Source organism: Canis lupus, chromosome 27 (genome assembly GCF_011100685.1).
Source record: "Canis lupus familiaris isolate Mischka breed German Shepherd chromosome 27, alternate assembly UU_Cfam_GSD_1.0, whole genome shotgun sequence".
NCBI lineage: Eukaryota > Metazoa > Chordata > Mammalia > Carnivora > Canidae > Canis > Canis lupus.
In genome coordinates, this window is record NC_049248.1 from 39,219,977 (window position 1) to 39,292,065 (window position 72,089).

The window sequence follows — 72,089 nt, forward strand, 5'->3', positions numbered from 1 at the left end:
GCTGTTTCCCAATGAGGGGTGGGCTCATCTTGGAGAACTGAAGCAGCAGCACCTTTCAGGCACAGCCAAAGTGAACTCTCTCTTCAGAAAGTCTGGTCCCCTGAGCTGAAGCTCTTGAGCTCTCTTCCTAACTAAACAGGAAGCAAAGACATGTCAGCAGCACTGTGGGATGAAGAATTAACCACCCTCCAAAGAGGCCTGACCTCTGTTCCTGGCTGCTAGCGGGTTATCTCTGGTGTGTTCTCCTGGGCCAGTGAAGAGCCCAAGAGCGTGATTCTGACTGGGCGGTTAGCCACCGCAGAAAGACCAACAACATGACTCGGGACTGAGGCTTTGGGTGTCCCAGGATCAGTGGCCTGGAGACTGAGGTCAACAACATGCAATGAGTCAATCCATCACGCCTGTGTAATGGAGCCCTGGAAAGGATCAAACTCTGAGGGTGAGGTGAGCTTTCCTGATGGGCAGATGTGCAAATTGTCACACCTTGATGTCATACATGGCTCACCTCCCTGAATGAAAGACCACAGAAGCTCTATATTTGGAGCTCCTGGACTCTGCCCTGTGTGTCTTTTCCTTTGGTTGACCTTAACCTGTGTCTTTCCTCTGTAATAAAGCATAACTGTGAATATACCAGTTTTCACTGAGTTCTGGGAGTCTTTCTAGAAAACACCAAGCCGGATGGCGATTTGGGGACCCCTCGAACTTACAGTTGGTATCAGAAGTGAGTATAGTCTTTGGCACTGCACACTCCTACCTTTACAATTGGCCCTAAAGCTCTCACACACACCATCTCAGGAAAACCAGTGAACTTGAGGACACCAGACCAAGTCCAGCTCAGGCTCATACTCTAGAGACCTCTGTTCGTGTGTTCAACTCAGTCTCCTGGGCTCCTGTTTTCCCATCTGTAGAGTGGGAATTATGGTCCCTGGCCCTATCACTTCCGAACGTTATTTGAATGAACAAATGAAATAGCGGGTGTTAAAAGTTTAGAAATCTGTGGTGTGATACTTCTAGAAACCGACAATATTAGTATTGTTGTCCTACTCCCAGCCTTTAAAAGATGAGACCCAGAGGACAGAAGTGATAAATATTGCAAGTTAATAAAACCAGGACTCCATATCTCCTAGCTTCCATGCTTGTGATTTTTTTAAAAATAGAACTTAGTCGTACAAGAGTATTCCCTTGTCCAGGGGTCAGGCAGGCTTGTGATGACCTCCACTGGTTCACAGTAAGCAGGGAAGTGTCAGAACACAGAACAGCTGTCAGGAACATTGGTTTCCTTTTTTTTTTTTTTTCTTTTAAGATTTTATTTATTTATTTGACAGAGGAAGAGCACAAGCAGGGGAAGCGGCAGGCAGATGAAGAAGCAGGCTCCCCTGATTAGCAGGGAGCCCGAGACGGGGCTGGATCTCAGGACCCTGAGATCATGACCTGAGCTGAAGGCAGATGCTTAACAGACTGAGCCACCCGGGCGCCCCAGGAACACCATTTTCTAATGGAAGCCTCCAATCACACAACCTGGGAGTTAATCTAAAATTAAGTGTACCAGTTAAATTAAGTTTAACAGTAAAGCAGCTACAGGCTAGTAACCAGATGTGAGTGAAAACACCAGCCATGGCCACAGTTTCAAGCAGGGACGAAATAGCCCATAATTTGTTGGAACTGCCAGTCTCCATAATGATGCTCCTGCGTCATTAAAAGAGGTTTAAGTGATGTTCAGTTTGCCTTAAAAGATGGCAATGAAAGGAAATAAAAAGTGTAATTATTGAAAAGATAGAGACATGGTTATCATTTTGTGTAGATGATGTAATTACACAGAGAAAGCGTCAGAGAATCAAGTGAAAAACGATTGCAATAATACATTCATTAGCCTCAGTTTCCTCAAGGTCGTTGTGAAGATTAGTACTTGCACATGGCCTGGAACATGGTAGGTCCTTGACAAGTGGCAGAGAATAAGTGCAAGCCTCATATACAAAAATCTAGAGCTTTCCAGCACACTAGAATTACTAATTAGAAATTATAATGGGGAAAAAAGGGGTCACATTTGAAATAGCAATAACAAGCCCCAAAGCAAAAATCCCAAGAAAGAAAAAGAAATCTGAGGCTCCTACATGAGGGAAATTATAAAATTACAGAGAGAGAAAAATTATTTCAGTAAATGGAAAGTTATGTTAAGATACCGAATGGCAAACAGAATATTGTAGTTTCCATATGAACTTATATACTTAGAATTATTCCAGGCAAAATCCCTCGTTTACCACTTTTGGAACTTGGCATAATATCTTAAAATTTCATCTGAAGTCACAACAAGCAAGTATGCTGAAGAACATTTGTGAAAGGAAAGGGAGGCGAGGGATGGTCTTAATCCACAAAGTACATTATGTAATGTAGGAGAGGAAAACCTTTCCTCTACCCTCTTAGGTTCTGTACCTGGGTCTGAGAATTAAGTTTCCAAAAGACAGGTGAACATGCACAGGAGATAAACACGCACATTTTATTTGCTATTTTTACATATACATGGGAGTCTCACAGAAAATGAAGACCCAAAGAAGCATTTAGGACTGAGAACTTACAAAGTTTTTAAACAAAGAAGCAATATATTTGTGGAGAAGTGACAAGACAAAGAGGTTTTGGGCCGTTAACTCAAAAACTACAGCGAAAACTAATGGAAGATGAGTGTCCCTTTGAAGATTTGCTTGTACAGATCCATTTGGATGTTGACTTCTAGTCTCCTGTGATAAGAATGTTCCTCTCAAATTCAGAGACACCTGCACCTCTGTGTTTATAGAAGCATTATTTACCGATAGCCAAATTATGGAAGCAGCCCATGTCCATCAATAGATGAATGGCGTAGGAAGAGATAAATACAATGGAATATATTCAGCCATAAAAAGGAATGAAATCTTGCCATTTGCAACAATGTGGATGGGATTAGAGTGTACTATGCTAAGCAAAATAAGTCAGAGAAAGACAAATACCACATGATTTCACTCATATATGGAATTTAAGAAATGAAACAAATAAGCAAAGGAAAAAGAGAGAGAGAGAGGGAATCCAAGAAACAGACTCTTGACTATAGAGAACACACTGCTGGTTACCAGAGAGGAGGGAGGTGGAGGGTGGGTGAAATAGGTGATGGGGATTGAGGAGTGCGCTTGTGATGAGCACCAGGTGCTGTATGGAAATGTTCAGTCACTGTATCATACACATGAAACTAATATAACACTGTGTGTTAACTCTACTGGAATCAAAATAAACTCAATTTTAAAAAGTGAAGACCAAGACAAATTAAAATTAAAAAATTAAAAAGCAATGACAGTCTTTTCAGGTGGAAGGTGAGCTACATCATCAAGCAAGACGGAAAATCAGAATTCAGCAGTGAATTGATTAATAGGTCGGTCACTTGAGAAAAGGCATTTTGGAGTGCTGGGGATAAAACCTGATTGAGTGGATTTAGGGGAGAATGTGGGGGAAGGAATTGTAGAAGTGATGATAGGTGTCAATTTTGCTTGAAAAGGAGCAACCCAAAAAGGGTTTCTGGAAAAATAAGTAGGGTCAGGAGAGAGTTATTTGAAAGTGGGGAAGATTAGAGCGTACTTCTCTGACAACGGCAGTGATCCAGGAGAGAGGTGAAAATCAGTCATGCAAGGGAGTCAGGGAATGGGCCATGTCCTTGCACAGGGGTGAAGGGATGAGATCCAGAGCCCATGTCACCGTGTGGGAACGAGGAGCCACCGGTGGCTGATGAGCATTTGAAAGGTGGCGAGTCCAACTGAGATGTGCAGTGAGCACAAAATACACACCAAATCCCACTGGCTTAGTAAGGGCAAAAGAATGTAAAATATTTTGTTAATAGTTTTATGTTGATTCTGTGTTGAAATGATACCTGGAATATATTGAGTTAAGTAAAAGATATTAATACAATTATTTTCATCTATTTCTTTTCACCTTTTCATGTGGTTACTAGAACATTTTAAATTCTACCGGTGGGCTCACATGACATTTCTATTGGACAGAGTGCCCGTAGGGCTCCAGTAAAAACATGATAGAAGACAGAAGCAAGGATCGTTTGTCTAAAAGAATAAAAGGAAAAACGGAGCGTAAGGGCAGAAATGCTAGTTGATAAGGAGAGGAGGTGATGGGTATCTGAAGTGGCTTCGGTTTTCTCACTGAGTGAGGAGGCAAGGTCACCACTAAGTTGAGTCCAATTAATTTGTGTAGAATTTATTTCAGTATAGAGTATAAAGGTAAGAATCAAAATAGATTTTTCCCCAAATAATAAACTCTTTGTCCCATCACCACCTACTAAGATTTCTTCCCCATCAATGGATGATGGCTCCTTTTTCAAAATGTGTATATACACAAGATTTTCTTAATTTGCTTTGTAGTATATCACATTTATGCTTTTCTCCCTACCTCTTTGGTCCCTCCCTTACATGATTCCTCTTCATCCTCCGAGACTCTTACTGTGGAGGGCTCTGGGCTCAGCAGTTGGTCCTCTTCTCTTGCCTATTTATATCAACTTGGAATTTAATTTCATGGCTCTCAAGGTTACTGTATGGTTCTAGATCTACTGTATACACACCTCCAATCTGACTTTTTCCTGAAGTCTCATTCTCATGTCTTCGATTGCCTTGAATTAGTTTCCTAGAGCTGCCATAGCATATTACCACAAACCAAAACTTCCTCCTTCATGGGTCAGAAGGCCAAAAATCCAAAATCAAGGTGTCAAAGGGGTTGGTTCTTCCTACAGGCTTTGAAGGAGAAACTGTTCTGTGCCTCTCCCACAGCTTCTCACGGTTGCAGGCCGTCATTAAAGTGACTTGGATTGTGGACACATCACTCCAATCTCTGCCTCTGTCCCACATCGCGTTCTCTGCTGTGGGTCTCTGTGTGTTTACATAGCCTTCTTTTAAGGACACCAGCCTGTGGATTTAAGTGCACCCTAATCCAGTGTGACCTCATTTTTATTTAAATAATTACATCTGCGGAGATCCTATTTCCAGATAAGTTTGCATTTGGAGGTTCAGGGTCAACATGATTTGGGGGGAATACTACTCAACCCAGTACACTACTCAACATTGTCATTAATGTCAAATGAACATCTAGACTGGATTATTTGTTTTTTTGGGGTGTTGAGTTTAATAAGTTCGTTATATTTTGGTTACTAGCCCTTTCTCTGATGAGACATTTGCGGATACCTTCTCCCATACTCTAGGTTTCTTTTGATTTTGTTGACTCTTTTCTTTGCTGTACAAAAGCTTTTTATCTTGATGAAGTCCCAGTAGTTCATTTTTGCTTTCGTTTCTCTCACCTTTAGAGGCACATCTAGCAAGAGGTTGCTGTGACCAAGGTCAGATATGGCTTCCTGTGTTATCCTCTAGGATTTTTTTTCAATAAGATTTTATTTATTTATTCATGAGATACAGAGAGAGAGGCAGAGACACAGGCAGAGAGAGAAACAGGTTCCCTGCAAGGAGCCCAATGTGGGACTTGATCCTGGACCTTGGAATCATGACCTGAGCCAAAGGCAGACGTTCAACCGCTGAGCCACCCAGGCGTCCCTATCCTCTAGGATTTTGATGGATTCCTGTCTCACATCTAGGTTTTTCATCCATTTTGAGCTTGTTTTTGTGTAGGGTATAATAAAATGGTCCAGTTTCATTCTTCTGCTAATGGCTGCCCAATTTTCCCAACACCATTTGCTAAAGAGACTGTCTTTTTTCCACTGGATATTCTTTCCTGCTTTGTCAGAGATTAGTTGAGCATAGAGTTGAGGGTCCATTTCTGGGTTCCCTATTCTGTTCTATTGATCTATGTGTCTGTTTTTGCTCCAGTGCCACATTGTCTTGATATGATCACAATTTTGTGATCAAAATTCAAGCTCTAGCTTGAAGTCTAGGATTGTGATGCCACGAGTTTTGGTTTTCTTTTTCAACATTCCTTTGGCTATCTGGGGTTGTCTCTGGAAATACAAATCAAAACGACAATGAGACGCCACCTCACGCCAGTGAGAATGGCTAAAATTAACAAGTCAGGAAACAACAGATGGTGGTGAGGATGTGGAGAAAGGGGAACCCTCCTACATTGTTAGTGGGAATGCAAACTGGGGCAGCCACTCTGGAAAACAGTGTGAAAGATCCTCAAAGAGCTAAAAATAGAGCTACCTTATGACTCAGCAATTGCACTACTAGGTATTTACCCAAAGGATATAAGCATAGTGATCTGAGGGGGCACCTGCCCCCCAGTGTTTATAGCAGCAATAGCCAAACTGTGGAAAGTGTCCATGTGTCCATTGACTGATGAATGGATAAAGAATATAGGGATAGACAAGCTGGATAGATAATGGGCTATTGCTCAGCCATAAAAAAAAATGAAATGTTACCATTTGCAACAACATGGATGGAACTAGAGGGTATTATGCTAAGCAAAACAAGTCAGTCAGAGAAAGACAATTATCATATGATTTCACTCATGTGGAATTTCAGAAACAAAACAGATGAACATAGGGGAAGGGAGAGAAAATAAAATAAGACGAAATCAGAGAGGGAGGCAAACCATAAGAGACTCTTAACTCTAGGAAACAAACTTAGGGTTGCTGGAGGAGAGGTGAGTAGTGGGATGGGGTAACCGGGTGATGGGCATTAAGGGGCGGGCATGTGCTGTCACGAGCCCTGGGTGGTATATGCAACTGATGAATCACTAAAATCTACCTCTGAGGCTAATAACACACTATAGGTTAATTAACTGAATTTAAACAAAAATAAATAAATAAACAAACATCTAATTCAACACGTGGGAAACTAATCTTCTCCATCCCTCCTCTAGCCACACTCTTCATCATCTCAGTTGATAACAACTCCATCCTTCCATTGGGAATCCTGCCTTCAGCATACATCCAAAATCTGACTGCTTGTTACCACTTCCACTGTGACACTGTGGTCCAACCACCACCTCATCAAGATTATTGTAATAGCCTCTTAACAGGTCATTCTGCCTCTACCCTGTGTCCCACAGTCTATTTAAAATAGAGCAGCTAGAGTGATCCTATCAAAACCCAAGTAGATCATGAACCTCCCGATGGCCCCTATCTTATTCAGGGTAGATGTCAGAGTCTTACCAATGACACATAAGTTCCCCTTTACATCTCTGACCACTGTCTCATTTACTCCCTCTGCTCCAGCCATTGTGGACTCCATGCTGTTCCTTTAACACTGCAGCCATGCTGGCCTCTGAGCCTGTGCACTCACCGGTCCCTTCACCTGGAATGTTCTTCCATCAAATATCTACATGGCTTACTCATTCACTTCCATTAAGCATCTTCTTCAAATGAGTTCTATTCTGATCACCTTGTTTATCACTGCAAGGAGTCCCCACCTTCCAGGCCCTGTCTTGACACTACCGATCTTCATGGCCTGCTCTAGTTTTCTCCCATGGCCCTTACTATCTTCTGAGACATCATACAACCTGTTTATTAACTTTGCTTTTTGTCTTCTTCCACTCCAGATAAGCTCCACGAGAGCAGGAAATGCTGTCTGTTTTGTTTTCTGATGTATACCTAAAACAGTGTTTCACATATTAGATGCTCAATATTTATTAAGTAAATGCATGAGATGAATTGGGTGAATTAGAAATAGATAAAAGACAACTTTCTAGGCACAGAAAAGATAAACAGGAATCACAAAGAGGAGAGTTCTCCTTTTTTACTACCCACACATTTAAAAGTTAATCACATTTAACAAAACACAGAGATAGGCTACGACACATACACTTTAGAAAACCCTCAGGCCTCTCCCAAAGTAAGAACTTTTAAAATTTTAGAGTAAATGAGTGCTTATAATAAAAATTCAAGTTTAAATTCACCTTTTCCCAATTCTGGAGACAAAGATTTGAAGTTATTGTATATGCTTTTGCTGGAGCCTGACTACATTGCTTTATGTTTTCTCCATAGTACGGATAGAAATGTGATTTTTGTTATGGGACTTTTACCCATTTTTAATTGGGTATCCATGCTTGTTTTTCAGAATCCTATTAGCTCCTCGCTCTACATTTTTATTTTCAGCACTATTTTAAGCAATTGAAACCTAAAAAATTAGGAAAGACATTTTGAGTCACCCCTGGAACTTAAAATAAAATTTTTTAATGCACATGGAATTATCTTAATGATATTAAATGGCTTTGCTATAAATAATCTTCTAAGGATCTTATATAAAAGCTTTTAGGTAATTAAGGCCAATTTTTGACATTGTTTTTCAATCAGAAGGGTTTGGATTGAAACTGAGAACAGACTGAGCAGATGGCAGGCTAACGGTCCCATGCTCTGCCCATGGTGGGGATCGCCTGCACCTCTCAGGGAGCTGCCCCAGCCCACCCCTCACTGTGCAGCTGAGGAAACTGTAACTGAGTTAAACAAGCTCCAGGCTGAGTAGTTAAAACCATGATTTCAGTTTGATTACCATAAAGGATCCAGAGGACAATTTATCTCAACTATTTATTAACTGTTAGTGTTAATATTAAAAGCATCGGGAGTTATGAGGAGTAAGGTGCTAAATCATTCATTTCTAAAGAAACTAACATTTAAACTTTCTAAAAATATTCATTTCGTCTATAACATTTTACTGGGAAATATATGCAAATACAGAAAGTACGTAAAACAGAAACACAACTTAACAAATTGTTGTAATGTAAACAACCATGAAGCCACGATTGGGTCAAGAAATAGACTGTTGCTAGCACCCAGAAGACCCCTGCAGGTCCCCTCTCAGTAGTAACTGCTTCTCTTCTTCCCTTCCCAGAGGTAGCCACTAGCCTGGCTTGAAGAATAATTCTTTGCTTTGCTTTAGAGTTTCATCACCTAAGTACACACCCTTAAAAATTATTTGTCTTGTTAGTGATCTTAGAAAAACTTTCAGCCCTTTCCCATTCAGTTATGATGTCAGCAATGGGTTTTTATGGACACCCTTTATCAGACTGAGGAAATTTCTCCTTCTAGTCCTGCTTTGCTAAAAAAAAAAAAAATAATAATAATAATAATAATAATAATAATTTATCATGAATAGCTGTTGAAGTTTGTCAAATGCTTTCTCTATGTCAATTGATATGACCATGTATTTTTCATAAGTTATGTCCAAAGTCACAGGGCAGGTGGGTATCAGAGGGAAAAATGATTTTTTAAAACATTTACAATATGCTCAGAGTGTTAGTTCTTTGCCACCGCAAACTATTCCTCTGCCATCAATCTAAAACCATCACAGAATCGATGAAGGAAAATTGATTGGTCAACATCATCAAAGCTACTTTCTCTTAAGAACCCCAAAGAGTTCTGAGTCCAGAAAATGCTCCAATGCCTGCTCTGTACCATGGACATCTCACAGCCAGGAAGTGAGACACAGAGTGACAGCCTCATTTATGATGCCACATAAATTAATTTTCATTCTGTTTAGTTCAATGTGAGGACATTTGATTACTTAGAATTTTCCACTTGATATTCTCTCCTTTTTGGGTAGGAATTGTTCTAAGGGCTTGTAAATAAAGACAAGGCTGAGATTTTTATGTTTGAATTGGGCACAATGATTTCCACCTTATTCCCCAAACTTCTCTTCTTTTCTTCTGTTTGATATACGCAGGATATTTATACTTGTACACACTCCCATCTGAAACCCATGACTCAGGCTGATGGATAGTGTTTGTATATTGCATTGTGTACTGTGTTTAAAACCCAGTGATAGCCTGAAAAAATAATACTATGAATTATGTTGATTGATTTTTTAATATTGAACCAACTTTGCATTCCTGAAATAAATCCCAATTGGTCATAGTATATTGTTATTCTTTTAAAATAATGCTGGATTTAACTTGTTAACATTGTTTTAAGGATTTTGTATCTATGTTTATAGGGGATACTGGTCTGTTGTTTTCTTTGGTTGTACGACCATCATCTGATTTTGGTTTCGGAGTGATACGGGCCTCAAAAAATGAATTGAGAAATTTTGTCTCTTTTTTACTTGCTAGAAAACATTACATAGGATGGTGTTATTTCTTCTTTAAATGTTTGGTAAAATTATCCAGTGAAAGCATTGAGGCCTGGAGACTTTTTTTTCTAGAGGTACTTAAACTGTAAATTTAATTTCTTTAATAATTATAAGATAATATATATTTCTTCTTGACAGTTTTGGTAGTTTGTAGTCTTTAAGGAATTAATCCATTTTATTTCAATTGTTGAAAATATTATATATTATATGTAATAATATATAATAATAAAGTATTCCCAGTATTCTCTTATTGACCTTTTTATGAAAAGAAAGATCATCCTCTAACTCAATTCAACTAAGACACACCGACTATCTGCTATGTTGCCATCATTCAAAACCCACAGTCACTTTACTAATGATAGTAGTAGTTTGTGGTCACGGAAATTATACGTGCTGGCCTATGATTATCAGTTCAGATTTCCACGTTGGCAGAACTGTAAGACTCAGAAAGAAAGTCAGGCTCCTCCCTCCCCCAGCTGCATCCCATGTTAGAGAATCTAATACACAGGAAATGGCCTCTCTAAATAGTTGGGTTGGAGGAAGCTCAGAAATGAGAACTGGGGATGCTCTGGAAAGCACATCATCATCCTTGAATTCTGGATCATAGATGCTGGTATGGAAGTGTGACAACCTAAAGGAGCACAGAGGAGGCCACTGTGCAGCTCACTTTTCCCATTTGTCTTTCAAAAGAGTTTATTTTTCTCCTCTTTTGGCCAGAGAAAAGGGATGTTGGCACAGTTCAGAACATGCTACTCCAAAATGTGGTACCTTGGTATATTGAATATTTTAAACTGAAGAAATTTAAGAAACAACAGGTACAGGAAGAGCTCTCTGACCCCTCCCTCTCTTCCCTGAAGCAGGTGGTAGGACCCACTTGGGAGAGTTCCCATCTCTGTACTTGCAGAAAAGGAGCATCCTCATCTCCAAAGATGGAGGGAATCCAAATGAACAGGCTTTGCTGATTTCCCCATTTACTGCCCTTGACTCATGCTTCTTTGTCTTCTCATTTTTTTCCATAACTCTCTCCTCTTCACTAAATCTAGTATTAAAAATGTCCAGACTTGACCTTGTCTTTGGGTCTTCATTTCCTTATGAAGCTTCTCATGTCATGTAGAACTTACATTAAAAACATTTGTATGCTTTTCTCCTGTTAATCTGTAGGCTTATTTATTTATCTTTTTAAAGATTTTACTTATTTATTCATGAGAGACACAGAGAGAGAGAGAGACAGAGACACAGGCAGAGGGAGAAGCAGGCTCCATTCAGGAAGCCCGATGTGGGACTCGATCCCGGGACTCCAGGATCTCATCCTGAGTCAAAGGCAGATGCTCATCACTGAGCCACCCAGGCATCCCTGTCGGTTTAATTTTCAGGCACAGCCAGGGACCCTAAGAGGGTTAAGGAAAAGCTTTCCTTTCCTGAAAGTATTTAAAAGGAATTTGAATTGTAGTTTTTGAGAATTCTTTGGTGCAAGGTCATTTGGATTGGTGAGTTTCTGTCATATGAGCTTTACTAGCTCCTGAGGGCAATTCCTACTTCAGCATTGTGCAATAATTGATGTCTAGATCAATGAACCTAAACAATGAGAAAATAGTAAGAATAAGGAGTATTGTCCAAAAGGCCAACTAAATAAAATATTACATATATGCATGTGTCATCATAAGTAATAGATACAATAACATAGAAATATTTTTAAAGTTTTTATGTTTAAGGGTTTTAGTAATTTGGAATTTTACTTATGTGGCATGTGTACTCTTCATTTTCTCATGGTTCCGCGTAAATAAGATTCTGTTGTAGTGAGAAAAATTATGTCTATTGGTAATATAAAAAGAAGTGTTCACTTGACAAAATATTAGTATTGTTATTTAAATTTTATGATCCATGCTTTTCTTAAATAATAACTCACATTATCCTGAGCCTTAATATATTATGAAATTTAAAACCAAATGTCTTCTGAAACGCTCTATATTTGAATAAGCTCATTTTTAAAAAGAGTTCACATAGACTAAGCATTATAACAGATAGTGATGGATCCTAGGAAACTAACAGTGATTCTTAGGGTTGATGATTTTCCCTCATTCTTATGCTCTGTGATAAACCTTTCTCAGTAATTTTCTCTCAGTTATAATACAAAGGGCTAACATTATTGACTATATACCATATTCCCAACACCATGCCGTACGTGACATAAATTTTCTCATTTAATCTTCACCACAGACCTACTGATTGCACTCTCTTGTTACCTCGGCTTACTGAATGAAAAAAACAGAACTTAGAAATGTTCAGTAGCTTGCCTCGGGCCTCCCAAGTCCCTGGTGCACAAGGATTCAAACCCAGGTCTGTTGGAAGCCAAGATCCCTAGTAAATTCCTGGGAGGCAGAAATAAATAGGAAATGTAAAGGAACTGTCGTTTGTGACCTCCTGGGATAAATTCTTACTTCTATATGTATTCCTTTCCATCTCCACTTCCCTGCTTGATTTACAGAAGGAAGTATTTCTTCAGGCAAAATACACTCTCTTCTGGCCTATGAAAGAGAAAGAGAATGGAAAGACAGCTCATGTTTTCCTTCAGGTTAGCAGATATTTTCCGATGACCTTTATCAGTAATTTCAACATATGATGTCATGGTGGCCTGGTCAGCTATGTGGCAAACACTCAGATATGTCCATCCGATATGACCACTTGGAGAACAATGTCTTCCTTTCTACTCTCTAAAGCGATTCCTGTTTTGTTGTGGGTGTTGGTGTCATACACACACACACACAGAATGGGTATCTTTGACATTGTCATTTTACAGATCTGTGTATTCCAGAAGCTAATGTTAGAAGTGGAAATAATGATCTCGAGCTTCATTGCCACCCCCCACCCCGGAACTGAACCCTGTAATTTTGCTCGTCAGATTTACAAATGCAGGTTATCTTATACTGTTTAGCTTGGTTAAACGTTATCACCGTGGGTGGTTATGCACCTCCTGTCACGCTGATGAGAAGTGTGCTTATCTGATCGTGCTCACCGAGTCCTCCTGTTGAAGGGAAGACTGAGTGTGAAAGGCATGGGAAAGCAGTGGATGGAGCATTAAGGGAGAGGACCTCAGGAGCCCTCAGTTTACACTGTCTCCGCTCCCCTGCTTCTGAACACTTACATCCAACTTCAATTAACAGTAAAAACAGGATTAGTCTTCATCACGGTGCTTCACAGATTACAAAGCACTTTCACAAATCTTATCTCATTGAATTTCATAAGCACAATGCCCCACGAGATAGGCCTTATTATTCTCAATTTCTCGGCTGGAAAACTGAGTTCTCTTGAATGGGAAATATTTAATTCAAACGAAGTTTTCCAACAGGAAAGCCAATGTAATTTCACCAGGCCACAAGCTCATGTCATTCGGTATGAAGGAATGTGATAGAAACAGGTGCTCCGTGCCTCCAGCCGTCATGTGTTCCTCCCCCACCTCTGGACTTGCTGCTTCTCTAACCTCATAAGTGCTTGTCTCCCCTTCACTTCTTCTGCTTCAGCCAACTGGTTTCTTGCTGTTCCTTGAACACACGGGCCACATTCTGGCCTCAGAAGCTTTGTGCTTGCTGGAATCCTCCTCCCCAGAGAGTGGAGTGGTTCGTTTTCTCTGTCCTCAGGTCTCTGGTCAAGTGTTACCTCATCAGAGACATCATCCCTGGAAGCTGATGCATAACAGCAGTCCTCACTAGTCCCTATCTCCTTTGCCAGGGTGAACTGAGGGTGGGGTGGAGTGTGCCCTGGAAGCAGACCTACACTAAAACTGCACTGTGCTCACCTCTATAATCTCACAAAAATGATTTCAGACCCAGAGTGTGGCAAAATACCGGGCTACTTGACTTTCTTATCCTTTCCATTACTGAAACAATAGGATCTCATTTTTAGACCTAGCGGCTCAACGATGAATGTTCTCTGCTCATCCCTTCTCTTAAGAAGATTAAAGTGAGCTACCCTAGCAAGACCCTGTGGCGTACTTGGATCCATATTTCATGTCAAGAAGACTCTTCTTATACATGGAAGACATATTATCATCGAAGTGCTCTCCTATGGTGGGGCACAGTGATGGAAGGCTGACTGAAACCCTATTGCTGGGTTCAAATCCCAGTCCTATCACTGACTAGCTGGGAGGTTTGGGGCACAACATCTAACATCTCTCGGTCTGCTTCCTCAACTGTAAAATGAGGAGAGTCTTGGCCCCCACATCACAGAGGTGTTATGAAGAATAGAAGGTACCTGGTATATACTTAATGCCCGGGAAATGGTCAATATTATTATCACAGTGTACCTTATAACAATTTGACTGGGGTTTTTCTGTAGTTTGCAAACTTTTTTCAAAGCAAGGGTGTGTCTTATTTTTGTGCCCTGCTTACCCATCAGAGAGGAAAGTGGGTGGCATATAGTAATATAGCAAATCTTTAGCATATGTTTGCTGTTGGATTGAATAGTCTGCTTTATTTATTGTCTAATAAATTCATTTTTTAAACCTTTTTTTAATGTAAGCTCTATGCCCAACGTGGGGCTTGAACTCATGACCCTGAGATCAAGAGTTGTCTGCCCTACTAACTGAGCCAGCCAGGCATGCTGATTGTCTAATAAATTCTTTTTTTTTTAAATTTTATTTATTTATTCATGAAAGACACACAGAGAGAGACAGAGAGACAGAGAGACAGAGACACAGGCAGAGGGAGAAGTAGGCTCCATGCAGGGAGCCTGACGTGGGACTCGATCCCGGGTCTCCAGGATCGTGCCCTGGCCTGAAGGAAGGCACTAAACCGCTGAGCCACCCAGGGAATCCCTGTCTAATAAATTCTTGATTAGGTTAGAAGGATGGTTGTTGAAAAAAACATTTTGGGACTGAGATCATATTTATCTAACTAGAGTAGTAACATTTTACAAGAATCTATTATAGGTCTATGGAAAGAAAGCGATCAAAATGTTAACAATAGTAGAATTCTCTATATTCCAGATTTTCTGCACTTGACATGCATAACTTTTTAAGAAAATGCATATATACACTTTTAGAGAAAGAGTGGGGGGAAGGGAAGAGGGAAAGACTCTTCAAGCAGACTCCCTGCTGAGCACAGAACCCGAAACCAGGCTCAATATCACAACCTGTGAGATCAAGACCTGAACCGAAACCAAGAGTTGGATGCTTAAACAAGCACCCCAACATATATAACTTTTATAATTAGGAAAATAGTTGATCTTTTTTAAAAAGTCCACCTGAAGAAGGAGAACAAAGCTTACAACAGAAAAAAAAAAGGAATGAGATGCAAATGAGTAAATATGATTTCCCAATAATTTTGTTGTTCCTTATGCCTTCCAAAAAACACAGTGACCTATTAAAAATGAGTTTGAAAGATCTCAATAAATGAATATATTCTGATAAATCTGCAAGAAGGAATGGAGGCACAATCTTTGATCTAGAAAGTACATACCTAATGATCATCTGAGCAAGAAACACCATCTTTTACAAAGTAAACAAATGCAGCTGTTTCTATCATGCTGACTATAAGAAGATTATCATACTTAGAATGGAAATTCCAGGAACCTGAATTCTAATTAACATGGAAATGAAATCCACAAAATAAATATGTATTCAAAGTTTATGCAGTCCCAGGGTACAATGAAGACAGATGCAGATTGATCTAATCTGGTTGCATTAGGAGCATGAGTGTGTGTTGGGGAACATCGCGTGGAAAGTTGACATTCAATCCAATTAGGAAGGGCAAAGTAAAAATGATGAAAGCAATTTCCTTTGTCCAATTAAATTAGGCATCCAAGTAACAGGCTGCTCTTTGACCTTCCTGGGAAGGGTCAGGATGGCTTCTAATGATCTTTAAGTAAATAGCCAGACTACTCTTGTAGTTGCTTATAAGTGGGACTTAGGAAAATATATTTAGACTAAGAATCTGTAGGAATTTCTCTTAAGTATTCTTATTGTTTTTATTTATAAATTTTTAATTTGGAGAAACAGAAGGACTGGTAAGAGCGTCAGACCAAACTGAATATGGGGTCTATTAAACAAAATGAAGAGGTCACTTTCTGCCTCTTGCTAATTTGTGTTGCAGCTGCTAAAGAAAGGAAGTCTTTAAAAAATAGCTCATTTGGGTGCTTCTCCAAGGTCTTGAAATAGCTTGAAATAGCTGAGGAACATCGTTGGCATTTGTAACGATACATGATTTCTTAATCAAATTGGTGGCTTATAAAACTGAAGTTTAAGGACATTCTTGATTCTGCCCCAGGTTATAATTCCCAACTACTATGACATACCACAATGGACATGTTATTTCATCCAACAGCCTGCAAATGCGTGACAGTCAAATCAAATCTCTTTTCTTACCCTTTAAATTCCAAGTTTCCATGATAAAATAGATTATAAACACTGAATTAATAGGATAGATCTTAAGGCTACTTTCCCCTGATTCACACATCATTTTTGCTCCCATCTTCTCATTCAGAGAACAAACATTTAAACAAACATTTGTTAAACATTTATATGCTGAGCATATATTTATATGTTATTATATGTTATATATATTATATATGTTATATGTTATTTATATGAGCAACATATTTATATGTTGAAGATTTCATGAAATCTGCCATTACTTGGTCTTAGAGTTAAAGGACATCTGAAGACTATCTTGAATTAGGTGTTTTGACTCAAAATCATGAATATTATCCTCGTGTGTAACTTAAGTCATACATAAAATATTTGGAATCCAATTTTACTATTATTTATCATTACTATTATAGAAGTAATGTGTATACACACAAGATTTTTAAAATTTAAAAAAAGATCAGAATGGAGAAAATGAAAAATAAAATTTGCCTATCCCTCTCCTTCCCTATTTTCCATTCCTCCTCACCCCACTGGATCATGGTACATTATAAAAATAATCATAATACTGTGTAGTTCTTCCAAACGAGTGATAGCGTCCTCTTAAATCTGGAATGGCCAGACTTACAGTGATGAAAGAAATGTAAGTAGACACAAATAAATGAAAAGGTATCCTATGATCATGAGTTGGAAGAATTAATATTGTTAAAATGTCAGCCCTACCAAAAACTGCCTGTAGATTCAAAAAAGTCCCTATGAAGATTCCAGTGGCATCTTTTTTCACAGAAATAGGAAAAATGTTCCTAAAATTTATACGGAAACAAAAGGACCCCAAATAACTAAAGAAATCCTGACAACGAAAACAAAACAGGAGACATTATACTTCCTGATTCCAAGCCATACTATAAAGCTGCAGTAATTAAAACAGTATGGTATTGGCATAAAAACAGACAAATAGACTGATGGGACAGAACTGAGAGCTCAGAAATAAATCCAAGCAGTTAATTATCATTTGACAAGAGAACAAAAAATACTGGAGAAAAGACAGTCTTTTTAATAAATGGTGCAGAGAAAACTAGATATTCACATGTAACAGAATGAAACCAGTCCCCTATCTTACACTGCTCACAAACATTAAGTCAAAACGAATTAAAGATTTCCATGTAAGACTGAATACCTTGAAACTCCTAGAAGAAAACAGGAACAAAACTCCTTGACATGGGTCTTGGTAGGGATTTTTTGGAAGCCACACCTAAAACACAAGGAAAAAAATAAAAAATAAACAACTGAGTCTGCATCAAACTCAAAAGCGTCTGCACGTAGAAGAAACCACCAACAAAGTGAAAAAATAACCTGCAGAATGGGAAAAACATTTGTAGACCACATATCTGATAAGGGGATGATATCCAAAACACATTAAGAACTCCTGCAACTCAATATCGAAAAATACAAATAATCCAACTAAAACATGGTCAAAGGAACTGAATAGACATTTTTCCAAAGAAAAAGTACAAAAGGCCAACCAGTATCTGAAAAAACGCTCAATATCACTAGTCAGAAGGGAAATGCAAATTAAAACCACAGTGAGATAGCACCTGATGCCTGATAGAATGGCCATCATCAAAAAGATGATAGAGAACAAATGCTGGCATGGATGTGGAGGAAAAGGAACCCTCACACACTGTTAGTGGAATTAGAAATTGGTGCAACTACTCTGAAAAACAGTTTGGATGTTCCTTGAAAAACTAAAAATAGAACTACTGTATGATCCAGCGATTCCACTTCTGGGAATATATCCAAAGGAAATGAAAGGACTAACTTGAAAAGATATCTCCATCCACATGTTCATAGAAGCATTATTTATTGTCGCCAGGACATGGAAGTAACCTAAGTGCCCCTGTTGCATGAATGGATAAAGAAGACACAGTGTGTGTGTATATGTACACAATGGAATATTATTCAGCCCTAAAAGAAAACCCCAAGGAAATCCTATCATCTGCAGCCTATAGATGGAGCTTGAAGAAATTATTTTAAGTGAAATAAGTCAGAGAAAGACAAATACCGCATGATCTCATGTATATGTAGACACTAATAAAAATTTTTAAAAAAACCAAATTCATAGGAAAAGAAATCTGGAAAAAGACTTGTGCTTACCTAAGGCAGGGAGGAATTGGTGGTGAAAGGTACAAACTTCCAGTAATAAGATAAATAAGTCCTAGGGATGGAATGTACAACAGGATGGCTACAGCGGCACTGCTGCGTGATATACAGGAAAATTGTTAAGAGAGTAGATCCTAAGGGCTCTCATTATAGGAGGTTTTTTTTTTTTTTTTCATTTTATTGTATCTGTATGGGGAGATGGATGTTAATTAAACCTTCTGTGGTCATCATTTCATGAGGTATATAAATTAAACGATCATACTGTACACCTTGAAACTTATACAGGGATGTATGCCAATTATTTCTCAATAAAACTTGGGGGTGGGGGCGCGCGGAAAGAGCCCCTGCAACTTTCTGTATTTTGTTCTTGGAACAATGCAGTCACCAGGTGACCATGCTGGAATTGCCTGCTGAAAGATGAGAAGCCATGTCAAGTGGAGATGAGCCATTTCAGAGAGACCCCCCCAACCAGCCAATCCACAGGCAACCTAACCGGAACTGCCTTGATGAAACCAATCCAAACTGCCAAACTGCAGAGTCAAGGGCTAAAAAATGGTTGCAATTTTAAGCCACTAAGTGGTCATTTGTTATGCAGCAAACACAAAATGGTGGAAGTGACCACTTGAACAGTTTCTGGTGTCTGCAGGCTGGAAGGGCACACCTAGAAACCCATGGAACAATGAAATGCTAATGGGAATAAGTAGAGCTGGTTGCCTAAGTGGACCCTGGGGTAGGTGGTATTGCACCACCATCATGAAGGAGATACAAGAGAACTTAGAAAGAGCATAGACTGAACAAAGGAAGGCAGGGGTTTTGATCTTGTACAAATACATAAATTCAAGCCTGGATCCCAGACTGATCCTAACTTCTAGGGCACAGGGCCCACCCACCCATGTGCTGGCTGTCAGTGTAAACACATTCTTGCTGCCTCACCTTCTCTGCCTGATGGATCTACGGTTTGGGAATAGGCAGAGAATTCTCCCGACGGCATGATGGTGTTTGTAGTTTGACTCCACTCCCAGCATAAGAGAAAGACATGTCAACATCTTGGGGTGACAAGAGCAGGTTGGGGCCAGTCTCCACAGATACTGTGGTCTGAGGTCAACCGGCCTGGACTAAGAAAATCCACACTCACCACTGCCCAGTATAGAGGATGACCAGAGATGGCTCTCCCAGCAACAGGAGAGCCAGGCCAGTTCATACTTGGTTTGTCAAGGGGTGGGATCTGGAAGTGTGTTGGATCAAGGGCAGAAGAGCCTACGTTGAGAATCTTTGCAGCAATATTTTTAATGGGAATAAGGAACAAGAAGGACAGCGAGGGATGTGATCCAAGACAAAACTCAGAAGACGAAAAAAGAAAAAAAACCTCAGAAGACGAGCCTTTAGGACCACAATTTTAGCTCAAGTGGAAGAAAAACTCTCTGTGAGTACCGAGATTTATAAGGCTACAAACAATGTCACTCTTACAACCAGTGCTATGTATGTACATTGATTTTCTCTTTCTCTCTCTGGAAGTTTTGGGGGATCTTCTCTTTATCCCTGGAGTTTTGAAATTTCACAATGTTGTAGCTCTGTGGCACGCAAGACATGTCCTTTATTTTGGGAAATTTTCTGTTTCTTTGATAAGCTTTCCCAACTATTTTTTATGTTCTCTCTTTCCTCCTCTGGAACTCTCCTTTTTTTTCCTTCCTTCTGTCTCCACTTTCAGTTTCTATTAGCTGTATCATCGACTTAACAGTTTTCAATGTTCAGATTAAAACACATTCTGTTCTTTAAACATACTTTGTCTATAGGTTGACTCTGAACACAGAACACGACACTCATAATTCATGAATATATGAACATTATTCACGAAGAATCAAGTAATATGGTTTGATTCATCGAAAACAGGAAATGTAATTCCTGTTAGTACATGTCTGCAACTTCGAGAATGCAAAGGATCTACTTTTTTTCTTAAAGATTTTATTTATTTATTCATGAGAGACACACAGAGAGGCAGAGACATTGGCAGAGGGAGAAGCAGGCTCCGTATGAGGAACCCGATGCAGGACTCAATCCCAGGACCCCAGGATCACGTCCTGAGCCAAAGGCAGACAATCACTGAGCCACCAAGGTATCCCAAGGGTCTACTTTTATTACACTCCACAAGCTGCTCAGAATACTACCACATTTCAAAATATTTGATTCATATTTGAACCAACACTTTCTTAGAAGGTTTTCGTTTTTTAGTTTCTATTGTCACAGTTCCTGGAGGATAGAGGGAGTTTCTATTCTTCTAAGGGCATGTTTGCTACAAAATGGAAATTAAAATCTTGATGACTTTTTAAAATCCTGAGAATTATTAGCCTTAAAAGACTTTCAAGAATTTCCCCCATTTGCCTGTCTTGCTTCTCCTTGCAGTTAGATGACTATTTGGGCAGAAATTTGACCTTATAACCTCACCGAATGCCCAAATCTGTATGTAACTCTGGGAAATACATACTGTCAAGTTCAGATCTCCTTTCAAATTCAGGAAAGAGTGCTGTGAGGCAGGATGTCTTTCAGAATCAATCTCTTTTTTGATATGAAGCATACAAAGTATTGAAAACATGAAAGGGACAGTGCTGGGACAAGCTACAAGAATGTATTTTCCTGTGAGTGTATCTCTTATACATATATCGCGGAAATCACCCTAAGACATTGCCAATAGCTTCTTGATGTCCATTCAGTTGGTACTAATCTTAAGAGAAGTCTAACTGGAAGGCTTTAAATAACACTTCCCCTGTTACTGTGATTAAGGAGGAGAGGGCAAGCCAGCCTACTATGTACCATGCGCTGTCCTCGTGCTTTTACGGGTAAATATTAATTAATATAACACATATTAGTACATATTATTAGGTATATTATCATATTGTATTGAGATATTATTTTGTATTTAATATGTTGATAAATAATACATTCACTTAAGGCCAGAAGAGTTAGCCTGCCTTGCCCGGAGGTTGAGATTGCCTTCTCCTCTGCTTCCTCCGGTTAGTGATTGTGCCATCATGACCCTCCTCCTGGCATGAGCCACATTACATAACCCTGTTCATCATCATGTCACCCTACAGCCTCCCGCCACTGCTAGGATTGATTCTTCCTCCCCTCTTCTCTCTCTGCTCCAAACTTAAACCCTGAAATCTGCCTTAGTTCATCTCTCTTAAAAACTTCTAGTGCTGTTCTCAGATCTGTCAGCTTTCCTCTTGAATAAATGAATGTTTTCTAAAGAGTCCATATTCTTCTGACTTGAATCCCAGAATATTAGAGCCAGAAGGCAACTAAACTAGTGGTTCCAGGCTGTGGCATTTGGACTTCCAGAGACTCTGGAGTTATTGTAAGTCTTGGAACTAATATATACTTAGAGAGTGGTGGGGTTATTTTTTTTTTCCTTTCACTGGGCAACAAAATTGACACCGTTATCATGTGGTATCTATAACTTTTGAAATTAAGAACAATTTTCATACTCTAAAAATCTGAGAACCGCTGATACACCAGTCCCCTCATTTTATAAATGAAAAAAAAAAAAAAAAAGATGCCCAGAAAATGATTCGATTTGCCCAAGGGCACAGAGTAAATTAAAATTATGTCAGGATCTGGGCAAGATCTTTGGATTTTCAATCATCAGCCCATTGTTCTTTCCAGTAGTCCAATCTCCCAAATACCATAATCCTCTGAATTACATAGCAGCTCCCTCAGACTCTACTGCAAGAGAGAAGAAATGTTCCTCATCTGGCTCAGGCTATATTATAAGAAAGCAACTTCTCCCTCCACAGCAAATATTAAGCTTTATTGAAGAGTATTTTCAAAATATAACAAATAAATATAACAAATAACAAATCCTTAGAGAACACACTAGTATTTTAAAACAATTGCCCCATCTTTTTTCATATAACCTAATCCTGTACACTGCTCCTGTCATGGGTGAATGAGAAGCTCTAGATCTCAGAGGGTCACTAGTTAAATCCCATCTATAGGCTTTCCAGAAGCCTATGGCATGGCTCTAAAAGAGTGTGTTGGGACCCAATTTCTTCCCCAGATTTGGAATTAGAACTCTGAGAGATAGAGTCATCCGGAGATAGAGTCAGCTGCTGGGCAGGAAGGCAATGATGAAATGTTGGGGCTGGGGCCATTTCGAGCCACAAGCCCACAGTGAAAGAGAATGAGAAAGTGAGAGAGAGAGAGGGAGGGAGGGAGAGCGAATACACACGTGGCTACACAGAGGAAAGGAGCGAGAAAGATCTGAAAGAGAGGTCCTTTCTTGGATTCAACTTTTCTAGTTCCCATTTCCTGTCAGAAGATGCCCAACTTCCCCAGGATCCCAGAAGCTGTCTGGAGCTTAAAATAAGTGCTTTATGCTGAGGCTGAGTTGAGTGGAATTTTCTCTCTGAATCAGTGGCCAGCTCTGGGAGAAAAACTTCAGATCTCATGAATAAATACCTCAGAGTCTCACAGCCTCGGATATGGTGGTTACTCAAGACTGCTTTAAGGCTGAGGCTGCCTCGTCAGAAAAATGAAGGATGAGAGCACTTAAATTTCAACCAGCATTGCCCCAACACACTTCAGTGCTGTTGCTGGGCACTGGTTGGGCAATTGAAATCATCTATTACAAGAATCTCAGGACACAGCAGACCTCCATGATATATGACTCCACAGAGATCTTAAGTTAATCCCAAATACGTCTGAATTCCATTTCTGTTCAGAAGGAGCTTCTCCTACGTACTTGAGAATAAGAAAGAAGGTTCTATATAATCATTCTGGCACTCCTCACTTCAGTAAAAAAAATCTTTTTAATTGATTTTGAGATTTTTGTTCTATAAAGCATTTGATGTGAAACACTAGTTCTAAGGTGATTTAGAAAAAGGAAGAAGTATACTGTGGTGTCGAAATATATTTATCTTTTTTTTATTCTCAAGGGCAAGGAATAAAAATAATAACAGGTTTCCAGCGTGGTGACAGGAAAAAGGCTACCGGCAAAATCCGATGATGGACATAAAGAATAAAAAGAAGACAAAACAAGATTCCAGTTTGAGAAAGATGCGGAGAACAGACACAAAACCAGGAAGGAAAACAGGAGATTGTTAATGATCACCAAGATTCTTAAAAGAAGCAAGAGTTCTTACTAATTCATCTAGGTGAGTAGAGGTGACAGACAAAAAACACAAGGGATGAACAGCATGACGCCATGACTGGAAAGCTCAGGGGTACCACACTGTTAAATCCTACTTTTTGGCTTAGAAAATCGGAAAAAGAAATTTGAGGAGATAAAAAAGGGAAATTGTGTAAAATGAATTGTTGATGGGGGAAAAAAGCAAGTACATGAGAAACACAGAAATACCTTTAAATCAGTGCCTCGGTAACACACGTTCCAAATTGTGAAGAGTTTAGTTAATGGATTTAGAGAAATCCTGATGGATGCATTCAGGGAACAGTTTGAACACCGTATTTCAGAAAACTGTCAAAGTACGTACATTTCTTCAAGATATTAGAAGGAAAAATAAGGGAAAATGAGCACATGTGGACCTAATTTTCTTCTTTTCACTCTCCTTTCTAAGAAAGGCCTCCCCAGAGGGCATTATGCTAAGTTGAAGTAAGCCACAGAAGCATTTTTATGATGGCTGCTTTACAATTTTTGTCAGATAATCCCAACATCTTTGTCATCTTGGTGTTGGTATCTATTGCTTGTCTTTTTTCATTTAGTCTGGGATCTTCCTTGCCCTTGGGATAATGAGCAATTCCTTTGTCTTGGACATTTGGGGTATTATGTTATGAGACTCTGGATCTTATTCCAACCCTCTTATTGTCTGGCTTCCGCTGACGCTACTTGGGCAGAAAAAGAAGAGGGGACAACCTTATTGCCACGAGCTGAGGGCAGAAATTCAGGCTTTCCACGGGCCCTTTGCTGATGCCCAAGCTGGGGGCTCATCTTTACCACGGGGTGTGGGTGGGAGTTTGGCTCTCCACTAAGCCTCCACGGATACTTCCCCAAACGGGCAGCATAGGGGTGCCTCACTATTGCTCCTCACTTGGTCTCCTCTGACATCATGCGGGGGATGTTTGGGGGAACCACACTCCTGCTGGGCAGTGGTGAGAGTCTTGATTCTGCATTAGGCCTCCTCTGACACCATCCCAGGGGGGATGGGGAGGGGCACCTCAGCACTGCCAGATGGAGATGGGAGTTCAAGGTCCCCAACTGATCTCCATTGACACTACTACATGGAAGGGGCTCATTGCCTCTGGGGGACGAAAGTCCTGGCACAGATGTTTGGGCTCCTTGTTAAAGCCTCGCAAGGAGGGGTGAGAATGGGCTCATGGATTTCTCTGGAGTGTTTGGCTGGAGTAGAGCAGTTGCGGCCTAAAGGGTTTCTATCTTGCTCGGCCACTCCTTTAGCTTTCAGGGGCAGGGGCAGGCTTCTCTTGGGGCTTTTTGGGCTACACTCATTGGTCTTTTCAGGCTTCCAGCTTCTTCAGCCCCAGGTCTGGGATAAATGAGGCAAAACAGAAAACCCAGGGAACTCACGACATAGTGTTCCTGGGATTCCAACGTTTTTAGATGGTGTGTCTTCTCCTTTTCACCTCTCAGAGTCTCCCTGTGTTTGTTTTATATGTACTGTTCAGGGGCTTGGTTGGATTCGGTGGGAGGAATAGGGAGAGGCCCATCTAATCTCCCTTCCTATATGAGGGAGTCTTACTGCAAATCATTTTACTACAGTTCTAGCAGCACCAGCCTCATAGATACCTCTAAGGGCTATTGTGAGGATTAAATGAGTTAATTGGGCCTTTGGTCTGGTGCCAGACACATGGTAGGCCTTACTATGGTAAGTCATATCTCTCGTTATTAGATAAATGGTTTAATGTGGTTGTTAAGGGAATAGATTTTGGAACCAGACTACTCAGGGTTTAAATCTCAGCTCTTACACTTAATAAATATGGCAATCTTTGTGGAATTACTTCCTCTCTCTGTGGCTAAATTTCCCAATGTAAATGGTAACCGTAATAGTTTCTTCTTTGCAAGGTTATTGTGAGAATTAAGATACTTAATATGGGACATTAACCATTTCTGCCATGTTTCAAGATGTAGTAAGCACCACCTAAAATGTCTGGTGTTCAATTTCCCCTCATCTGTGTCATATGTCTAAGACTTGTGTGGCCAGCAAGACCGTGGCTCTGGAGGGCAGCGCTTAAATGGTATAGGTTTTGATGAGCTGTGGCCTCACAGCAATTGACACAGAACATGGCACTTTGTGGCGAGTCAATTAATACTTAACTGTGAAAGAAATCGACACAGCCAAGCAGAACTGCCCCTATGTGGGGTATATGGCCCCAGGGAAAACTTCTTGCAAGGCCCTATCAAACTAAAGATTTTGATTAAATACTTTTTTTTTTTTTTAACAAAATGTGTGGGTCCCTGGAAAGTATGTGGATTTATCAACAGAGATTCAGAATAATGGGAAGGAGTGGAAGAGATACTTTGGTGTGTATTTACTGTCTGGTCATGGCCAACATCCAGGGACCATCTTTTTCAGTGAAAGTCTAGGAATCATCACTCATGTTCTTTATTGTCAAATGTGCGACTCCTGGATAATTTTTTTATTTTTCACCCCCAAAATAGGGTAGCAATGCTGTTATTACTCACAATGTTATGGCTCCTTAGAACTCGTTTATATTGAAACCGTATACAGATCTTATCTCTGCATTTTTTTAATACCTGTTAAATGCATGGCTCTGAATCATGCATTGTGTGGCCCGTGTGTGCTGGTTTCCAAGGATTCTCCCAAAATTCACTATTGTGCTTCAATGATAATGACCACAAATGCAAGTCTTACTTAGGGAATGCCAGAAAATGTGAACAGTATTCCATTTTGGGGTCATACACAATTTACCATTTGGAGCTTGATATCATAAAGGTGGGACAATATATCTTCCAATTACCTCTGTCTTCTCTTGAAATCACCAGATGCTTAGAAAGTGATCTCTGTCCCTCTTGACTGCACTCTTGACTTTCACACATCTCCACCAGCCAGGAGGATAGGCAAGGGGCCTGTGGGCAGAGTGAGTAAAGCTGTCACATTCTGGAGGAAATATTTGTCCCCCACTCCAGGAAAGCATGATGCCACCATGCCCACTGGAGGCAAAGCAAGACACTGATCAGAAGGGTCCATCTGCCTTCTCAATTCTCAAGCCATGGTCTGGAAAGCCTTTGGAGGAGATGGGCTTGGCCACCTCTGAGGATGCCTTGATTGGGGAGTGGGGGAGAAACCCAGGGAGAAGTGAGAGAAGTAGGCCCTGCAGCAGCAGAGAGCGCACACGGTGAAGGACGCCAACAGCCTGCCTACTGCCCTTGGGTGGTGTGGAGCAGAGGAGGCCACAGTCAGAATAGAAACAGACAAAAGCTAATCCATTCCATGAACTCAAACCCAAAGCTGGGTGGGGTTCTGTCTTGGTATTCCAGAATCCTGAACATCTTCTGTATCTAATGTGAGTGAGTCTTCTCAAACCAAAGCATCAACACCTTTAGAGCCACACTATGCTGGCTGGCGGAAATGATCGGCTCACAAGCCAGTCCTCCTGGAAGCAGGCCAGGTCACCAGCAGAGACCATGACCCCCTCAACACGAGTCCTGGAGCAACTTAGGCAGGCAGTGACCCCTATGCAGGGTCATGAGTCAGAGAGTGACCTGAGGAGTAGAAATAAGGATGAAGGCTCACAGGGATCCAGCCAGATTTGGGACTAGCCCAGCCAGGGGTATTGCTGGGAACCTTAGGGGACTTTAACAAAGTCTTGAGGAGAGCACTGTGCTTCTGAGGAGGGAGCCAGGCAGCCACCTACTTCTCCAGCTCTAAGTTCTCACTGCAGCCATCCCTCTGCCCCTCATCCCTCATCCCAACACCTGCACAGTCTGTGTCCATAGGGGCACTGCCCACATGCTGGGCTACCAGTTGAGGGGTAGGGGCCCTTTCAGAACAATTTTAAAAAGAGTCTCTAGCAGGTATATTAAACAGCAGTGAGATTTTCTTTCTCTCCTGTATGGATACTTCCTGTTACACCTGGCATTTTGAGCCACACACACGTGTAGGATTTTGCAAAGACTGCGAAGGAGAGAAGAGGCTAGGGAGACATTTCACACCTTGTGAATCTATACATTCATAAAAATATCACTAAAAAATCCTATTCAATTGTAGCACTGATGGCATCCATTAAAATATCCCTTTGAACATATCACTGCTGGGGTCCATTATTTTGTTATTTTAAAAAGTCACTAAATCTCTTTGGTCACCAATTATTCTCTGTCACCAATGCATTCACTGCTTAGACCACCACCACCAGTATGACTTTTGAGTTTCAATCAAAGGAATGTTTTCAAATAGGTGAATTTTTGGCTACCTTGAAATCCTTAAAGCAATGGGTATTCTGATAAATACAAAACATGGAATTTGGCTTTAGCTTAACACTATTTCTCGAGGCCTTGGTTGGCCAGTGAGTAGCATTTATTCATATTTGCCTCTGTTTTCCTTTCTAAACAGACTGTTCTGGGGTTTCCTCCACTTGGAAAACAGAGTTTCTAACTGTTGGGAGTTCAGGCACAGTGTCTAATAATCTAACCTCAGGATATGCAGAAATGAGTAATATTAATATAATAAAAATAAACTAAAAAATAAAAATAAACTATTATAACATAATGCTTACTGGGAGCCCCATGATGTGCTAGAGTCGTTCTCTCCTGTTATCACATCTAATTAACTGAGCAACTAATGTTATTCGATGTTAATCATTTGTTTGAGATGCCATCTAGCATAGTAAGGGGTTTTTAAATGTCAGCGAACATTGGTATCACCAGGAGAGGACTTGTTAAAAACACCTTACAACTAGGTCCCATCCATAGAGTCTCTGGTTCAGCAGGTAGGGGGTGTAGGTTGATAATTCATATTCCTAACAGGTTCCCAGGCTATGCTAGTGTTACTGGTCTAGGGACCACACTTTGAGAATCCCTGGCATGCTACTTAAAAGCGGTGACTTTGCTATCAGACTGATGTGGATTCGAGTCCTTTAACTTTGGGTTAGCTACATAACCTCTTTTGGCTTTAGTTTCCTCATTTGTAAAATGATACTTCCATCATTAGGCTAGTTGGGGGATTAAATGAGATAAGATATGTAATGTTTAGCGTGGTACCTTGTACAAGTCACAATTCAGTCAATGTCAACTACCACCAGAGTAGCGTTTACTACTGTACTACTATTATTACTAAATTCTGTTAGAAAACTGCTTTGATTTTTAAATTATTTTTAAATTGTCAGTGTTTTCTCTTTATCTGTAGTTGAGCTCCAACATCTAACCTGCTACTGCTACAACATCATGGTGAGATTGATAACCAAGACTCTAAGGAATGATATAATGCATTTTTCATATTATCATAGAGCTTCTCCATCAGAAAACATATAAAATGAATGTCATTTTTTATAAGAAATATAACCCCAAAAAAATCTCTAGGGAAAAGAACTGTAATTGAATTAATTTATTATAGTCACCAAGCCTTGTTGAATCTGTTATTATTGGTTGTCTAAAAGATGATACTTCCATTTAGTGGTTAAACACACATACGAAACCAAGAAACATCATGAAAAATTGCTTCATCTCAATTAATACTTTCAGAGACTTAGGATATACTTTGGTCATAGAAAATTCTAATAATTTATTCAAGTGAATTTAGCTCGCACAGTTCTAGAGTCTTAGATTTGGCAGATTTTGTAAATTGGAAAGATACTCACCACCTCTTCATCAAATACTGATCTAGTACTGCCATCAATTGTAAGGCTCTGAACACCTGGAGGCTCATCCTGGCCTCTTTCCATCACTTGCCTCTAGATTGTTTTCTGTTTTTATGCAGAGCCACTAAGAAATACAACCGATAAATGAACACCCAAGATTCTATCCAAATCCTTTAAAATAAGTATGGCAACATTCATTAAAGAAATGTCATATTCTGTGTTGGCTTTGAATGTCCCAATATTTACAGTGAGATAAAAAATTAATAAATGTCACTAGGCTTCTTTGGTTTGATAGTCTCTTGGGCATATAAGGAGAAGCAGAAGCAACCTTTATTATCTGATGCCTTCTAACACTGTAGTCCAGGGGTGGGCAAACTCTAGTCCTCTCCCTGGCCTCTCATTTTATAAATAACATGTTATTGGAACACAGCCACACTCATTTTTTCCCCTATTATCGAAGATGCTTTCCCACTACAATGGCAGCAAGAGTCCATGTGACCTGCAAAGCCTAACCTGTTTACTCTCTGGCTGTCTACCAAAATAGCCCACCTCTGCTGCTGTTAGTTGGGATCCTTTGGAATAAATGTAGCAAGACAAAAATGTAAATCTCCTTTCTTTCTCCTTTCTACCCAAAAAGATCATTTGTCGTCAATAAAATAGTTCCCTAGTATAGTAGCAATATATTAGCATTACGGTTGGTTTCCCGTTAACTGCAGATTGCAAATGTTCACTAGCCCTTCCAAATACTTAGTGTCGTTACAGTGATACGACCCAGCCATAGGCAATGTTCTACTCTAAGCCAGAGGTTGTCTTCGTTTTGCATTATTCTTGCTTAATTTAAAGAATCAGACCTAATTTTATTAAGGTTAATGAAGCCCCAGAATCTCATCAATGGCTAAATAACCTCTCTCTGGGAGCCACATGAATATTTCAGGAGTCATAGTTCACTTTAAGCATATAGAAGCCTATTTTATTTTATTAGAACATGGCATTGGCCTGTGTTTACAAATGGATTTCTATTTCTTTAATAGCTTGTTCAAGTACTATACCTGAGGTACAATTTCTGACTTTTCCAGAAAAAAAAAAAAAAAACTGACATGTATTTGTTGGGTAAATGTTGAGTAAACAAGGAGTATGTATCAGAGTGAGAAGAGCATGCCCTCTGAGGTCAGAGGGATTTGTTCAACTGTCAGACTTTCCTCCTCCTCCTAGCATGTGGCAACCCTCTGAATTTGTTTCTCATCCTTAAAGTAGAGGTAATCCCTACATCATGCATATGCAGGAGTGTGATAAGGATTTTAAAGAATGCATGTAAAACACACAGTCAGAGCCAGGCACAGGGCTGGTCTACAAGGGGTAATTCAGTGAATGAGAGTTAAGTGGATGCTACGCTTGTATACATCTGAATGTTTGTATCTCCTCTATTCCCCCAAATTCATATGTTGAAAGTCTAATATCTTATGTGATGCTATGGGAGGTGGGGCCTTCTGGGTTCTCAGATCTTAAGGGTGGAGCCCTTGTGAATGGGATTAATGTTCTTAGAAAACAGACCTTACAGGGTTCTGTAGTTCCTGCCACCATGCAAGGACACATTGACCCAGAAGAGGGTCCTCACCTGACCACACTGGCACACTAATCTCAGACTTTTCAGCCTCCAGAACTGTGAGAAACACATTATTTTGTTTATAATTTGCCCAATGAGTGGTATTTTGTTATGGCAGCCCAAATGGACAAAGATGGTGGACACAATCATTTTTCTTTTCAAATTTCTTTTTTATTTAATTCGATTTTCCTACAGGTGATCTAGATGCTACTTTTCATAGTGATGCTTAAATTCATTCGGGTAAACTTTAATAAATTTAGGAAACGATACCTTTCCTGCAAACAGTAGCTTCAAAACAGTTTCCAGCTCAAACTAGGAAGAGGACATGGAGCTAGGGAACCCAGCAGGCTCAGACATGCCTACACATGTCCCTGGTGTCAAGGCCACATCTTAACCCTATTCCCCACACCTACAATGCCTCAACAATGCTTGCCATTGGCCACACCGTGGCCAGAGAACTAGCGTTTAGATGATTCCCTGCAAATCTTCCATCCTGAAGGGAAGGACAATAATCATCTTTGCAAGTATGCTACATAGCTGCATCATACTCCATCCTTTGTGGGGGAGTCGTGTGTAGTAAAGCACTCACAGCAAGCTGAGACCTGAATTGCACTTTCAACTCCGCGGTGTCTGTCAGTTGTGTGACCTCAGACAAGGCACTCAGTGGTCTGAATCCCAGCCACCTCCAGTAATAAAGCAGATCTCTGTGGTCTTTCCAGATCTAAAAAATCTGCTCCATTGGTGAAATGTCACATATGCATAGACTTTAATGGAACAGGTGACTGTATGCTAATCTACAATGTCTGCTTTCTGATTTGGGACAAGTTTCTTAGACATTTATATCCTAAGATGTCCTATATTTCCTATCTTCTGAATTGCTAAGATTTGGCCCTTGCAATTATCTGGTTCCCAGAGGTATCAAACACAATAAATTAGTAGTCCCCTGTTGGAATCTCATGGCTCTCTTCTCCTTATGTAAAGACTCCGAAACAGTCCCTTAGTCACCTATTCTAGAATCTTGCTAGAGGTTGGTGTCATTCTAATTGGTTTACTTTTTACAGAAATCACTTTTATGTCCTCTGAAAATTAGGACAGGGTATCTGGATGGCTCAGTCAGTTAGGTGTCCACCGTCTGCTCAGTCAAGATCTTGGGGTCCTGGAATCAATCTTTACATCAGGCTCCCTGCTCATCAAGGAGTCTGTTTCTCCCTCTCTCTTCCCCTTCCCCTACTCATGCTCTCTCTCAAATAAATAAATAAAATCTTAAAAAAAAAAAAAAAAAAAAAGAAAAGAAAGAAAAGAAAAGAAAAGAAAAAAGAAAAGAAAGAAAAGAAAAGAAAAGAAAAGAAAGAAAAGAAAAGAAGAAAAGAAAAGAAAAGAAAAGAAGAAAAGAAAAGAAAAGAAAAGAAAAGAAAGAAAAGAAAAGGAAAGGAAATTAGGACAATAGTCATCAGTCTCTAGGCTTTGGTGTTCTTTGCTTACATGTGTTTAGCTCAATTGCTCTTCTGTGCATTGCTCTGGATGATTAGGGGCTGAGATCCTGCCAACTGTGATTTCCTGGGCCCTTGTCCCCTGGCTTCACATTGGATGCAGGCTCTGAGGGACCCTGGAGGCTAAAAAGAGGAGGAAGTGATTGTCTTCCCATCTGAGCTGTCAGTTTGGGGTGAGAGCTGTAGCAGTAATAGGGCAGCTTCTAAACCAATAATGCTGCACCGGGGGTGGGGGAGATATAGTGGATTGGGGTGGGGAGTGTCCTGGCTGCCAGTGGCCTGGCAGCACCGGCAAGGCCTCCTCTAGAGTACCCACTCCTACTCCTGAGTCATAGCAACACTCTTCAGGGAGGAACTGGTTTCCTGTGGTTTCTCTTTCAGTAACCTGATTTTTTTTTCTCTTGCTCCTCCAGGCTTTCTACCATCCTTATAATGAATTTTTGTATTAAGTTCCCACTGCTTGAAATATCTAAATGGTTTCTGTTTTCCCAAATGGATCCTGACTAATACTATATATAATTTTTCAGAGCTTGAATCCTTAAACAAATTTAAAGCTGCTCTATGATCTTTATTTTGAAACCTGGATCTTCAAAAGTCTGGATACAACCAGCTGCTCACTTCACAGAATCAAACCAACAGAATGTAAAGGGAAAAAGTATTTTTGAGATACTCTAATAAACTTCCAAAAAAGGTCCAAATTATTTAATGCATTAAGAAAGAAGTGTTCATCATAGCACTTCATCGTTTGCTGTTTGACAATATACTGGCCATGGAAATATTTTACTGTGACAATACTCACTATGATGAAACTCATTCTACAAACAAATTTCTTCAGAGTATTTTTTTAAATCTCAGGATTATACAAAACTACCTGATAAAAATAAGCACAATAATTCCTGGGCTTTTAGTTTCAGAGTCTGTTTTCCCATCTGTTAACCAAAGTCTAAATCTATACAACCAAAGTAAAATGGAGGATTGTGTAATTATCCTTTGACTCAGAGACAAATAAGAATATCAGAGTAAGGAAGGGACATCTGTGCTCATTTGATTCAGCACCTGTTCAGAGATATGATTCCTTTGAAACATCTAATAACCATGGTGTGGATATCTATGTTCTGTTTGAATATCCTCAATGATGGGGAAGTGAGTACCTTGTCAGGCAGCCCATTCATTTGTTAGACAGCTTGAATTTCCAAGAATGTATCCCTTTTATTAAGCCCAAGGGATGAGTAGGCATGATTAGGGTTTCTACTCATGGGTGCTGGTTATTCCATTTAGGTTTATAAAGAGTAACTAGATTCCCCAGTTTCCTTGAAAGCGTTGTGTAAACCAATGTAGAGATAGCCATTATGTTTCTTTATGGGAACAATTCCAGCATCATGGAGGTAGGTGAGTGACATGGGGAAGTTCTCAGTGTCAGGAGGAGGAGAATGCTCTGATTACAAATTGAAGGCTTACCTATTGCCTGGAAATGATGAAGTTGGAAACATAACAAATCTTCCTTTCATACCTCTGAACAGGCTCTTTCAGAAGGCGTAGCATTACCCCTTCCACAAAAAGACAAACTTTCAGAAAGGTCTTAGTTACAAGTGAGGTCATCATAAGCTACGTTGTCTCTAAGGACCCTCCCCTTTATCCAGATATATGAGGGCCCTGAATAACCAAGAAAAACACACTTTTTTGAGAATGTGACCCAGAAATATTTATTGAAAGTATTTCTTGAATACTATTGTACTAGTGTGAATGGTGGTAGCAAAGCAAAATGGAGATAAAAGGAGAGATGGCAGGAGATGTACTCTAGAATATAGATGGAGACTTAATTTTAAATGGCTTTGCATGCCATACCAAGAAGCTTGGCTGTTAACTTACAGCACAGAGGAGCCACTGAAGACTCATAAGCATGATTGCAGTTCTACTGCAGAGAGATTTTCCTGGTGACATGGTAAAGCGTGAATTGGTGGGAGACAAGATTTGTGGTAGGTCAAGTAGTCAAAAATGATAACATAAGTGAATAAGATGGTGGCAGTGGGGCTGCACAGGATGAGGGTCAAGTCAAAGAGGATAGAATTAACAGGATTTAGTGACTCAATGTGGAAGATATGGAAGAGGAACAAACAGAGCATGATTCTCAGGTTTCTGGCTTGGGCAACCAGGCAAATGGCGGAGTCATTCACAAAGAAGGGAACACAAGAGGAATACAAGTTTAGGTTGTTGGGGTTGATGAGTTCTGTCTGGGGTATGTTACTTTGGGTGCCTCTAGGTCATGAAAACACAGATGTCACAGGAATTTGGGTAAGTGGATCTGGCTCTCAAGAGAGAGAAGGCTGGAAGCATAGATTTTAGGGTCAACAGCATGCAGGTAGTAGCTGAATCCATGGACAGCATGAAATTCATTCTATCATTGATTCATGTATTCATTAATCATACATAACACTAATATCTATTGTTTATTTTATACCAGTAACTCTGTATGTGTAGCTGAACATTTATGCAGCAGAAAAACGGAGAAAGTTCTGGCATCAGGAACAGTCTAGTGGAAAGAAGATCTAGAATAAAAAATAAAATATCACACAATGCCAGATAATATTAATACTCTCAGGAAAAATAATGGAGAGTAAGGGAACAGAGAGTGCTAAGGGATCAGAGAAGACCTCTCAGAAGGGTTACATCTGAGCAGAAACCTAAAGGAAGAGAGAGTAACCCATGAGAAGACAGAAGAAAGGAGTGTCCTCTGTGGAAGGACGTGGAGGGGCAAACGCCCTGGGGGTAGAAGCCTATCAGACCTGTTTAAGAAACACGAGATCTTCCAGAAGAGTGTGCAGCATACGAACACATGAGGACCAAGAGCAAGGACAAAACTATGGAGCCCATCAACCTTCAAAATGGCAGCAAAGAAAGGAAACTAAACAGGACTGATTAGAATTATAGAAGGAAGGGGGTGAATTTTGTATCCTGTGGATTTAACACCATAGTTTGATACTTTTCTTCCCAAATATCCACCATCCCTATTTATAATGGTGCTTATATGGGTAGCAGTAGAATAAACCAAGAACTCCCCTCTCCCTCACTTACTCTTTAGCTACAGGGGTCTTCCTATGGTTTCGTGAATGCCTGCCTCTGAGCCCTTGCATGTTTTTTGCCTCTCACCGGAAGTTCCGTGGAAAGGGTGGGGTAGGGACCAACTTCCTCTTCAGCTTCAGGATCCCATGGAATGGTGACTCCTTCAGGGAGGCTCTACGTCAAGCCTGGAGAGAAAGATTGGTTCTCCTGTTATTCACTACTAAAGTCATTTGTTCTCCGTTTGGACTAAATTCTTGTTTGTTGAATGTTCATCATCTCCTGGACAATGAACTCGATGAAGGTGGAAAGCACGTCGGTGTTGTTCACCCCATATCCCTAAGGCCTTTGTAACACCAGATGTGAAGTACATGTAGTGATCACTCTGTGTGCAATAGCCCTATAGACAGACTGTACCACTTCATCTGAGGATCAGTTATTCTCACAGCAGGACCCAGAAACACTCCTCTACTCTAAATATGTGGAAAAGATCGCTTCCGTCCCACTGATTCTCAGAGCAGAAATTCAAAATGAAAAGACTGTGAATAAATAAATAAAATAAAAGTTTGGGGCACTTGGGTGGCTCAGTGCTTGAGCACCTTCCTTCGGCTCAAGGCTTGGGATTGAGTCCCACATCAGGTTCCCCACAGAGAGCCTGCTTCTCTCTATGCCTATGTCTCTCTTTTTCTCTCAGTGCCTTCCATGAATAAATAAATAAAATCTTTAAAAAAAAAAAGACTATAAGTTTAATTTAGATTCAGTCCAGATGATATTTAAATGTTTCCCTTTGAAAAAAAAAAAAAAGAAAAAAAAGAAATGTTTCCCTTTGGTCCACTACTTTTTTAGTTTTTTTTTTTTTTTTTTTAAATAAATAAAAAGAACTATTTGTTCTGGCTGCCATTCTGTTAAAAAAAAAGGCAATATTTAGTTTTGGTTTGTAATAATCAGCCTCTTATAATTTGCTGTAATTTTCATACCTTGTTTTATTTACTTAAATGCTCAATTTTAAAAAGGGAAAAAAGGACATCAAACTATGCATATAATTGAGGGACTGGATAATGTGTCTTCGATAGCAATCTTTTCCCATACTGAGAATCCTGGTTTTCATTTAATTCTCTCTCTTTCTCTTTTTTTAAAGCTTCTAATAATAGACCTTGAGAGCTTGTTTGGAGATTCTAACGAGGGAACCCAGCTCATCCTATGCCCTTGATGGAAGGATGGTTCTCCTCGAGCAGGGTAGGTCGTCCTCTTCCATCCAGCACACGGCTTGGGGAGAGACACACAGAGAGCCCTGAGGGAGGGTGGGGACACTCGCCTAGTCAGCCTGATAGGCCAAATCAACCCTGGCAATCAACAGGGCAACAGATGTCCCAGCCAGATCCCCCTCACATCCCATTTAATTCTCTTTGACCTTAACTATCCCTGGGATTCGTCCTAAAACCCATTAACTTTATTTGGATTACATAAACATTATTAACCACAGATATTCTACTAGCCATATGGGTTTAGGGTTTCAGTTCGGGTCATTACTTCATGTAGACTGATGCTACTGACATCAGGGCAGTTTGGCACACTCTTTCTTTCTTCCTTTCTTTCTTTCTTCCTTTCTTCCTTCCTTCCTTCCTTCCTTCCTTTCTTTCTTTCTTTCTTTCTTTCTTTCTTTCTTTCTTTCTTTCTTTCTTCTTTCTTTCTTTCCTTTCTTTCAGGTCATTTTACAAAGAGCAGCTAAAGCAATATTCAAGTGGCAGAGCTTTTGTAATAGCAAGTTTGATATGAATGGCCAAAGATACGCTGATAAAAGGTGTCTTGTCCTTATATCGAATCCAAAGCATTTGTTTTTGCTCATACTCGTATATTTTCCAGGGGATCTTCTCGGGGTAAGAATGTGAGGCATATCTATTTAGTAATGTTACACAGACATCAAAATGTATTCTCAGAAGAATCTGGAAGTTATACAAATGAATGTTAATAGTAGAGTATTACTTATAGATGTTTTCAGTTTTCTTCCGTTTGCTTAACTGTATTCCCTAAGATTTTTACAATAAGAACATACTGCTCATGTAAGAAAAATAAAACTACATTTGCAAAAGAACTAGAAGTTACCTGAAAAGGGATTTTGTCCTAGATTTTAGAATGTATCCTGATTGATCACTAGAACTATGTAGTCAACAAAGACCTAGGTATATTTTTAGCCAGGAAGATTTGTAAATTAAATATACCCATAGGATCTGTGGGATTTTATCAACTATGAAGACTGTAACAATGGGGTTGAGTTACCTTTCTGGACTGCGGGGCTCTTGTCCTAACTTCAATGTTAGGAAATATTATAACACCAAGTCCTGCCCGGCAGAGAGCAAGTAAGTGGACACCATGTATAACGCTTAGAATGGAACCAGTACAGACAGGAGCTGTGCAAGCGATCTGTTAGCAAGGCACCAATGATCCATCATGAAAAAGGAATTGCCATGTTACTTCCTAATTAAGACAGGGTTAATTTTAAAGAACAAATAAACAAGTTCCTCTGTGCTCTTCTCAGAGGTCATCAAAAGGAGTCAAGAGGATGATGCATCTGAACCTTGCCTCTGGCTACTCAGGATGTTTTCCTGGCCTGTGGAAAATGGACTTGAACCAGCATTTGAGTTGTTTCCGTGGGTTTGCCCAGACAGAACTCACCCTTCCCACCAACATGTATGCAAAACTGGCTCAGCTTTGAAACTGCTAAATTCATCATTTCATTCACTCATTCATTTATTTGGACAAATAACTTTTGAGCAGCAGAGCACCAGCTACTACCAGACAATGTTCGAGGTGCTGCGGATACTGAAGTGAATGAAAAGTCTAAGACTCTACTCTCATGAAGCATACAAATTAATGGAGAACACAGAGAATAAAGAAACAGATGCACAGCAACATAAGGCCAGGTATTGTTCAGGCTCATTAAAAAAATTAAGTAGAACAAAAGGATAGAGAATGACACGGGTTCCTCCAACCAGTAAGGTGTCCATAGACAGTCTCTCTGGGGAGGCGACAGTTCAATGACTGGAGGAGAGAGCCTTATGAGTAGATCATTCTAGGCAGCAGAAACAGCAAATGGGAAGACTCTGGAAATAGAAACACTTTGGAGGGACTGCAGGGATGTACTGTGGACACTGCATGGTGATAAAGGGTGAAATAGGCAGCCCAGAAACAAATCAGGGAGGGTCTTGCACATCACAGTATGGATTTTGGATTTTATAGTGTGATTAAAAGTTGTTGGAGGGTTAAAACACAAAACATGGATTTGATCATAAAAATTGTTTGACTCTGTTGAGAGATAGGGGCAGGAAATATTCACTTGTGTGCAGTAAGATAGGGGAGGGGTCTGGACGGGATAACTCCGTACATTTCTTTTCTTTTAAAAAATATTTTATTTATTTATTCATGAGAAACACAGAGAGAGAGAGAGAGAGAGGCAGAGACATAGGCAGAGGGAGAAGCAGGCTCCATGCAGGGAGCCTGATGCGGGACTTGATCCCAGGACTCCAGGATCACGCCCTGAGCCAAAGGTAGATGCTCAACCGCTGAGCCACCCAGGTGTCTCAATCCAGACATTTCATAAAGAAATCATAGCAGTGCCCAGACCATGGAAAACAATTGAGAATCAGTACAAGAAAATTATTTAAAATTAGAGATGTGGACATTTTTTTAAAAAGATAAAAGAATTGAATGTGATTACTTGGAGAGCAGAAAATGGGGAAAGAAAGAGAAGAAAATATAAGGCTTTCTGGCTGTCAAAACTATGCACATGAATAAAGCTGATCTTAAAAACTTTTTTAAAAAATGCAAAAAACAGATTGATAATATGAAAAGAAGACAGAAAGTGTAGAACAGCACTGTGTAGCAGCACTCTCTCTGATGATGGAAATTATATCCACTATGGAAAGTACTTGAAATTTGACTAGGGGGATCCTTGGGTGGCGCAGCGGTTTAGCCCCTGCCTTTGGCCCAGGGCGCGATCCTGGAGATCCAGGATCGAATCCCACGTCGGGCTCCCAGTGCATGGAGCCTGCTTCTCCCTCTGCCTATGTCTCTGCGTCTCTCTCTCTCTCTGTGTGACTATCATAAATAAAAAATAAAAAATAAAAAGAAATGTGACTAAGGTAATTGAGAAATAATTTAACATTTCATGATGTTCTAACTAACATGTATTTAAATAGCCACATGTGGCTAGTGGCTGCCATATGAGACAGTGCCGCCATATGCAATGGCCTGCTCCTACCTACGACCTGCTTTGTTTCTGCAGTTGACTCTGCTTTCTCCTGCTTCATCTATTTTTCTATCTCCACTGGATCATTTCCATCTGCTGTGCTAAAATATCATTTATCCACCTTTCTAAAAAGTGCAGCTCTGACCCCATCTCTCTGTGACTGTCCACCCCATTTTTTTGTTCCCCGTATAACAAAACTCAAAAGAGTTCTCTATACCTGTGCTGTCCTACACAGCAGCCACCCACTAGCCACATGTGGTCACTTAAATTTAAGTTAATTAAAATTAAATAAAATGTAAAATTATGTTCCTTAGTTGCACCAGCCCCTTTTCAAGTGCTCAGTGGTCACATGTGGCAAGCGACTGGTGTATTGAACAGAGACAATATGGGACGTCTCTATCATCAAGGACAACTCTCTTGGGCAGTGCTGATAAGCACTCGGCGGGGGGGGGGCAGAGAAAACAGGTACAGTTGCTGGTAGTTCAGCAGATTTGGTCTGGAAGGATAAGAAAGTTATCTTCTGGCTATTTTTTTTTTTTCTCAGTGGAATAGGAAGTAAGGTCATCAAGTGAGAGTGAGAAAGGAAGGAAGGGGAGACGTTGCTGTATGGGAAAAAAGGAAATGATAGGAAATAACCTGAGCTCAGGAGAGCAAATGGATAAGGGAAATACAGAGTGGAGTTTTCTCCAAGGCAAATTGGAATCATTATGTTTTATTTTGATATTCTTGCTTTTCTCAATGTTGGTACTAAGAGGCCGTCCTTAAAATTGGCCAGTGTAGGTGGGGATGGAAGCGTGAGTCCGTATTCCAGCTTCCCTCATACTGATTTTGAAATCACACCAGGCTGAGAAATCTCATTGCCATGGCTGTGACCACAACCTATGCAACAGGAAGGAAGGGGAGGTCCCTTCCTGGAGATGTTTTGCAGTGATAAGGTATGGGAACTTCCTCCGTTAAGGTTCTTTTAATTTGAAGAGACAGAAGCCAACTCAATGAAATTTAAACAAGAAAAGGAGATGGACTATAATGATATAGGGGTGTCTCCTGGAACCCACAGGAATGCAGCTTGGGACTTGAACCAGAGGTAGCCAGGAGGAATAGAAAGCCCCCAGAGACCCCAGACAGAATCATATTTCCCTCTGTTTCTTTTTTTTTTTTTTTTTTTCCCTCTGTTTCTTTCCTCTCTTTGTAAATATGGTTTCTTATCTCTGCTTCTGCACAAGAAGCATTTTTTTTTCTTTTCTCTAAAGAAAAGATCGCTTTCTCTACAGAATTCTCAGCATATTTGGTGGATGAGAGATGGCCAACACCCACAATACTCTTAGTTCTTTTTACTTCAGAACAAGCAATCCTCTCAGATTAACAGAAACATCTCAGCTCCAGTCTCAGGTTTCTGATAGAATCTGATTAGGTTCCATGTAAGGCAACCTCTCTCCCTCCCTGTGTTTCAAACAACACACCACAGTACAAACACAACTTCCCGGGTCCATTCCCAGGCTGTGGGGCAGTTCTCAGAACTCCTTGGCGCCACCATCTGAGAAGTCCTTTTACTTCCTGGGTCATAGCCGAAGTGGGCATTGAGGGTATTGTCCCTCCACAGGGCTACACAGCTTTCCTAGCCCATTTCCTGCCTGGAATTGAGGTTGGGACCTTGGACTTTTAAGAACAGGTGCATTGTTTCTTTGGCATTTCTTTACACCTCTCTCAAAAAAACACAGTAGGCTTTGTCTATCTGCTTCCAGCCATTTCCTCGAGCAAGTAACCACACTCAGTGTTCTCTTTGACAGACTTCTTAAATGATCTTTATTCCTTTGCTTTTCTGCCCCAACCCTCTTCAACTCATTCTGTTTCTCTCTTTCAATACTTTGCCAAAGACAATCAGTAGCAACCACATACAGTTCTAAAGTTCTGTTTCCTGATATTTCCCCTCTGAACTATAAATTTGCTAAATGAACCACCTTCAAGATAATCACAAGATGCAACACTTTCACCAAATGTTTTGCCTTCTTCCCAGTCTCTGATATTGAAGCCAATATTTTAAGGTTTTTTTTTCAGCAACATATCACTTTTGGTACTAATTTTTATAGTGGTCAGGATAGGATATATATATACATATATATATGTATACACACATAATATATATTTACATATATATCATATTTTATGTATAGAAAATTATGGCAAGAATTTCAGTGGCCTTAATACAATAAAGGTTATTTCAAATGCATACTAGGTTTGATATGAGCCAAGTAAGTCTCCAGGGCAGTTGTCTTCCATTAAGTGATTCAGTTATTGAGGAGGGGGTCTATCTGTCTTTGGTCATATCATCTCAACTGAGGAACTCAGCAATTGACCAACAAGGGAAAAGATCACAGGAAAAATTCACATCTGTTTTTCTAAACTTTGACCCAGACGTGAGACACATCACTTCAGCTCAAAACCCATTGTCTCCTGGCCCCGCCTAACTACTTAAGGGGTAGAAATTTGAGGGAGCACATAGGTAATTGTTGAACAGTGAATAGTGAATGTCTCTTCCGCAGTCCATGGAAGCCTCATGTTGAGAAAGCAAAGCTATAGGATCAAATTAGCCTTGACAATGCAGTTGCTACAAAAATGGACCCCTATCCTGGAGAGAAACTGAACTGCATTGGAATTTGTATGCTGAGAAACAAAATTTTGTCGAATTAATCTACTGAGATTTAAAGATTTAATTATTCTCGCAGCATAGTCCATCTTACCCTGATTATTTGGGAACAAAAAAGAAGACCTGAGTAAACGGGAAAACATAACTCCCTTTCCCTGAAGCAATTGTAATTCCAATCTAAATGGCAGCAGGATTTTTTTTTTTTTTTGAGAATATGACAAAATGATACAAAGCTCGCTTGGAATAATAAAGGAGTGAAATAGCCAGTACAACTATAAACAGAATAATGAGGGAAGAGAGAACTAATTTTACCCAACATTAAGACATTTTATAGGTAGAGAAATTACAGGAAACACAGAAAGACATTACAGAGAAAGTACAGGAAATAACAAAGATGTTAGTGGAGAATAGAGATCCCAGAAATAGACCTAAATACATTTGAGAATTTAAAATATAAATAAAATGATATTTTAAGTCAATGGAAGAATATGAATAATTCAGAAATGTGCCAGACAAGCCACTGGGGGGAAAAATGCTGAAGTATCTCACTTCTTATGTTCAAATAATGTCTAACTTAATCAATAACTTAGATATAAAACACAAAACTAGAGCAAAACTAGAAAAATCATTGGTAAGTTCTTCCTCAATTTTGAACTGGAGAAGGCCAAGAGACATATAATAGTAGATTGACAAAATTACACAAAAATCAGCACTTCTGCAAGACAGACAATACCATACACAAAGTCAAGAGACAAACCACAGGATAGAAAAAAAAAATGTTTGCAATTTATATAACAGGAAGAGATAAATTCTTTAATACACAAACAGATCTAAAAATCAGCAAGAAAAAAAATGAACAATTCAATGAAAAAGATAGGCAAATGGTTGACAGTTTGCAGCCAAAAAAAGCAAATAGGCAATCAACACGTGAAAAAAAAAATTCCACTTTTTAAATAATCAAAGAAATGCAAGATAAAACAAGATCCCATTTTTCACTTAGTACATCCACAAAAATTAAATTTTGCTCATTCTCAAGGGCATGGGAAACATGAACTCTCACATATTGTTAATGGAATGTAAATTGCTACATCGTCTTTGAAAAGCAATTTGGCAATAGCTATTAAAATTTTTAAAGCACACTTTCTTTAACTCAGCAATTTCCCCTCTAGGAATTTTTCCCACAGAAACACTTGCATAAGGAGGTAAATATAGACTGTACAGGGACTGCATGGTAATATTGTTTGTAAAAGTAAAAAATTAGACAAAATTTAAATTTCCACCGAGACAGGAATAAATGAACTATAATAGCTTATAAAATAGAATATTACACTGTTGTTCAGAAGAAGGAATACATTTATCCATATTGAAGTGAAAAATATCTGAACTAAATTATTTTAAGTGAAAAAGTAAGCAGAATACAGTATTTTTATAAATGAAACTCCAAGGACCACATATATTTATGCACACACAAATTTCTGGGAAATTTGTATTGTTTGATTTTTTTTAAAAAAGACTTTATTTATTTTATGTATTGGGGGGAGAAGAGAGAGAGGGAGGGAGAGAATGGATAAAACAAGTCAACCTCTTTACCTACACCCTCATATAGAATGATAGTGTAGCTGAACATAACCATAACTATCATTTCTTTTTTCCCAGAAATCTGTAGGTGTCTCGGTGGCTCACTTATTATTTTTTTTTAAGATTTATTTATTTACTTTGGGGAGGAGAGGCAGGGGGAAAAGAGAGAGAGAGAGAATCTCCAGCAAGCTCCCCACGAGTACGGAGCCCATCATGGGGGCTCTATTTCACAACCCTGAGATTGTGACCCCAGCCAAAAGCAAGTCCGATACCTAACCAACTGAGCCACCCAGGTGCCCCGAGCATCAGACTCTGACTTCAGCTCAGGTCATGATCTCAGGATTGTAAGACTGAGCCTTGTATGGGCCTCTGCCCTGGGGGTGGAGCCTGCTTAAGATTCTCTCTCTCCCACTCTCCCTGCCCTTCTCCCCCACTTCTAAAAAAAAAAAAAAAAGAGAGAGAAATTAAGAAATATCACAAGAGAACTGGGGCTAGTTTCAAAGCATTTGAAATATGCTTCCATGGGCTTCAATGCTGACTCCAGACTTACTCTCTGGGTGTCCTCAGGAAAGTCACTTAACATTTCCCACCAGTAAATTGAGGATAGTGATGGAACCTATCTCTCAGGCTGTCAAGGGGATTAGATGAGATGACACATGTCATAGTGATTAAGTGAGGCAACTCAGTGCCTCACATATAGTGAGCTCTCAATAAAAGTGAGCTGCTATGGCTGTTGTAACAAGGCCTTTTATGATACGGCCTTTTCTTACTGGTCCAGTCTTGTATCTTTCCATGCCCACCTCCTGTACTTTTTTTTTTTTTTAAGATTTTATTTATTTTTTCATGAGACACACACACACACAGAGAGAGAGATAGAGGCAGAGACACAGGCAGAGGAAGAAGCAAGCTCCGTGCAGGGAGCCCGATGTGGGACTCGATCCCAGGTCTCCAGGATCACGCCCTGGGCTGAAGGCAGTGTTAAACCGCTGAGCCACCCAGGCTGCCTTCCTGTCCTTCTTGAACTCAGTCTCTAGTCCTCCTAACCTCCCTGTATGTCCCCCATGGCTTCCCAAGGCTCCCTCTTCTACAGTGTTCTTTTCCACCTTCCATCCCTGCTGCACCTGGCTGGTTCTCATCTATACTTAAAACTCACCTTAGGCATCACCTCCCCCAGGAAGACTTCTTTGACCTCACCTTCCTGTGTTAGGCAGAGCTCCTTGAGTTTCAGTGTCACTCTGTGCTTTCCGTTTTCACGGTATTTGTCCAACTGCAGCTCTAGAACTTTCTAATGCTCCATCGCCCACCACCCACTCATTTGTGAGTGCTTGAAGTCAAGTTCTAGATCTTCGTTGCCTGCATTCCTCTAGGGATGTGCACACAAGCTAGTGATGAATATTTGCTACCTGAGTTAAGTGGTAACTGATGGAAGAGTGACCGACTTGTCCTGCAACCTCTGTTGACCATTCCCAGGGAAGCCAGATCTACTTGGGGCAAACAGAGCTATTCGTTCACTAAACCATTATTATTATTATTATTATTATTATTATTATTATTATTTGCTCCTGCTGTTGTTCTAGGTGCTGAGGCTACGTAGTAAGTAAGACCAAGGATCCTGTTCCCTAATGGGTGGGGTCTAACACAAATGGGAAGGAGATAGGGAAAAAAAATAAATAAATGAAATGATCATATAAATAGCAGTACATTCGAGAACAAAAGTAGAACAAGGTTAAGGGTAGAGAGTGATTGGGAGCAAGGGGCTAACTTAGACTTTGTGGTCAAGGAAGCCCTCTGTGGAGCTTTTTTAAACTTTAAGCTGAGGCCTGAGTGACAGGAAAGACCCAATCATGCAATCAGGGAGCAGAGCAAGTTGAAAGGCCCTGGGTGGGAACGAGTCTGCATTTGCACCAGCTCAGAGGAGGCTCTGGGTGCCTGCAGACCTGTTTCACCAGAAAAGGTCAGAGAGGGGTCATGACTGGATCCAGTAGTGCCTCTTAGGCGATGATCAGGTGTCTAGAGGTTGCTCTGCCCACAACGGGAAGCCGCTGGAGGGTTCACGCTAGGGAGTGAGATGATCTGATCTAATATTCTTAGCTCACTCTGCCCCCGCCCCGACCCATGCAGAGGGCAAGAACAGGAAGTACCAGCTTATCACAGTGTTTTGGGGAGGTGGCTGCAGCTTGGAGCTGGGGATGGAGAAAAGCGAGGGGATTTAGGGTCTTCTTGGGGAAGGAATGATAGGACTTGCTGGCGAGTGTATAAAGGGAGTCACAGGGAACAGATTAGGGTGTCATTAACTGGGGTGGTGAAGATAGGAGGAAAAACAGATTTGAGGGACATGGGTGGGGGGGACCCAGAAGCTGCATTTGGGGCCCAGCAGGTTGGAGATGCTGTCATGGAAGCAGCCGGTGGGCTGCACAGGCCTGAAGCTTGGTGGGTAGTTGGGGTTGGAACTCAGAATCTGCCCATCACCTGCCAGTGAATGACCTTGAAACAGGGGAGCAGAGCAGATAGACAGGGGTGAATGAGTGTGGGAGTTCAGGGGGGAGAGGTAGGGAGGAAGGGGAAGGGATAGGAGAGGAGAGGAAGGAAGGAGAGAAGAAGGCCTCAAGCCAAATTTGGGGTGATGCTCAGAGAGGACAGTGAGAGATGGCCGGCGATTTAGGCAGGAAACCCATGGAGAAAATCCTCCCAGGAGAGCATGTGCTAAGAAGCTGAGAGAAGAGAGAGGTTGAGGAAATGATGGAATGATGGTCAAGGGAGAGTTTTGTTTTTAAGATGCCAGCTCCCTGGGGCACCTGGGTGGTTCAACGGTTGAGAGTCTGTCTTTGGCTTAGGCCATGATCCTGGGGTCCTGGGATTGAGTCCCACTTCAGGCCCTCCACAGGGAGCCTGCTTCTCCCTCTGCCTATGTCTCTGCCTCTCTCTCTGTGTCTCTCATGAATATAAATACAATCTTAAAAAAAAAAAAGAGCCAGCTCCCCAAGGCTCTGTATGCTGATAGAGTTGGAGAGGGGGGCTATTTCCCAGAGCGAGGTCCTGTGGAGGCAAATTGGGGGTGGGAGGTCCAGGCGCAAGTGGAGGGTGAGGGTTGGCCCCAGCCAGGAGAGCCGGGCCATGGACTGGGCCCACACGGAGGGCGGCATATGCAGCAGAGGCAGCCACGTGGTAGAGGTGATCACAGAACAATCTGGCAGCTTCTGTTTGCTCAGTGGAGTGTGACAGAAAGGCATCTCAGCCAGAGGATGTGAGGAGAGAAGAAAGCAGGTGTCGGAGTTGAAGGGGAGAGAAGCTGTGAGATGCTTCGCTGCAGAGTGGGACCGTGAACACCCGGGGGACGTGTGGGCGTGTGGCCTGGCACTCTGGAGAGGGCCCATCCATATTTGTGATCCTGAATTGAAGCGAGACTAGTTTCTATATTTCTATGTTGTCACTTTTAGCTGCTCTGGCTAAGAGTGGGCGAAGCCATGCAAGGACTTTTGACCAGGCCTCTGAGGCCACAGAGCTGGCCCACGGCCATGCTGTGAACAAGGGAAAACCTACTGTAGGAGTCACTCCATCTTTCCCAGCGTCCCGTCCTCCCTTCCTTTTCCACAACAGAATCTAGTTTTGCTCAAGGGTTCAACCCAAGCTTTTGAGACTCACAGGGTTAGGAAGACTGAGCTCTTCTCCAGCTCCAGGAACGGATGCTGATATTCTAAACCAACCAGTAGGTACTGTGTCTCTGATGATGGTTACTAAGTACTCCAGGGAGGGACATGGGGCCCCAGTTGGGCCAATAGATGGAAGGGGAGGACCTCATCCTGTGGGGGAGCTCCTGTTGTTTCTCTCTCTCACTTAACCAGAAAAAAGAAACCTGGTGCTCCAGGATTGGCCACAGTGGCAAGATGAAGCTGATGCTGTGAACGGCAATGTGGGGGGATGGAAATAACCTGGGGCCCCGATAGCATGGCTAGATCCCCAAATCAACCAGCCTCGAAGCCCATCTTACTTCTCAGCTTCCTGTTATTTGAGATAATGAATCTCCTTATTCTTTAAAAACCAGCTCATGTCAGGGCTTCTGTTATCTGCAGCAAAGGCATCTTCATGGATTCAACTGTTTCTCTGTTTTTAGACTATGTTAGAAATCTTCCAAGAGGCGACCTAATGGCAGAGCAAGTGTGTGTGTCCGGGAAGCAGAATTCGGGGTCACGGAGGCCCTTCTGCTCCCACAGTGTGGGGTTACCAAGAGACACCTATGTTTGTCCACAGACCGGTTTTGCCACTTGTACTTGTTTTCCTTATTATGTAAACCAGTGAAATATGAGTGAGAAAAAGAATCATAAAAGCCAAACCGAATGCTTTTAATAAATAGTAGAGGGGAAAGTAGCTTTACTGCTGGTGTGGGTGAGACAAATGTAAAATAATTGGGAAATTCTGTTTAATCTAGAAGATTCTGAACTCAGACTGTCTTTGAGTTGTCTCTGCTTTAAAGCTGTTGGGACTAGAAACTTGTAGTTTTTAAAAGTCTCTATAAAACTTCAATCAGCTGTCACATCCTGACAGAAGAGGCTTTGTCCCTTCGAAATATTGTTACATGAAGGTACGTTTATATGCTTTACTTCAATAAAACGGTCACATTGTTTTCATTTTTACTGTCTCCCTACCTTACCTGCCTATCTGCTTCAACCAATTGCCCGGTCTGGGGGACACCGCTCACCCCCACTCCCATGCGTCTCCCATAGGTCGGCCCTCTCACGCTCTCCCTTCTCCACCTCATCAGCACCTATTGTTACAGAGCTACAATCACAAGACAAAGGTACCTTTCCTTTTGATCCATCTGGAAGGAGCTACGCTGCAGTGTTACCTGCTAGTTCTGCATGAAGAAATTACAATTTTTCTTCCTACGCATGTGAATAAAAATGATGTGAACTAGTGTTGATTTGGTAATAAGAAAATAAAAAGATTTCCCCTTCTCTCCAAGAACAAAGAATGCCTTGTCTTTTTATGAGAATTTACTCTTTGTGAAGAACTTTTAGGCCCATCCTATCAGGGGTACTTCATAAGAATCCTATGAAGAGACCATTTACTCCCACTTACAGATGAGGAAACAAGGATGGGGAGGAGAGAACTGTCTGGTCTTGGATGACAAAATTAGTGAGAAGTAGGCCTGTTCAGATGCCTCTGTCCAAATGGTTCTTGCAGTCTTCTCCATGACTGAAGATTTCATGAGAATGGACTGATCATAGGTAAATACGCTACCTGTGCCAGAAGGGAGAGGTATATTTATATTACTAAAATATTGCAATGGAAATAGATGTAGTCATAAATGATGGAAGCACAGGTCCCAAAAGGAGACTGGAGGAGATAGGCCTGCCCAGCACAGGGAGCGGCTCCATACAAGGTCAGTGTCACATGGGAGATGCCAGTAACTTCTTGTCCAACTCCCACTTGGGAATTCAAGAGAAACTCTACTGGTCTCTACTGGAAAATTGAAGCCCTTTCTTCAACCTCTTTGGGCTTTGGCATTGTGTTCTATAAACTGGGAGTGGTAATACCCACATGCCTAAATACTGTTGTCAGGATTCAAAGGTAATGTCTGGAAAGCGCTTAAAATGGCAGCCGGTGGGGGATCCCTGGGTGGCGCAGCGGTTTGGCGCTTGCCTTTGGCCCAGTGCGCGATCCTGGAGACCCGGGATCGAATCCCACATCGGGCTCCCGGTGCATGGGGCCTGCTTCTCCCTCTGCCTGTGTCTCTGCCTCTCTCTCTCTCTGTGACTATCATAAATAAAAAAATAGTTATTTAAAAAAAAAAAGGCAGCCGGTGGAGTCTCCCATCATGATGATGATGATCATCATCATCATCGCTAGTACTACTAGCACTAATACTACGTTACTGGTACGACTATTAGAAGTAATCACAGTATTAACTATTTACATAAAAACTGAAGGACTTTTTGCTGTGTCACCTGGTTGAGGGGCATTAGACCCAGAAATTTATGAGTCAGTACAGCACACTCTCTCTAAGGATTTGTCAGAGCCTTTAGGATTCATCTTTGCTTTTCTTAAATCTCTTCATTCTCATGCTGAGAATTTGGCCTCTCAAAGTTTTTTTGGCCACCTCTTTATCACCTCCAGGAACTATCACCTCCACTCTGGCCCTCTGAGCCCTCTGAGAACGGGAGACTCAGGTCTTTGTGGAGGAATGACACGTTTGCTCAGTTCTTTTCCACTTTGGTAGTTCATTTTGACTTCCCACTGCTACAGAGGCTCCAGGAGGCTGCCACCATATGCAGACCCACAAAGAAACTGGCAGAGAGGGGTTTCATTCACAGTCAGCCTGAGCAGCCCGAGTGTGAGGCCTCAGGCTCAACAGCCCCCATGACCTCGTGTCGGTCCTGCCTGCCCATGATCCTTCCACCTGATGGGTCAAACCTACCACATGAGGACATGATCATAGCTGGCAAAGCAGTTCCCTTAGTATTTCACTTGTACCACAACCTTGTCAGGAGTTATAAATACTCCATGTTACAGGTGAAACAACCCAATAGTCTTTGAAAGCTGACACCGAAGAAAACCTTAGAAGTGAACCCAACCCAAGCCCTTCCTTTTCCAGATAAGGATGTTGAGGGCCTCAGAGGTTAAGTGGCTTGTGCAAAATCATGGTGGCATTGATGACAGCAAGGGTGGCTCCACCAGAGATGGCACTAAGCCCTTCACATCTAGCATCTCACTTTGTGCTCATAACAGTCTTACAACATAGAACATGGCAGATGAGGAAACAGAGGGCCAAGAGTCAAAAGCAGGTATTTTAATGTGAACACAGTGCTCACTCCATACTCCAGCATGGCTATCCAAGGTATCAGGGCCATCCACACAGGACCCCTGTGCCGGGGTAGGTGGTGGGTAGTAGTAATGGACAAAGGCTGCCTCCAGGCAGGAAGGGCACAGACTTTGAGAAGGCAGGTGGGTCACACAGAAGCTTGTCTAAGGATAAGACTGGAGATGGGTAGCAGCAAAATCAGCAACCCCCCCACTGCAGCTCCTCCCATTGGCAGCAACCCAACAGGACCAAGGTTGAGCTGTAGTGAGGACCAAGGAACAAGCCAGAGATTTGTGCAGAATTTCCTTTATTTAGCATAAATTTCTCAGGTTCCAGTAAACTATGAACAGGTGAGATGAAGATCTAAAAGAAAAGTCTGGTGGTCATTATGAATTTTCACCAAGAGTAAATCACTAGGTATCAATGAGGATGACTGTGCCCCCCCCACTCCCCGGGTGACATTTGGCAAAATCTGGAGACATTTTTGGTTGTCACATGAGTGGGACTAGGGGTGCTACTGGCAAATAGTGGAGAGAGGCCAAGTGTGCTGCTAACCATTCTATAATACAGAGGGTGGCCTCCTTCCACAAAGGATTATCTGGCCCACCATTCTCAATGTAGAAAACTGAGAGCCTTTCCCCTAAGATCAGGAACACAACAGGGATGTTCACTCTCACCATTGCTATTCAACATAGTACTAGAAGTCCTAGCCTCAGCAATCAGACAACAAATTGATAAATTTCATATTATCAAAGAAGCAGTCAAACTCTCCCTCTTTGCAGATGACATGACACTGTACATAGAAAACCCAAAAGTCTCCACCGCAAGATTGCTAGAACTCATACAGCAATTCGGCAGTGTGACAAGTTACAAAACCAATGCCCAGAAATCAGTGGCATTTCTCTACACTAACAATGAGACTGAAGAAAGAGAAATTAAGGAGTCAATCCCATTTACAATTGCACCCAAAAGCATAAGATACCTAGGAATAAACCTAACCAAAGAGTAAAGGATCTATACCCTAAAGACTACAGAGCACTTCTGAAAGAAATTGAGAAAGAAGAAAAGAGATGGAAAAACATTCCATGATCATGGGTTGGAAGAATAAATATTGTGAAAATGTCTATGCTACCTAGAGCAACTTACATATTCAATGCAATCCCTATCAAAATACCATGGACTGTTTTCACAGAGTTGCAACAAATAATGTTAAGATTTGTATGGAACCAGAAAAGACCCTGAATAGCCAGAAGAATGCTAAAAAAGAAAACCAGAGTCGTGGGCATCACAACGCTGGATTTCAAGCTGTATTACAAAGCTGTGATCATCAAGACAGTGTGGTACTGGCACAAAAACAGACACATACATCAATGGAACAGAATAGAGAACCCAGAAGTGGACCCTGAACTTTATGGTCAACTAATATTCGACAAAGCAGGAAAGACGATCCACTGGAAAAAGGACAGTCTCTTCAATAAATGGTGCTGGGAAAATTGGACAGCCACGTGCAGAAGAATGAAACTAGACCATTTTCTTACACCATACACAAAGATAAACTCAAAATGGATGCAAGATTTTCATGTAAGAGAAGAATACCTCAAAATCCTAGAGGAGAACATGAGCAACGCCCTTTTTGAACTTGGCCACAGCAGCTTCTTGCAAGATACATCTATGAAGGCAAGGGGAAAAAAAGCAAAAATGAATTATTGGGGCTTAATCAAGATAAAAAGCTTCTGCACAGCCAAAGAAACAGTCAACAAAACTAAAAGACAACCAACGGAATGGGAGAAGATATTTGTAAATGACATATCAGATAAAGGGCTAGTATCCAAGATCTAGAAAACACTTATCAAACTCAACATCCAAGAAACAGTCTAGTCATGAAATGGACTGAAGAGATGAACACACATTTCTCCAAAGAAGACCTACCAACACATGGCCAACAAGCACATGAAAAAATGCTCCACATCACTTGCCATCAGGGAAATACAAATCAAAACCACAATGAGATGCCACTTAACATTGGTAAGAATGGCTAAAATTAACAAGACAGGAAACAATAAGTGTTGGAGAGGATGTGGAGAAAGGGGAACCCTCTTGCACTGTTGGTGGGAATGTGAACTGGTGCAGCCACTCTGAAAAACTGTGTGGAGGTTCTTCAAGAAATTAAAAATAGAGCTACCCTATGACCCAGCAATTGCACTTCTGGATATTTACCCCGAAGATACAGATGTAGTGAAATGACGATGGACAATGTCCACAATAGCCAAACTGTGGAAGGAGCCAAAATGTCCTTCGACAGATGAATGCGTAAAGAAGATGTGGTCTATATATACAGTGGAATATTACTCAGCCATCAGAAAGGATGAATACCTACCATTTGCTTTGATGTGGAGGGAACTAGAGGGTATTATGCTGAGTGGAATAAGTCAGTCAGTGAAAGACAATCTTCATATGACTTCACTCATATGTGGAATATAAGAAATAGTGAAAGGGAAGTGGGGGAAACTGAGTGGGAAAAAATTAGAGAGGAAGACAAACCATGAGAGACTCCTGACTCTGGGAAGCAAACAAAACTTTGCAAAAGAAGAGGAGGGTAAATGGGGTAACTGAGTGATGGGCACTAAAGAGGGCACTTGATGAGATGAACACTGGGTGTTATACTATAAGTTGGCAAATTGAATTTAAATAAATAAATTTTTTAAAGAATTATTTGGCCCCAAATATTCACTGTGCCAAGGCTCAGCAACTCTGGTGGAAATGAGACAGAGCCACATGTCAACACGACTTCAATGACACCAAGCACCTCAGATTCAGAGCAATAGTGATGCTGGGCAAAGGGTACTGGAGTGGAGGTTGCAAGAGCTGACTTCAAGCCCCTACTTGATGCCTACTGGTTTGGAGCTTGGAGAAAGTCATTTGACTTCTCTGGGTCTCTTTTTCTTCCTAGAACTAGAGCAGCCATGTGATGAGGTGAGATCCTTCCTGGGGTTGGCTGGTGACACACAGGAAACAACAGGCTACTTCACCCCTGAAGAATATCTTTAAACTGTGATCACCCAAGCAGATCAAAGATGTGGGCGCCATGTTTTGTTCTGGAAGAGAACCAGCCCCTTCCCCTCCGCTTACACAGGGAATCCATAATCATTATAGAAGCTTAAGAAAATAGGCACTAACACAAAGAGAAGAAAAGAAGTATATTTAATCCCACTCCTCTGAAAGGGGTTTTGTTCTAGAGGTCTCCAGACACTCAACTCCACTATTTTGAAAGTGAAGAGGAAGAAGAGAGGGTGGGGTCACTGCACTCCCCTTTTGTTGGTTTTTTTGTTTTGTTTTTTCTTTTTCACTTCCCTGTAGTGCAATGAAGCTTTGCAGACTTTGAGTCAGAAGCAGAGTTCAAATAGTTTTAACTCTGGCTATTTGACTTTGCACTAGTGTCCTAACTTCTTTTTTAAAATTTTTACGTTAGGTTGCAGTAAAACACAAATAACATAAAATGTACTCTTGACCACTTTAAGCGTACGGCTTAGTAATGTTAGGTATATTCATGTTGTTGCACAACCAACATTGCTGGTTATATGTTAAGATGAACATTTTCATCTTGCAAAATTGAAACTCTGTATCCGTTACATGACGACTCCCCATGTACCCCTCCACACCCCCAGCCAGTGGCAACCACCGTCTACTTTCTGCTTTCTGATTGGACTATTCTAGACATTTCACATACATGGAATCACCCAATATTTGTCCTTTTGTGAAGACATTAGCATAATGTCTTCAAGGTTCATCTGTTCCACACTCGGTAGAATGTGTCCGAATTTCTTTCCTTCTGTAAGGCTCGATAATATTCTAGCGTATGTATGCACCCATGCTATTTATCCATTCTTCCATTGATGGTCACTTAGGTCACTTCCATTCTTCAATTATTGTGAATAATGTTGCTGTGAACATGAGTGTACAAATACGTCTCAGCGACGCTGCTTTCCATGCCTTAACTTCTTGAGTTTCACACTCTTGTGCTATAAAATGGGGCAGAGAAGAACACTTGCCAAGCTCCTCTCCAGGGATCATGCTAGAGAAGTGGTAAAAGGGCCTAGTGGCAGGACTGGAGATGGTGCAGGGAGAACTGGACCTCACTGGAGCTTTGGGGAAGGGTTGGAGAGGCCTGGGGAGGATAGAAAGGCGATCCTACAGCTGGTCCTGCAGAAGCAACTATCCCCATCCACATCCAGTGAGGTCCCCAGCCTGGCCCTCCAAGTGTTGGCACTTCCCTCTTGTCTTCGGTCTGGTTGTCTGGTTTTTCTGTGAAGCTTGTTTTCACTTCCTCTGTCTGAGAGATGTCTCTCCCTTCTCAAGACCTCCTTAAGCAAGTGTCCCGCTTACCGAGCACCTCTCTGGGAATTCAGGCATGCTTTGTTTCCCACTGTAAAGTAAAGCCATTCCCACCTGAGTAACGAAAATCGGATGATCTCAGTGTCACACAATGTCTAACCAGCAATTTCAAAGCTTTGGAAAGATCCTCTTTCTGAGGAGAGGGTCATAAATTTCTACTTCAGGAGTCTAAATCCAACCCTGGTGGCCCCGAGAGACATGACCCTAAGGTGCCCTGTTTCTGCCCAGCACTGGACTGACTCCTAGGAGAGTCGGGTCTGTCATTCTCAGCTCTACACTTTCACAGGCCTGCGACCTCCCTGCTCACTGGGACATAAAGTGACAATGGTATCTTCCGTGTTGAAGTAGGTGACAGCACAGACCACGTTCATCCGCACAGCCCCACTGATCCTCACGGTCCTATGAGGTGGGCACATAGGGATCAGCGCATCTACTTCAGATAAAGAAGTAAGAGCTCAGAGACACAGCCAGCATGTCCAAGAGCCAAAACAATTGTTTTCTGCCTCCTGCTCCTGTCACCCTTACACTTTACCACGTGGAGAAGTGATGGGCTGATGAGCTGGGGTCACAGCGGGGAGCTCCCAAGTCAAAGAGATAGAGTAGATCGGAATATCTCAGGCTTTTCAGTTACTCGTGATAAAACATACGTAGATGCAGAGAAAGAGTAGCGTATGCGTACGTGTGCATGAGACGAGAAAGAAGCAGACATTTAAAATGTGAGACAAAAGGTAAACCAACAACGCCTGATCAATTGCAGACTAGTTCTGTCAAGAAAATCCTGGAGTTAATTAAATTTGTAGGCGTCCCTACTCTCAAGGATCTCTCACAGATTTATAACCTAGACTTTGTCAACATGCTGAAACTCTTAGCAAAAGAGAAAGAGTTTTCTGTTTAAAATGATGCATCGACCTGTTGGGAAAAAAAATTCATCACCTGAATAGAGCTTGCAGCATAGCCATTAAGCAGAGAAAAGGATAATTATGGTAGCTCTGGAGATGTGACCTTTTAGAATCCCTCTGGAATTATAGGATGCAAAAGGACTTAGCCACATCACTAACGTGCCTGCTGCTGGTTTTTTCTGTTCGGCTCCATTCACTACAACCAGCCTCTCACATGTAAATAAATAACAACCTAATCAAAGCCTTTGTGCTAGTTTATTAAAAAACACGGGAACTAGAGGGTATTCTGCTGAGCGAAATAAGTCATTCAGAGAAAGACAAATACATATGATCTCACTCATATGTGGATCCACACGATCTCACTCATGTGTGGAATTTAAGAAACAAAACAGATGAACACGGAGGAAGGGAAGGAAAAATAAAATAAAATGAAAACAGAAAGGGAGACAGACCATGAGAGACTCAACTCTAGGAAACAAACAGGGTGGCTAGAGGGGAGGTGGGTGGGAGGATGGGGTAACTGGGTGATGGGCATTAAGGAGGCCACTTGATGTAATGAGCACTGGGTGTTTTTTCTTTTTTTTTTTTTAAGATTTTATTTATTTATTCATGAGAGACAGAGACAGGCAGAGGGGGAAGCAGGCTCCATGCAGGGAGCCTGACGTGGGACTCGACCCCGGGTCTCCAGGATCAGGCCCAGGACTGAAGGCAGCGCTAAACCGCTGAGCCACCCGGGCTGCCCCATGAGTACTGGGTGTTATATGCAACTGATGAATCACTAAATTCCACCCTTAAACTAAAAAAAACAAAAACAAAAACAAAACAAAAACATAATTCTTCACTATCTTTTGAAATCCCTCTCCCACAACTTTAATGGTGACGCAGTGAATTGTCAGTGTTTTCATGTAGTGCTTTCAGAAGCTTCGTTTTCTTTCTTTAATTGCTCCTATAGGATGACAAGACTAACACCCTTACCAAAGGGAAACCTCTGCAGATTCCTTTGTCTTCAGACAAAGCGCCGTCCAAATTTAAGGAAGATGAAATCCCTGAAGTTTTCCTTGAGCATGACTCAGGGTTTCTCTATCTTATCTCAATCTCCAGTTCATTAGAAATTTTCCCCATTATACAGCATGATTCGTCAGTGGTCCCTGCTCAGACAAAGTCAAACATTCCAAATTAACTACATTGTTCTGCTTGAGAAATCACCAGGGTCTGTAGAATGCCGTGGAATTAGCAGTGGATGTGCCTCTGGTGTCTGAGAGCAACATCTGCCTCAAGACCAGAGAAAGTCTAGACCGGTTGCCCCATGGGGGTATTTGGCAATGTGTAGAGACGCGTTGGGTTGCCGCAACTGGGAGGCAGAGGTGCTACTGCATCTAGTGGGTAGAGGCCAGGGGTGTTGCTAAACATCCTACTATGGACGGGACAGCCTCTCACAACCAAGCCTCATCCAATCAATGTTGGGTTGCTGGGGCTGCAAGAACAAAGTACCATAGAGGGGGTGCCTCCAACAGCCAAACTGTGTTGTCTCACAGTTCTCGTGTCTGTGTTAGATCCTTCCAAGGGCTGTGTGGGAAGCATCTATTCCAGGCCTCTCTCCAGGGCTTGCAGATGTCCATCTTTCCATGTCTCTTCACATTATCTTCCCTGTGAGTACCTCTGTGCTTAAATTTCCCCTTTTTGTAAGTCACCAGTCATACTGGATTGGCCGGCCCTCATGACCTAATTGTATGACCTCCTTACCTCCATCAAGACCCTATCTCTAAATAACATGACCTTCTGAGGTACCAAGTGTCAGAACGTCAACATATGAATTTGGGGAGGTTCACAAGTCAACCCACAATACAGCCTAAAATGTCCATAATGCTGAGTTTGAGACACTCTTGCCTAAATGGCCACTTGACTTTCCTGCCTTCTCTTCTTCTCTTTCTCCTTGATTGGGCTGAATCATTGGAACAACATCCACCTGGAGAGAAGATGGGAATTCACATTTATCATCAGGATACGATCACTAGACATTTAGGGGTGGATACTTGGAAACATCACCCGGATTAGTAAAACTTCCACTTCCATGCCCCATCTAGCACCAAACACACCCCTTTATTTTGCCACCTATCTTCCTTTTTCTCTGGTTTCCTATACATGTTCTTCCCCTTGGACGGGCTTTCATTTTGAGGCCACCGGTCAGATGCCCGTGGGATGCAGCCATCTGTGTCCTATATAAGAAGAATACTAGTAGAGGAAGCCTTTTGAAACAGTTTCAAGTTATGGTTAACTGACACTCCTTAGCAGCATAGAGTAATGTGAAAATAGGAGCTTCCAGTGAGCCAGATGGGGGCTCCATCCCACGGGGTCACTGTTGTAACCTTGGGAAGGCTAATTAACCTCTCCAAATCTCCACCCATGTCCTTCCTGGTAAAAGGAGGGGGATAATAAGAATATCTGCACTACTGATAGAGCTGCAGTAGGGATTGAAGGAAATAATGCATAAAGCGAGGTGGGCTTAATGCCTGGCACCAGAACTGTAGCCACTACCCATTAGCTGTTGGTATGATTATTTTAAAAAGAGATGGAAATGCCTCTGTGAATTCATTCCTTCATGCCCCGATGCTGATGGAACACTTTCTGTGCACAAGGCACTGGGGATGCAAATGTGGGTAAGACCCTTGCAATCTGGCAAAGAAAGGAAACAAGTAAATAGTAAGAGCCGGGCATGAGGCACCATAACAAACTGTGCATACGTAACCCTTTACGGGAGCACGAAGAAAGATTTATGGAAAAGGCCTTTGGGAAAATATGCAGAAAATATTTATAGAAACCTGAAGTCATCATCTTGACTCACCCAAATGCAACTCAGAGTTCACCGTCATCAGCTTTTTAAAACCCTATTATGACAACATCGTGCCCCTTTTATCGCCACGAGGGTTTTAAAATATTAAATGGAAAATGCAAAAGGGAAGACGGAGAACTTTTCTGAATGTTAATAATTTGTTTCTGCGATGAGAGAAATGAGAAAACATCTCACTTGATGGTGATGAATTATTTCCAATATTCACGGATGAACTAAGCAATTAAACATTTGTAGTGTGTTCATTTCAGCACGAGATATGAAAGATCATCTGGGAAATCCCACTCGTGTTATGAAGACAGTGGGAGTGAAAAATAGAACAGCTATTCCCAATCAAGTTGCTTTTAGAAAGAAAATATTTAGAAGAAAAGAAATTACTGGCTCTAATACTTATGAAATAGAATGTCTGTTTTATTCACAATTGTCTCCTATTGCTTAGAACCGTGGCACAAAGCAGATTTAGAAGTAGCTGTTGAGTAAATTGGTTGCTTATCAGCCAAAAGATAATAAATAATGGGTTAGGATGAATGGAAAGGAGTCCCCTTTAAAGATCTGTACATTAAAAGGAGTGTGGATTGTCACATTGGAAACACCACACCCGGAGAATCTCCTTCTGATCTTTGGAGGCTCACTTCAGATCATTAAATAAGTAGTTTGACTATCATGTATTGAGGATCTGCTGCTGCTGAGTCTGGAGATGCGCACATGAGGGAGAGGCTGTCCTGCTTTTATTTGCTTGCTTGCTTGTTAGCTTATTTATTTATTGAAAGTAGAGTTGACAAGGGTTGCCTTGCTTTAGTGAGGAGGAGGTGGACAGGGACACCACCACTATGTTTGCCACAACAGAGGGAAGACCAGGGACACGGAACTCAGCGGAAGGTGTTGGGGATTAACCCTTGGAGAAATCACACATTTATTAAAATTTAAAAAAAAAATCTTCCCCACATCTGTCCATTCATTCAATAATCACTGTGTAGGCCATTACAGTATGCGAGGCACCAGGTTAGGGGCCGGAGAGGAGAACCTGGATGAAGCATTGGCACTGTCCAAGAGTTTCAAGGTATAGTTGAAGGACACAGACATGTACAAGAGCAATCAAGAGTTAGAAATGTGCTAGAAACATGCTGGTGATGGACAGGGGATCATGGAGGGAGTGATTTACTGGCAGGAAAGGCCCAGAACCTCTGCAGTGGGAAAGCCCCCAGCCGACTCACAGGCACCAGCAGCAGGAGCCACGAAATGAGAAGAAAGAATCAGAGCCGTCCTGGCCTCCCCTACTCGGCCCACTGCACAGCCTGGTACCCCCATTGGAAACCCCCCTCGCCAAGGGGAGCAGGGCAGGGTACTGAAGCTCAAATAACCGAGAGCCCAGACTGCCAAAACATAATTTGTAAAATCATCAATTCATCACACTTGCCATTTTACAAAAACAAAACAAAACCTTACTTCTCTTACTTATTTACAAACTTTCTTTTTTAAAAAAGATTTGATTTATTATTTATTCATGTGAGACACAGAAAGAGAGGCAGAGACACAGGCAGAGGGAGAGGCAGGCTCTTCTAGGGGGCCTGATGTGGGGACTCGATCCCAGGACCCCGGGTTCATGACCTGAGCCAAAGGCAGACGCTCAACTGCTGAGCCACCCACGTGCCCTATTTATAAACTTTCATAGTAAATTGTCTCCAAAGGAATAGTTTCAGTAGTTTGGGAGGATTTCTATAGTTTTTATTAACAACAGTTTCATTTTTTTCTTCCGAGAGGCAGTTAAAGAAACTTGAGGTGTTTTTAGACTATATTAAAAATTCAGAAATCGCTCCATAACCAAAATATTGGTGCTTGCTTCCTACAAGAATTTTTCAGTTTCTACTGATTTCTTTCATGCCATTTTGGTTTCACCAGCATTTTAGCAGATTTGTGATGGCTCTGCCAATTTCTCAAGTACATCCTCGACGCAACTTTTCTAACAATTTAATCATTCAAATTTACCGTGTGATATGATTATTCCTGTAGCTTCTAGTTATTTCTCACGATACCGGTCTCTCTAGCATTTTAGGATTTTGTATTTACAGTCAGTAAATGCCTCAACATTGAGGCATTGGTCGCAGAAATCATTATAACACAATCTTCTGAGCAGCTCACTTCCTTCCTGCTGCCTTGCTCACCTTTATCGCAATTGGCTCTTGTTAGAAATTTAAAATGCCATCATTTTTTTGGAGAGTGGTTTGGACTACCACTGATTTTTTTTTCAGCTGCTCTTGAATTTAAATCTTAAACGTAAATTTAACGACAACCACATCTGCTGCTTCTTTCTGAAAATCCCCAGCTAAAACTTCCCCCTTTATCTTAAGCCTTCACAGTTTTAATCTAAGTTGACTTAACGTAACATAATTAAGTTTTAATTGCTGCAAGTTCAAAATTAACATTCGCATACTATTCGAGGAATTGGCAAAGAATAAGAAGGACTGAAGAATAGAAAAATGACATTCAAATCATTAAAAGAGACAATCTTTGGAATGTTAGTACAATGTAAAAATTAGATAAATTGGTCACTGGGAAAGTGAAATGCAGTGAAATGATCTCAAATCAATTTAGTATAAAATGTCTTGGAGACACCGTCTGCTCTTCGTCCTCAGCCAGCTCTTGCTCTTGCTCTTCTATTAGTGATTAAAGGTGGGGTTAGGGAGGCGGGTAGGCAGCTTAATAGGACATAACCCCAAATATGTCCCCATCCTAATCCCCAGAATCTGTGGATGTTGTTCTTACATGTCAAAAGGGCAACATTCACAGATTCTGTGTTTGTTTACAGATGTGATTAAATTCAGGACCTTGAGGTAGGGAGGCCATCCTGGATTATCTGGGGGGACCCAATGTCATCACAATGGTTCTCATAAGCAGGAGGCAGGAGGGTCGGAGTCCAAGGAGAAGCCAATGGAATGGCAGAAGCAGAGATCGGAGCCATGCATTTGGAAAATGGAGGAAGGGGCCACAGGCCAAGGCCAAGGTGGCCACTAGGGAGTGGACCAGGCAAGGAAACAGATTCTCCCCTCAGAGCCTCCAGAAGAAACCAGTGCTGTGGATACCTTGACCTTAGCTCAGGGAAACCACCATAGGCCCTCTGACCTCCAGAACTGTAGGAGAACAAATTTATGTTGTTTGAAGTCACTAAATTTGTTATAATTTGTTACAGAGCAACAGGAAACTATCAAGGGGTGCTGTTGCCTCCCCTTCTCGTTGGTTCTTCATCCTGTTCTCACACAGTGTCCTACAGCCAGGGGTTTGCCCACCAAGGATGTTGTTTTTCTACAGGTAGAAGACCAGAAGAGCGGTGCCTGGACCTTTGTGAGACCATTTTCCCCAACCCCCATCCTGGCCTCTGTATATCCACGTGGAAACAAGGTGCAGAGCTATTTGTGTTGTTTTAAGGTTGTCCTAGGGAGTCACCGAAACACCTTATAAAATTATCTCAATGAACTTCACCCAAAGGACACGCTATACACTAGCCGTCCCATCCTAGTTTCCATCTGCAGCCATGCCTGGCTACCTTCTCCCATAAATCTTACCAGGCAGCATGTGGCCCAGATAAAAGTGCTAAATGATTCAGATACAATATAGTCAGTATTACAAAAAGCACCCGATCTGCACATCTGCCCCTGCAAAACTTAGCTCTATAGAATTCCCCATTTTTTCCTGAAATGGGTGGTCTCAGCAATCCCATGAGGCAGGCAGACATACCCTAGCCCCAGAAGACCCATGAGGCTAAATGACATCCCCAAAGCCTCACTGATCGTTAGAGACAGAACAGGGGCCCAGCCTCAGGTCTGATGACTGGTTCTGGCTCAGCGTCTGTGGTGTTTGGAGCGGGCACCAGCACACAGGGAGGGGGCAGAGGTAAAAATCCAGTGGCGCTGCTACCAGAAGAAATACAACCCCACCTGCTGGTTCCAGCCTGAAGTGCCTGGGTTAGAAATTGATCCCTTCTTAACATGCAAATACCACGGAAGGAGGCCTTGAAGGGCACCCAGGCTCACTCCAGTCCCAGCACCCCGGGGTTATTTTAGGACTCGGGTGATTTGCTGCACCTGATCCTCCCAAGCTTCTGGGAAAGTCAAGGATTTGCAACAATAGCAGCCGTCCTCTCAGCCAGGCTGCAACAGGCTCCTGTTCTGGGAACTGGCCACTGCACGGTGGACATGAATCCTTGAAGTTTGAGGATGTGAGAGGAAAGGTTGTGTCTGAATCCTGCCCAGAAGGACCTCTCTGGACAGGAGATGCTGGAGAATAGCAAGACCTGGGTCTCCCCAGCATCTTCAACTTTCGGGGAAGCTGTGATTTCTCAATTGTTAAGAACCCTGAGTCCTTTTTTTTTCCCAAAGGGCTGAGAGATCTGAAACTAGCTGATGGAGCCTTGACATGGTGAGCACTTTCTGTCTGCTGTGTGGGACCTTGGCTTCAGAGTGTGCACAGCAGCAGATGTGGACAGCCCTTCGGAGGAGCCCTTGACAATAGAAGTACTTTAAAAGACAGAAGAGGGGGAAGAGAAGGAAAAGCCCCTACTCATCACTTGCAACAAAATGGAGATCAAGCAGGGAAAACCCCACTAGAGGAAGAGTGTATATAAGAAATGATATTAGAGAAAAATGCCAACATTTTGAAAGAAGGATTCTATAAAACTTTTTTTAAAGATTTTGTTTATTTATGAGAGACACAGAGAGAGAGAGAGAGGCAGAGATACAGGCAGAGGGAGAAGCAGGGTCCCCACTGGGAGCCTGATACGGAACTCGATCTCACAACCCTGGGATCACGCCCTGAACCCAAGGCAGATGTTCAATCGCTGAACCACCCAGGTGCCCCTCTATAAAACTTTTTTATACTGTTTTTTATGGTGAAATACATATAATAAAATTTGCCACTTTTACCATTTGTAGGTGCACAGTTCAGTGGCAGGAAGTACATTGGCACTGTTAGGTGACCATCACCACTGACCATCTCCAGTAGGTTTTCTTCTTCCCCTGAAACGATAACTCTCTTTTTCTCCCACCTTCCAGCCCTTGGCAACCACCTTTCCACTTACTGTCCCTATGAATTTGACCATCGTAGGTAGCTCATGTAAGTGGGATCCTATAGTATTTGTCCTTTTGTGTCTGGCTTATTTGACTTCACATAATGTCTTTAAGGTTCAACAGTGTTACAGCCCATGTCAGAATGCCCTTCCTTTCTAGGGCCGAATAATATTCCATCAGATATACACACCACATTTTGCTTCTCCATTCATCTAGCAATGTACATTAGGGTTGCTTTCACCTTTTGGATATTGTGAATAATGCCGCTATGAACAGGGGTGCACATCTATAAGACTTTTGAATGTAAATCCCCAACTATTAGAAAATATCAAAATTTTGAAAAAAATGAAGAAATCTTATTCATGTAGTGAGTGTGGAAAATCATGCCAGAAAAGTCCCATCAGACAGAACATAAAGACTCCTAACTCTGGGAAACGAACTAGGGGTGGTGGAAGGGGAGGAGGGCAGGGGGTGGGGGTGAGTGGGTGACGGGCACTGAGGGGGACACTTGACGGGTTGAGCACTGGGTGTTATTCTGTATGTTGGTAAATTGAACACCAATAAAAATTATTTTATTAAAAAAAAGAAAAAAAAAAAAGAAAAGTCCCATCATAAAATGCATGGAGAATACCTATCTGTATGTGTGACGAGTGTGGGCAAGTTTTTATAAGAACTCGGTCCTTCCTCAACATCAAGAAAACAAACACTGGGGAGATGCCATTGAAATGGGATCACCGTGGAAAACCCTTTAGACAGAACCTTATTAGAAATCAGAGAACTCTCAAGACAGAGAATCCATTTAAATGTGTGAATGGGAGAAATGGTCAATCACAAGCCATGTCTTACTCAACATAAGACACTAGACAGGGGAGCAATAGTTTGTTTCTGTGAAGAGGGTGGCAACCCCAGTAACCATAGGGCAGGCTGGAACACACATGCAGTAAATGTGAGGAGGCCTTTGATCGCACAGACGAATCTACACATGACCCAGGTGACAAAACCACGCCCTAGCCCGTGTTGCAGTAGATACCGCGAAATCCACAACAAAGGCAAACCTTTAGAAATACAGCAGTTAAGGGAAATCCCTTTTTGGAGATTCAAGTTTTATTATATATCAGAGTATATGAAAGTGGTGGTCTTTGTGAAAAAACAAAGGGTCTTCCACACAGCTTACACAGCAGGTGGGCAAGCAGGGAAAGAAAGGAAAAAAAGAGAAAGAAAAGAAAAAGAGAAAGAAAGAAAGAAGAAGAAAGAAAGAAAGAAAGAAAGAAAGAAAGAAAGAAAGAAAGAAAGAAAGAAGAAAGAAAGGAAAGAAGAAAGAAAGAAAAAAAAACGAAAGAAAAAACAAAGAAAACCCCCCCCAAGAAAGACACGACAAACCCACCAGAACGAAAACCCTCCCCGCCACCCACTCCCTCCACCCCCCAGCCCCTACCTCCCAAGCCACTCTTCCGAGCAGGATTGATGGAAGAAAGAAAGGAGAAGAAAAGAAAAACGAAAAAGGAAGAACAAAAGGGAGAAAATATGCCTCCGAACAGGACAAAGGTCAAAGCTCTTCTCTGTTTTCTGCTCCAAAGATGCTCCTAGCAGATGCACAGGGGCCAGCGTCAGAGACCTTATCCTGGACACCGGAGCCCCAAGGGAGAGAGAAGGATGGAGAGAGGGGCTGCTGGACCACCCCCTCTCACATTTGAGGGTCCCTGACAGAGAGGTAGCTGCAGGCTCTGCTGAGATCAGGGGCCGGTGCTGATCCATAACTGGCCCCTCCTGGGGGCCTTCGCTGATGTGTCACCCCTTGTAGACGGTACTTACACACCACACCCTGGCAGAGGGTGCCCCTCAGCAAGAGTGCAGGAGGTCAGCCACTGCTCTAGGCACACAGAGGAATGAAACCACAGAAGGTTCAAGGGATGTGGGTTTCCCAAGGTCTCATGAGGAGCCCTGCACATGTCTGTCACCTTGACTGAAAAGAAGGATAACTGTTCTTTCAGGCCAGCTTCCAGCAAAATGACCCTATTCTTTCCCCTCTCGCTCCCATCCGTATGAGGGAGGTGCTGGGTGCTTTGTGATGACCGAGGGTATGAGTTTGACCGTCCCTTCCTCCTCCCTCCATGCCTGCCATGTCTGTCCTTCTACTTCCCACCCAGCCTGTTGCCACCTTCTTAAGACTGGATTCTCTAATAAAACTAGTCTAATGAACAAGCCAGAGCTCCCTGACAGGCATACATCTAGGTTTTAGCAGGAATCCTCAACAAGTGGCTAAAATTGTCAGCCTCCGACCAAGTTAGAGGGCAAGGAAGGTCCAGATGTGGAGTCAGAGCTCCTAACCACCACTTGGAAGAGTCCTGACTTAAGCCAAGTTCCCACTGAGACTCAGTTGCCTAACCTGTTAAATGGGCATCTGTTAAACCATGGCCCCTTTCCACAGTTGTTATGGGAAACACATCATGTTTTAGCTCAGCTAGTGGCACATAAGTATCCCAAGGTACGTCACAAGCAGCAATGAGCCAGACAGATGGGTACAAATGTGAAGCCTCACAATATAACCACAACAGGATTCACAACACCAGTAAAATGTTGGCATTACTGATACTGTTCTCAAGTAGAAATTTTAGCCACTGAAACAGCAGGTAGGAGACGTGTTTTAGGGCATGTGACTTCCTAGAACTCATCAGATCACTCGTTCTAGGAAGCATCACTTGGTCCCCATCTGTGAGTAAAACCTATCGTATGTCCACCCATCCTATGTCTCTGGGTCCCTAATGAATCCCAAAGGTCAAAAACAATGAGTGTGTGTTCCCTGAAAGGAAGGTAACTGTCCCTGTCTTCATGTTTAGGAATCACCTTGCTTTGGCCCTCGTCAACTTATCAATTTGTGATTTTGCCAGCAGAAAATAGAAAATTTTTTTGAGATTTTATTTATTGATTCATGAGAGACACACAGAGAGAGGCCGAGACACAGGCAGAGGGAGAAGCAGGCTCCATGCAGGGAGCCTGATGCGGGACTTGATCCCAAGACCCCAGGATCATGCCCTGAGCCAAAGGCAGACGCTCAACCACTGAGCTGCCCAGGCGTCCCAGAATTTCTTTTTTTAACGTGATCTTATTTCTCATTCTATCCTGAAGAAATGGAAAAATACTTAGTGGCACAGGAGAAAGGGAAATAACCATCAGGGCAGAGATGGGAAAGAGTGCAGGGATGCAAGTCAGGGCACGGCGGGGAGAGAGGGGTAGAAAAAGGATGGTGGTGGGCTCGGAAGCAAGCAAAACAGTAAGCTGGCAGCCTGCCAAGGTGTGCCCCCCCCCCACTCCTGGGGTGTCTGTCGGTCTGTACACTGTGCCATTGGCTTGCATTTCTGTTTCTTCTTAAGGCGCTGATGCATATTTCATCCCGTCTTTTCTTTTCTTTATGGTTTAATTATGAGAAGAAGAGGAATCTAGGCATCAAGGAAGAGTTATGTTGTTTTTTTTTTTCCCCCAAGTGCTACATCTGTTAGAGGTGGCATGTAAGTGAATTAATCACCAAAAATATCTGAGGGGGAAGGCACATGTTTGTTCTTGGGTTTAGTCACCAAGGATTGCCCGGGCCTCATTCCAGTATCCACTCCCTGGTTGAAAAAATAAGTACTGGCCAGCAAAGGATGCCAACACTTAAGCGACGAAGAGGGAGTTTGATCTGAAATGATTCTTTTTCTACTCCCAAATACCGTTGCTTAGACAATGTAGGAGTCTACTTCTGATTCCTTAGGTTTCACAAACGTGCGCGCGCACGCACATTGGCCCAGTAAATATTTAGACTACTACAGTTGAATTGTTAAATATTGGAATAAATATATAGATAAGCAATTCAGCCCCTTCGGCAAGGAGAAGATTTATCCAACAAATATATTTTTCCCAACTATTTGGTTCACACTATAGTCAAATTCTCTTGGAACACAGCGAAGAATTTCCTGCTTTCAAGAAAATTCTGGGGACAACTCATGTATATGAATATGTAACAAGAGGATTGTGGACCAGAATGTATGAGTGTGCCTAGTAGTACGAACTGCTGTGCGTCCTAAGGCTTTCTTCCTCCTTTTAGTCAACCAGAGTTTTCCAACAGCCAGACTCACTGCCCTCCTCCCTACCCTTCCACCACCCTTCTTTCTCAGGAAAATGTCCACTTCCTCAATTATCTGGGCTTTTGTGAAACAAGGGAAGGGGTGAAGGGGGGAGGAGCTGAAGGGGCAGGAGGTCCAGGGAGGATTTGGGACTGGGGGTGAGTGGATGCACTTCGCAAGGCAAGTGCAGCACACAGGGGAGGCTTAGGCGGGGGCTTAGGGGATAGAACAGAAACGGGATTGGGTCCTGACACCGTGTTGCTGTTCACTTCATTCTTCACTCTCTCACCAGGTGACATCGACGCCGTAGAGTGAAAAACCATCCTCGTTCTAATGATTCCCAAATCTGTAACTCAATCTTTGACTGCTCTGCTCACCAACCCCCCACACCCACCAGCTCCAGATCCCCTTGGATTGTGTCTAAGAAGCATCTCAAAACCTAACTTATCCAAAACAAAACAGTTGATTAACACTCTCCCAAATATCCTGTCTCCCCCAGTCTTGCCCAACTCCGTAATTAGCAACAGCCCAGTTTTCAAGTGAGACCCAAAGGGTCAACCTCGATGCCTCCCTTTTCCTCTCCAGGCTTGTAATCACCCCTTCAGGGAGCCCTCTCAGGGGTCCCTTCAAATATAATCAAAATGGCACTAGGGGAGTCAGTGGTATAAGAGGAATAGAATGGGGAGCTTAGCATCTGTACAAATCTTAGCATCTGGGTTCTTCCATTCTTTGTTTCTGCTTGAGGCCACCATCTGCCTGACCCCAGGGCAACCAGCCTTTAGACCAGAATGTCTGCCCTTTCTTCCTCTCCACCTCCCTCGGTGTCAGGTCCAGAACTTTGTCTTTACAAATAAATTGTTGAGCAAAGAAGTCCAGGCACAAAAGAGTGCATACTCTATGCCTCTATTCCCATAAAGTTCCCTGAGTTGCCCATCATGGTAGTTGGGGGCGGGGGGCGGGGGGCATGACCAGCAAGCTGGTCGTTTTGTTTCTTGATCCGGACACTGTCACACGAATGTGTTCACTTTGTGAAAAGTCGTCGAGCACTTGGTATATGTGCTCATTTCTGAATGCATGTTGTGCTTCTATGAAAAGTTTACTTCAAGAAAAAAACTTCAACAAAAATGTTATCTAGACACTGGGAAAGATTAGGCAATTATTTCTGGACTGAGGCTGTTTGCCAAACATCAAAGGGTCTGCATATTGAAAATATATGATTCAACCCTTGGTGCCCAAAGAGATACAAAACGCACCCTCTTTCAACAACAAATGAACCTTTCCAATCCCATAGAACAAAATCACTCCCATTTCTAATTCCACTAAAAGAAAATTAGGAATCAATCACTGCTAAGCTTCGGAGACTTGTAAGAACATCTGAAATATGAGCAATGTTACAAAAACTTGGGTAGAGACTGTCTGGGGTGGATACGGTGACGCATGTAACAGAGGCCAGGGCTCTGCTGAGCCTGTGAAAATTATCCGGAGACTCCCGCTGAATCAGATGGTCCTCTTTGTTCAAAGACCCCATAGAGCCACTGAGTCTTACCATATGTCCTCCTTTCCCCCCCACCCCCGATTGTCTAAAATGGGAACCCAGAGAAACCCTATCCAGCTGTTCACTGCCCTCCTCGCAGACAAGCCCTGCTGACATCCCTAGGCTGCTCTGCCAAAGGTGGGAGCCTGCCCGAGGCTCAAAGGCCAGCTGGGTTGCCAGTGACAAAATGGAACCAGGTTTTCTGGCCCTGCTGCCAGCAAGTGTGCTAAGCGGTTGCCCGCATGGTGCAATTTGAAAAGGCTGGGACGGGGCCCCTGTAAATAGCCCCCCACCAGCCTGCCTCAGGTACTGAGATCCCACCGTTAGTATTACTGGCCTCTGTGGCACCTCTCCACCCCATCCCCTACCAGCACTCAGTAGATCTTCTACTCCTGGCCCAGAGGGGCCCTGCCACCAGTGCTCAGGACCCACTGCGACCTGAGGCAGTGCCCAGTTACCCGACTTGTAACCCTAACAATTCTTACAGCATCAGCAAAGCAGAGGGGGGAAAACGGGGAGAGAGTTTTATGTTTGATTCATTCACTCATTACGTATTCACGGAGCACTGCTTTCCCAGGCACTGTTCTAGGCACTGCAAACATTGCAGTGAGTTTACGCCATTCAATTTTAATGGTGTGAGGCTGACAATAAGCAAAAGAAATAAATACATTATGCAGTATATTGGGAAGTGATGAAGTATAATGAGAAAGAGGATGAAGAAAGTGGAGTAGGAGGGAACTAGAAAGTATAAAGTGCTCAGAAACAACTTTGCTGATTGTTTTTTTTTTTTTTAAGCATGTGGTCATCAGAGGGAAAATCAGGATTTTGTCAGACCTCCGCACACTTATGATAAGGTTCAGTCTTATCATATTTTGAATTCCACGTAGGGGTAGGAAAAGTGAGCATTTAGAGTTCCTAATCCGTCCCCAACCGGAGGCCCGGGTAATTAAGTGCTGTAGCCTCAGTTTGGGGTCAGTGTGGACACTGCTGTCCACAGAGGCCCTTGCATCCCAGTTCTTTTTTTTTTTTTTTTTTTTTAAGATTTTTAATTTACTTATTCATGAGGGACAGAGAGAAAGAGAGAGAGAGGGAGACAGAGAGAGAGAAAGAGAGGCAGAGACACAGGCAGAGGGAGAAGCGGGCTCCATGCAGGGAGCCTGACATGGGACTCAATCTCGGGTCTCCAGGATCACACCCTGGGCTGAAGGCAGGTACTAAACCACTGAGCCACCCAGGGATCCCCTGCATCCCAGTTCTTTTTTTCTTTCTCTGCATCCCAGTTCTGACCATTGGTGCCCAGCATCTATCTCCCTGTGCCCAGACCACAGCCCTCCACCATGGCCCCATGATTCATGTGGATTTTCAAATTCCCTGACTCTGAACACCTGTGCTGATGATCTTCCTGAGTCCAGTACTCCCCTGATGCTCCAATTCTTACAGCTGGGTGTCTGCCACCGTCCCTCTTCTTCAGCTAGTCTGGTTTCCTATTTAAAAGAAACCTGGGGGGATCCCTGGGTGGCTCAGCGGTTTAGCACCTGTCTTAGGCCCAGGGTGTGATCCTGGGGTCCCGGGTTAAAGTCCCACGTCGGGCTCCCTGCATGGAGCCTGCTTCTCCCTCTGCCTATGTCTCTGCTTCTCTCTCTGTGTCTCTCATGAATAAATAAATAAAATCTTTACAAAAAATTAAATTAAATTAAAAATAAAAGAAACCTGGGGCCAATGTTGTGCTTTGTCCTTGTCAGTACTCATCACCAAAGTCTAAAAAATCCTCCTGAGTCCAGTCCAGAGTGAGGCACCTTGAGATGCACAAACCGACCCCAAGTTGGCAGCAACTTTAAGACGGCAGCTGTTGGCTCATCTGCGGGATTATGTGGGCTCCGGGGCTTTTTCCGCCACTTAACAGCCGGGACACTTGGTGCAAATAATTCTGCCTTTCTCCATCTGTCCAAAGAGCAGCTTATCCCACAGACTTATTGGGTGAATCTGACAGGTGACTGCAGATTGTGGAGTTTTAACATTATAAGATAATATATAAAAATATAATATATAAATATAAGCAGTTCCTATGCGTCACTATTCCTCTCCTCTTCCACATAAATCTTTGCAGTCTTAGAATTGCACTTACAGTAATTTTATTACTTAGATGAAATTACAAAAATAATTCCTTGCATTAGCCTCATATTGAGACTCTTCAAAGTATTTTCATGTCCATTATTTCATTTGATCTTCATAAAGGAGACAGGAAAAGTAGCAATTAGCATCTCCATTTTATAATTAGTGAAACTAAGACTCAGAGATGAGGTGATTTGCCCAAGAGAAGCTATTATAAGCTTCAGAGAAGGGACTGGGTCTTCTGCTTCCTAATTAGGTTTTGCAGTTGCCCTATCGGACTTCTAAGGGTTCCAACCCTGAAGTGTTCCAGCTCTCACTCCAAACAACACACTACCCCCCCCCCCACACACACACATACACACTCCAGCCCCTAGGTAATCACGGTCGACTTCACAG

General features: G+C 41.9%; 1 long non-coding RNA gene across 1 annotated transcript; it reads left to right on the plus strand.

The window, feature by feature from the left end:
* The first annotated feature begins 19,800 nt into the window (after positions 1–19,800).
* On the plus strand, positions 19,801–36,685 carry LOC111092910. Its single transcript, XR_005379666.1, has 3 exons — positions 19,801–19,972; positions 23,481–23,699; positions 36,620–36,685. It is a non-coding gene; the product is annotated as an uncharacterized LOC111092910 (long non-coding RNA).
* The last annotated feature ends 35,404 nt before the right edge of the window (positions 36,686–72,089 follow it).